The sequence below is a fragment of the Citrus clementina genome, unplaced genomic scaffold (assembly GCF_000493195.1).
Source record: "Citrus clementina cultivar Clemenules unplaced genomic scaffold, Citrus_clementina_v1.0 scaffold_3, whole genome shotgun sequence".
Taxonomy (NCBI): domain Eukaryota; kingdom Viridiplantae; phylum Streptophyta; class Magnoliopsida; order Sapindales; family Rutaceae; genus Citrus; species Citrus x clementina.
The window spans coordinates 7954206-8009215 of NW_006262339.1; the positions used below are offsets into that span (position 1 = coordinate 7954206).

General features: G+C 35.2%; 4 protein-coding genes and 2 pseudogenes across 8 annotated transcripts in view; 5 read left to right on the plus strand and 1 right to left on the minus strand.

Annotated features, from left to right (window-relative positions):
- LOC18049196 overlaps nt 1–1830 on the minus strand; it is a 10951-nt gene extending 9121 nt beyond the window's left edge. Inside the window, 1 exon segment of the mRNA XM_024189208.1 lies at nt 1518–1830. The gene's annotated coding sequence lies outside the window, so the exon portion shown is untranslated.
- A 3712-nt stretch (nt 1831–5542) lies between these two features.
- LOC18049197 (protein LEO1 homolog) lies at nt 5543–15324 on the plus strand. 2 transcript variants are annotated; one of them, XM_006440662.2, is made up of 12 exons: nt 5543–5850; nt 6260–6612; nt 7076–7214; nt 7320–7505; nt 8065–8241; nt 9174–9305; nt 12024–12203; nt 12287–12418; nt 12647–12751; nt 12840–13100; nt 13540–13705; nt 15004–15324. In XM_006440662.2, exons 1-11 carry the CDS (start codon nt 5731–5733, stop codon nt 13672–13674), a joined length of 1920 nt encoding a protein of 639 aa, XP_006440725.1. In that variant the 5' UTR covers nt 5543–5730; the 3' UTR covers nt 13675–13705; nt 15004–15324. The 2 variants fall into 2 exon arrangements, with proteins under 2 accessions (XP_006440725.1, XP_006440724.1); XM_006440661.2 differs by having other exon boundaries at nt 7079–7214.
- A 3546-nt stretch (nt 15325–18870) lies between these two features.
- LOC18049198 (anaphase-promoting complex subunit 10) lies at nt 18871–21394 on the plus strand. The gene is made up of 7 exons (XM_006440666.2): nt 18871–19031; nt 19141–19345; nt 19476–19536; nt 19671–19763; nt 19899–19969; nt 20681–20785; nt 20869–21394. Exons 2-7 carry the CDS (start codon nt 19167–19169, stop codon nt 20936–20938), a joined length of 579 nt encoding a protein of 192 aa, XP_006440729.1. The 5' UTR covers nt 18871–19031; nt 19141–19166; the 3' UTR covers nt 20939–21394.
- Nucleotides 21395–22144: 750 nt separating this feature from the next.
- On the plus strand, nt 22145–26907 carry LOC18050320 (chaperone protein ClpB1). Of its 4 annotated transcripts, XM_006440668.2 has the most exons (7): nt 22145–22346; nt 23059–24233; nt 24377–24558; nt 24660–25565; nt 25651–25848; nt 25935–26280; nt 26484–26907. In XM_006440668.2, the coding sequence occupies exons 2-6, from the start codon at nt 23084–23086 to the stop codon at nt 26232–26234; spliced, it is 2736 nt and encodes a 911-aa protein (XP_006440731.1). In that variant the 5' UTR covers nt 22145–22346; nt 23059–23083; the 3' UTR covers nt 26235–26280; nt 26484–26907. The 4 variants fall into 4 exon arrangements, with proteins under 4 accessions (XP_006440731.1, XP_006440730.1, XP_024045471.1 ...); XM_006440667.2 differs by lacking the exon at nt 26484–26907 and having other exon boundaries at nt 25935–26453; XM_024189703.1 differs by lacking the exon at nt 26484–26907 and having other exon boundaries at nt 22145–22342; nt 25935–26453.
- Nucleotides 26908–31661: 4754 nt separating this feature from the next.
- On the plus strand, nt 31662–35185 carry LOC18050322 (annotated as a pseudogene).
- A 5789-nt stretch (nt 35186–40974) lies between these two features.
- Nucleotides 40975–45357, plus strand: LOC112099545 (annotated as a pseudogene).
- The last annotated feature ends 9653 nt before the right edge of the window (nt 45358–55010 follow it).

The following is a 55010-nucleotide window of genomic DNA, read 5'->3' on the forward strand; positions in this document are numbered from 1 at the left end:
CTTTGAGGTCTCACGATCACATACTGGCTTGTTTTGGGTTGTCTAAGTTCAATTTTAGTTTCTGAGGCCACTTGGGACTAGAGAAGGTTTAGCTTAGCCAAACTTAACTTGCTCAAACAAATACTCTTTATCTTCTTTTGTCAAATTTCTTTACAACCAACTCCCTAACTGAAAAACATAACAAGAGGAATTCTACTGGTTTACAACAGAAAGTAAAGAGATTAAGGATCTAAAACACACAAAGACAAAGAATGTATCAGTGAAACACTACACAGCATCTTCTTCATAAAATATAGAATTTCACCAAATGACCTTTTGTGGTTGCTCAAGAATTGCAGGGACCACAGACTGCATAACTCCACAATATTTTCCCCGGTATAGAAACTCAAAATTATTCTTAACCAATCAAGGATGTAAATAACTATAAAATGACATCAATTGCCACATAAGTTCCAGATTTTCTTTGCCAAAGAACATAATTTTAGTCTCCCCCAAAATTAAAATGAATATAATGAAATGATAAAGGTAACTTAAACGTTTGTCTTTAACTGCTGGTCTTGAAATCAAAATCTGGTTTTTTGGTCTATCATCGAGTGAGACTAGTATATGGGATCCACTGGTTTGGTAGATATGGTTGTAACTGCAATCAATGCTTGTCAATTTCAAGCTTCAACTTCCTTTTTAAATGGCACTGTGGAAACTCAGTTTGATATCCAACACATGCTTGTGGAAATAATGCACGCATGCCCCCTCTATGAGCCAAGTACCAAATACTTAAATAAGTGTCTCTCATATGCAAGGTGAAATTAAGGGCAGCAGAGGCAACCGAGTCAAAAAAAGATGAAAATTCCCACCAATGCAACAACTTAAGTTCGAATTTTGAGTCATTAAGAAGGCACCATGATTAACATCAATTACTCATCAGACATAAATTCCGGTCGAACTGAAGATAATCACAATATTAGCAACAGACAAAAAAGTTGACATCAAACTTATGTCCTTTTTCTACGGAAGCATCAACTAGTAGAAATGAGACTATCTATTACACTCACATTAGAAACTAAGAGCAAAACAACAAATGCTCCCCTATCCAGGCATCTATCTCTCAATATCACACAAATCAAAACTTCTGAAAGCAGAAATGAAACAGAAATGAAAGCATTTGAGTAGATTGTCTTGAAATTGATGGAATTGATGGATATGTGCAGACAGAACAAAAATTCAAAAAATTTATTTTCTTCACTTTCCAACATTTTCTCAACAATTAAAAAAAGTCTAAGCTACTAAATTCTCTCAAAATATCGCATTAATAAACGAAAACAGAAAAGATCGCTCAAAAAGGAAAACACCACAAACTCCGCGGTTAGAAATAAACGACGGCATAAATCTCACACTCAATACAGAGAACAACACAATCTATCACTGCCCCTACCTAGATTCGGTCTCTATATGTAATTAATTCCTAGATAGAGAAAGTTAGGGTTTCTGGATAAAGAATTAGAAGCTGTGGCACTCACAGTGACGATGAGAGACCTCCGCTGAAGCTCGAAACCGATCCTCCCGAACTGTGAATCTGTCAAGTTTTAGGGTTTCAATTGAAGATAGAGATAAATTGGCTTTGCTTTAAGCTCAGGGAGAGAAAGAAAGCGAGAGACAGAGAGAGAGAGAGAGAGAGAGATAAAGTGATCGAAATAGTGCGAAATTTTCAACGAACAGAGGAGCAAAACTGAGGTTCGGATCCGGGGCTAAGGTTCGTGGATCGAAGCGGGAGATATGGATACGAAGCAAAGGAGGTATTTTCTTTCTGGGCGAGGGCGAAGGAAGTTTAGAGAAAGAGGGGAATTGGAAGAGTGGTTGAGAGTAGAGAGAATTAGGTGGTCCTACAGCTATAATTTGACACGTGTAAGTTAAATAGCGGGCACCCACAGTGCACATTCGATTTGCAGCGAACGAGCTTTTTATGATTTGATTGTGGCCGTTGATATGCATCCTGCACGTGATGTGTAGACGAATTTTCAAAATAAAACTTTAGTAATGAAATTTGAAAAGAGGGATCCGCTTGGAAACACGCTTGCTCAATTTGAAAACTAGAAACAAGAGAGGAGGGGGGGAAAAAAAAATTGTTGCAATGAAAAAACACTACCTCATTTATCATTTCTCTCGCGTTTATTTTATTTTGTTTATTTAAATTACGTTTAGCCGATTGCGGGTGTTTTTGTTTAGAAATTTATGTATGTGTCTTTCAGTTAAAGTATTCATAATAAATTATTGTAAAACACTTTTAAAAACTGATGTTTAACATTAGTGCTCTTAGTTAATAAGAACATAAAATATTTTGTTTTTCACATCAATAATTTCAATTATTTTTCTATTTCAAGAGTGTTGTTCTTTTGCAATTCATCTGAATATTAACAAGTTATTACGAGGGCATCTAAAATCACTATCACCGGTTGTCATATGTGTATATATAGGACCATACGTTCTTAAAATAACTTTATTCTTTTACTCTCATTTCTTTAAATTGAGTTACATAAATTTGAAGCTTTTAGATATCCACCAATACCCCATAGGTTGTATAAAAATAAATATAATACTTATTGTCCACTACTTTTTGTTTGTTTTCTTTTTATGTTTGTGTAATTGGCATTTGGATAATAACCAAGCACACAATAATATAAAAAGCTCATAAAAGTAGTAAAGAAAGAAGTACAATCGACAAACTAATTCCTTTAATACAATATTTACTTCCAAACCTTATTTTTAATTTTTTAAAACACTTCATAATCCATTCTATAAAAGGAATGTTTTTGCAAATGTAGTCGAAAAATTATAGATTATTTATTTATTTAGTTTTTCCTTTTTTTTTTCTTTTTTCTTTAAGTGAGAGTGCTTTTTTACTTATATTTTCACGAATTTTTAATTTTTAATTTTCTTTAGATTCTTCAAAACCAAAGGAAAAGCAATGACGATTCAATTGGAAGGATTTACTCAATCGTCAAATCACGCGGTGCTGTTTTGTAATATAGTGAAACTATTAGCACCCCTCAAATATCCTAATAAAACCCCACTTTCTCTACATTTACAATTTTTGACCTTAAATTTGTTTACACTCTCCAATACCATCATTTTTAATTCTCATTGTATTGTAAAAAGAACAGAAGACCTATTGTAGCTGCAATTTGTTCGTACGCCAAAACTACAAGAGATTTTCAATTATTAAAACTAACATCAAATGAGATATGAAAGAATATTTATTTAAATTTAAATGAGAAGTTAAAGTAAAATCAAAACAGTTAGAGAGAGAATATAGCAATGAAAGAGGGAGAGATCATTAACAAATTCCTTCCAAGAGTTGTTTAATTATTATTTCACGAAAAAAAATCTATGATCCCAATGCCATTGACTAGAAGATAGAAGAAGATTTTGCAGCTCTTATATTTGAGATAGATCTTTAATAAATCTTCTTAAGATGAACAAAACTATGAGTAATGATACAGCCACAAACTCTTGTACAAACTTATTTTGTACAAACTGATGTGGCATGATAAGATTGGTTGAATTAAATATCACTTGGCCCACATGATTTGTTTTTATTAATTTATATTTTCATTCAACCAATCTTATCATGCTACGTCAGTTTGTACAAAATAAGTTTGTACAAGAGTTTGTGGCTGTATTATTACTCCAAAACTATTATTAGTATGCTTTAAGAGGTTGAATGTGAACCTACTGTTATTTAATAATATCTTAATTTAAAAAGTGTTAGGGAGCTCATTTATAAGACGGAACACAAAAAATTAGATTAGTAGATAATTGTTTTGACTATTTTTGAAGATAGCATGTTGAAGAGATTTTTATTTTTTATTTTTCGTGGGTTAAAGGAGAAATTACTATGTAAGGGTTAAAATGGATGCCTTTAGAGAAGATATTACTTACTGGGCATTTTTGGTGGGTACACTTAGGAAGGGTGCCGGTGGCTCCACGCTCTGTCGTATGTGATATATGCAAGCGTCTAATAAATAGGCCAGTATAATTCCAAGCCTGTGGATTCTAGTCCGAATGGTTGATCGGGCTAGACCAAACCATGAAACATGCTAATTTATTGTATTTTCTTTCGCTTCATGATATTTACATTACATTTTATTAATTTATAATTTAAAATCTATCGTAACCTTCTAAATCAATTATTTGACGACATAGTTTGGATATTAGTCATATATTTATAGATTCAAGTCTATTTTCAATGTTTAAAAAGTTTAAATTAAAAAAAAAGTGTTCATAAAATTTTTTCAAATAATTGATTTTTTGAGATATTTGTGGATAGAATCTTAATTTATGGGGTATGTTCGATTAGAATTCAAATTGGCGAGTGTACAACAGTATTTTACATCAATATGGATGCAAATCTTAATTATGTGTACAAAATAAATAAAAGCACTAATTGTACTTTAAAATGGTCATTAAGCAGATAAGTGAATTATAGTATTGTCGATTTATAGAAGATTGTTAGTTTTTTCTATTATATATATATGTCCCTTTATTATTTTCATAATAGTTAATAACTCCCCTGACAGTATAATTTTATAATATTATACTTTTATTTGTTTTTAATTGAAGAATTAAAAATAAGAAATATATATTTTGGTGTGAATAAAAAATTAATAATAAGAATTTTTCTTGTATTTTTATTATTTTAAAACTCTTTTCTTTTGTTGAAATTGGTATTTTATATTTTCAAGATAAATTATCAATCAAATGACTCATTTACCCTATACTTATTTATTTTTTTCGTGCAATGAGAGAATTTTGAATATTATAAAAATAGTAGGGAGCAAGTAATATTTATAGATTGTTGAGGTGTGGAAAGTAACAATCTCCCTTAATTTTATTATCTGTGTAATATGATTTTAGCATGCTTTCTTCACTATTTATTGTATTAGTTAGTCGAACCCTAATCTGTTTCATTTCAAATATAAATATATATTTTTTTAAATACTACAATAAAATAGTTTTATCATATCATTATTGAACCAACACATCAATAGTGTTACATACTTATGGCTACAGTGCTCCAAGAGTTTTTTTTTTTTTTTTGCAAAGAAAGTACACCTTCCAGTTGATGTTTCACATTTATTCTCTTTAAAGTGCTCCATGAGTATATTATCAATTTATCGTACCCGCAATTTGGGATGATCACATAACATGATTTTGTTAACTTTCAGAACATTTGACGGTACTTAAACTGCTTTAGTGCTAAGGGATACTATCAATTTACTGGCGAGTTATTTTTTTTATATACTATATATTATAATAAGAACTCTATAATATTTTCATAGCCGGACGTAAATCGAGTTTTCTTATAATATGGGAGAAAAATTTATTGTACTCGTCGAAGTTAAATAAATCCCTGTGACTGGCGAATTATTTTCAAGCAAATGAAACTGACGTTAAAACAGGGACCCACCAATTGGCCACAAAGGCATAGTGGGACCCACTGCGACCCACCCGGTGCGGTATTACGTATGTCGACGTGTCAACAGATTCTTCTGCGGTTACGATAGCTGGGAGCCAGAGCAAGTTAATACATTATACGAGCGGCAATCAGCGAAGCCAGAGTCACACAGATCTGTGAAAATAATAGTACGAAGCAACACAAGCTTCTTCTTGTATTTGTACTATCCGTAATCAAATCACCGAGCGGGAAAGAGAGAGACACAGAGGGAGAGCGCGATGGGAGGAGAAGAGAAGAGGCACCAGATGATGCAGAACCTATTCGGAGATCAATCCGAAGAGGAAGAAGAAGAGATTGATTCCGAGCATGAGTCCAATCCTCAGCCCAATTACGCTTCTGTAAATTTCTCATTCCCTTTTTGCCCCTCGCTTGCTAGCTTTTAATTAAATCGATTATTATCAAAACGCATTTTTTTAGTTCAATTTGAGGCATTGCGGCTGTTTGGCTAACCAATCAAGCCCTAAAACCGGTGTTAATTCAATTTCAAGTTTCTAGGTACGTCACTATATGTTTTGTTTCGCACTCATGGGAACTAAATTGAGTAATGAAGATAGCTTCCACTTCTTCTGATTGACCGGAACGAGATATGCATGAATTTGTAAAATTGTCGGTAGCATCATATGTAGATAGGGTTCCATCTTCCATATACCTGCAGCTCAAATAATATCGCTAATGCTTATGAACTAAAATTCAAAATATACTTTGTTTGCTTGATTCCATAATGTTCTTTTATGGTTCTATGTTCAGGATGAAGCTGAGGGGGGGCTGGAGGCTGAGGTTGAAGTTGAGGGTGAGGGTGAAGGTGAAGTTGAGGGGCATGGAGAAGCAGAAGTGGAAAGTGAAGGTGAAATGCATGATGCAGAACCTGATCCTGGAGAGAGTGAGGGTGAAAGAGATCAGAGTTCTCAAGAGGTAGATGTTGTTGATCAAAGGGAAGAAAGTGAAGCTAAGTATACAGACAGTGATGAAAAAGAAGAATATGGTCAGCGAGTAGCAACAAGCAGGAGACGGGAAGTTATTGAAAGTGGATCAGAGAGGTCTGAGGAAAATCATTACCCAGACCATGAAGATGAGGAGGTTGATCAGGCTAGAAGTCCAAGGTAATATTCTCCTTTCTATATATTGACTCGCTTGTTCTGTGCGTGTCCTAGCATGCTGCACTTGTTTATCATTTAGAACGGATTATGTCTTTAAGTCATGTTGGCAATCATGATTGCATGCAATCCCACTTGGACTCACTGGCCAAGTTGCTCCAACATGTAAAGTGGAATTGCATATTGGTGGAACTAATTTGTTAGTTATTGTCCGCAGAATGATATTTGAAGAGTTTCTTGGTTTCCAATAGGGATGGGTCCTTTTTTCTGGTTGGATGTTGTTCCCCATGATAGGCTGACTATTTATGACTTCACTCATTGGCAATATATGATATCACTGAATAGAATCTATATTGCCCAGTACATTAAAACAAAGATCCCTATGTTTTATTTTAAAAGAAGCATTCTTTTAAGTGAAGTTGTGTACTATGATTGGCAATTACTATTGTGGAAAGTTGACCGTGTGTAGTAGGTCACCTGGAGGTGAGGAGAAGGATCAGACTCACATTTCACATTCAGCTGCTGAGATTCGTGATGTATTTGGTGACTCGGATGAAGAAGATGTTGGAGAATATGCTATTCGGAATGACATTGATCAAGATTCGAATGTGAGTCTTCATGTCTCAAAGCAATTTAAATTCTATTTTTATGTTTCCTGACATTGCTAGGAAATATGTATTCATGATTGCTGGTAAAATGTTTTCGTTTCATAGAGATCCCCTATGGAAGAGGAAGGAAGCTATGAGAAAAGTATAAGGCCAGAAGATATAGTGCCTGATGAGGATATGCAATATGAGTCAGAAGAGGAGCATGTTGAACCTAAACATAAAGAGAAGCCAGTTGGTCCCCCGTTAGAGCTAGAAATACCACTGCGCCCGCCGCCAGCTGATCCAACTAAGGTGTTTTATGTTACTTCTACACGCTGCTCTAATGATATCTGAAATAACTACTTCTCTTGTCTTATGAGATGTACAACTGGACAAACAGAACTTTTGTTTGTATTCCAGGTTATCAAATCATTACTATTTTTTAAAGTCATATCCCTCATTGTGTTGAAATTGATTTAAATGATATCGTTTCATGTATTACTATGAGATCAATTGCATGTCTTATTTTGATTACAATTCGGTAAGGCTAGGTTGCGCTTGCTGAAGTGAGCAAAGCAACTTTGGGTACCTGTTTTGAAAAACCTTGCCTCAGCTGAGCATCTGTTTATGCTAGGGGAATTATACTTTTGCGTGTGTTAATCTAAAACGATGTTTGTTTTGAAAGACTTTATCACGTCCATATGTATTCCAGCTTATTATCTTGAAATTTATCATTTTCATATGCATGCTAATTCGATGATTAGTGTATTCTTCTAGTGCCCTAAGACTCTGCGCTACTTCAGAAAGTAGATGAATTTCAATGTGTTTACCTCAGGGAGAATTGTAATGCATTACATATATTTTTTTGCAGATGAATATGATCAAAGTTTCTAATATAATGGGCATTGATCCGAAGCCATTTGATCCTAAGACATATGTGGAAGAGGACACCTTTGTGACAGATGAGTCTGGAGCCAAAAAACGTATACGCCTGGAAAACAATATAGTGCGCTGGAGGACTGTAAAAAATAAGGATGGCATGACATCAGTGAGTAGATTCCTTTCAGTTTACATGCTGGAGTGTTATCATACATGATTTCATATTTGCATGTGTATTTATTATCTTTAGATATAGATGAGGTACTTTTATGCGTGCATGTGTTTCCTACTTCCTCTTCATTTAATAGATCCCATATTTTGTAATTTTCATTTAACTTTTTGTTGTTGCAAATATAAAGCATGTTGAGCTGGTTGTGACATTGAAATTGATTACAGATGTACAGAAATAGATTTAACTTACAAAAGCATAAAAGGATTTCACAGCTTTTGCAGTTGCTGTCCTCATGCTCTACAATGGCACTTTTAAATTCTATGTGATAGTTTTATCGCAAAAAGGGGTGAAAAAAATTATGCAGTAGCAATGCAAAAGTAAGAAGTGACACAAGATCTTTTTTTTTTTTTCCAGATAGACTGGATCTGCTTGAGACTGGAACAGACTGGTAGATGATATTGATTGTATGTGTTTAATGTGATGATGTTTGTCAAGGAATTTTGATTTTATTTGAATTACAAAAGTTAAAAGATAGTTTGGAGCTATGCGTTAGATTTATTGTTACTTGCCAATTTCAATAAAATGACATACTTGTCAAAAAATTCCTTTTTTATTGAAAAGTGTTTTACTTTATCAGGTGATAAAAACTAATGGACCACCAATTGTTTATGTACATATCTAAGCACCAGGTTGGCAAACATTAATAATCCATACCTTAAAAACATTTTGTTTTTAAGGAGAACCTCCTAGTCAAAGGATAAAAAAGGAAGATAAATTATGCATTAGAAACTAGGCTTCATTTTTATTCCCTTCCCTCTGCACTTCTGTTTCAACTACTGCAGTCGCACAGGACAAAAATTTTTTGCTCTACCGTGTATCCGTTTTCTCTGACCATGTTGTGTTTCTAACACTTTCTTTTCAACATGTAGTATGAAAGCAATGCACGCTTTGTGAGATGGTCAGATGGCAGTTTACAGTTACAAATTGGGAATGAAGTTCTTGACATTACTGTACAAGATGCACAGCATGATCAAGCACACCTTTTCCTTAGACATGGAAAGGTATCTCCTTAAATCGCGAGTTGAGAATATAATATCTTCAATCTTTAAATCTATTTAGCTTGTCAAACCGCTAAGTAATGGAACCTTTTCAAACAGTCCGATTTGGGATGTGTATTTCAGAAGTTTTGATTGACTTAAGCATCATTTATTATTGATGAGATTTGTCTCCTTGATGTTGAATTTATTTATTTATTTATATTAATTTCTACAGACATTGAGTCATTAAAAGATAACAGAATATAATCTCTGTTTCTTTGTTGTATGCCTGTCTTGTAACCCACAGCGGTGTGAATTTTTTTTCGTATTTGTTAGTCCTTCCATCTAAGCGTGGTTTTCACTTTTAGGATACATGAAAGTAAGAATATCTTTATCATAAGTCCCACTTTTGATCTTGGTGCTTTGCATCGTGTATGTAAGTTTCAATTCTGAATTTTACGCCGGCTGCCATTTGATAAACAACATGTTCTCTTCTTCTGAGTGTATAAAAAAGAGTAAAATATAAAGAGCTGCATGTCAAAAGAGTTAAGTTTTATACATTTATCCCAGCTGTTGAAATGTCTGGACCATGGATCTCAGCCATTGGATGAGACCAGTGAATACGATTCACAGCTGAATTAAGGTTGAAAATTTTGATATTTGAAGTGAGAGGATTTTCAGGCAGTTTTGGATTTGGAGAAGCTGCCGACTGATTGTGTAATTAAAGCCCTTTAAAATTGCACATTCTGAACAGTCCTCATCTTTCTTCTTATATGTGTGTGTGTGTGTAATGCTTTGTACGTTCGATCTCCCACATGTTGAAATCTGTCTGGACAAAGGTCTTAGCTGTTGGATGAGATCAATGACTAAGATATACAGATGATTAAATATTGTAAATGGTGTTATTTAAAGAGGGAGAATTTCGGGCAGTTTTGAATTTAGAGAAGCTGGCTGACTGATTATGTAATTAATGCCCTTGAATGTCCATTCGGAACATTTCTCTTCTTTCTTCCTTATTTCGTCTCTTGCTTTCTTCATAACCATATTACTATCTCAAAAACTATGATGGTCGCATCTTTGTTCCTTTTTTTTTGTTGAAATTTCCTCACGTGAAGCTTTTCGTCATTGTTTTTTTAGAACGATCGACATTCATCAGGTTATTGCAACAGAGAGTTTGAATTAAGATTTATCTTGTTGTTTTTTTTCCCTTTTGTGATGTTTTGACCTTTTGAACTTTGATTTAGAAGAATCAGATTAATGTTCCCAGTTGTTGATTCCATTTTATTCCCTGTGAAAGTGAAATTCTAGTCACTGGTTTGGATGCAGAATATTATGCAATCTAAAAAACAACAACGGTCTCTTCCATCTTTTATTTTTCATCGAAATTTTTGTATGTGAAGCTTTTCTCCAATGTTTTCCTTAGAACAGTTGACATTCATTAAGTTACTGTAACAGACAGAGGTCGGTTAAGTATTATTTATTTATAATTTTTGTCATTTCTGAGAGGTTTCTACTGTTTGAACTTTGAATTAGAATTTCCAATTCTTGATTCCATTTTGTTCACCGTGAAAAAGAAATTCTTGTCACTATTTTAGGCAGAGTAATGATAGCATCCTTCTTTCATTTATTTTTGCTGAAATTTCCATATAATGATGTCTGATGTTTTTCTTAGAAAATAAAGATATGTCAAGTTTTTATTTTCTTGTCTTTTTTCCTTCCCCCTTTTCGTGATGTTTCAGCCTTTTGAACTTTGAAACAGAAGGAAGAATTGGAATATATTCCCCATTCTCGATTTCATTTAATTCAACCATGAATGCAAAATTCTTGTCACTGGTTTCAGTGGAGTAATATTCTGCATTTTGAAAACACAATTTTTGCATCCTTCTTCTATTTGTTTTTTTGTTGAAATTTCTGTATTTGAAGCTTTTCTCCACGGTTTTTCGTAGAACAATAATATTAATCTAGTTATTGCAACTTAAAGAGTTCACTATAAGTTTTTATTTTATTTTATTTTTGAGAGGTTTCTACGTTTGAACTTCAATTCATAAGAATTGGCATATGTTTTCATTTCTTGATTCTGTTTAATTCAACGTGAATGCAAAATTCTTGTCACTGGGTTGGACGGAGTAAACGAGATCTTAATGAGGGGGGAAGAAGGTTGGGGTCCCTAAAACACTTGAAACACTAATTAGAATATATTATTTTTATTAAATTGCAATTATTAATTAATGTCTTGTAGAGCATTTAATGCTTGTTGCGATGAAGTTTCCTAGTATATCTTACGCTAACAACATCAGATATGGTAACTCACCGGAACTCTTATTTCTTTAAATAACAAAATTTACAGTTTTATCAATTTTGTGAATCTCAGCCGTTGGTCTCATCTAACCGCTGAGACCAACGGTCTAGACATTTCTCAACATGTGGTTGACCGGATGTGACCCTTTAGTTATTGAATGCCCACAAACTTTTGATTTTGTCCTTATACATGTAACGCATCTAAATCTTTTGGTTTGGGTACTGTTTGCAGAACTCAATTTTTACATTCCGATCTTGGCCCTTATAGTTCTTGAATTTCATGTGAGATCTTCTTTATTAGTGCATTTTTACCTCATGCTTTCTTCCATTTTTTATTTTTAAGATGGAAGAATAGAAAACTGTGCAGCGCTTCACATATTCTTTATATTAGAGAGCTGGATTTGTGAAGATTTTTTCCCTGCATTCTTATATGTTGTATTGCAGGGAATCCTCCAATCACAAGGAAGAATTTTAAAGAAGATGAGGTTTATACCATCATCCTTGTCATCAAATTCACATAGGCTATTGACTGCTCTTGTTGACTCACGGCATAAGAAGGTTTATAAGGTTAAGAACTGCATTACTGACATTGATCCCGAGAGAGAAAAGGAGGAGAAAGAAAGGGTAATCAATTAATTTTCATTATGGTTGTTTGCATTGGTACTCATTCCATGAGAATCAAATTTTATTTTCCTAATTGTTTGTAGGCCGAAAGTCAAAATATTAGAGCTAATGTACTTCTGAACCGGAAGAGGGAAAAAATTAATCGAAAGTACACACAAACTGTAGAAAGGAGGCGCCAACTTTCAACTGGGTATTTGGAGGATGCCCTTGAAGAGGTTTGCACTTTATTTATGTTTCTATATACATGTAAATTTTTTTATATATTAAATTTATGCTTCTCCACACCATGCTACTAATCACTCTGTCATCTTTTCTGTTTACTAATACCTTCAGAAAAGTACGAAAACTGCTTTTGGACTTTTTTTTTTTTGGTTTTGGGGAGATTTATCATTCTATCTATTTACAACTGAATTAAATCTCTTGATTTGTTTGATATTGACCAGGATGATGAAACCGATTATCATGACTCTCGTCGTTCTCGCCGTCGCTTTGAGGAAGAACTGGAAGCAGAAGTTCGAGCAGAGAAACGTATTATTAATGCCAAGAAGGTATTACTGCTTGAACTCTGCAGAAAATTTCCATTTAATTTTCTCCGAAAAAAATCTTCTGCTGATTGCTTTTCGTTTGTGTTATCAGCCCCAGGGACACAGAGACATTCCTCGCAAGTCATCAACCTTACCTGCGGCTAAATCATCTAGGCGGCCAGTAGATTTCTCTGAAAGTGATAGAGAGGAGTCTGAGTATGAAACTGATGGTGAGGAAGATGAGAGGTCTCCCCTACGTAAGAGGGTTGAGGGGCCAGAACAGGATTATGAAGAAGAGGAAGAAGAGGAAGAAGAAGAGCAAGAAGAAGAGCCAGACATTAATAGAGCATCCGATGATGAGGAGGAGGCTGTGGTATGTCAATGTTTTAAATGTTTCGTATTTTGAGTTTTTCTATTGGATGCATATTTACCCTGGATAAATAGATATAAAAAATACACCTGGGACTGGGAGTTCACTTTTGCAATAATGGCATAGAAATTTTTTGTGACATCATGACATTGAAAGTTAAAATTGTGTCTAAACTGTAATGTCAACTGTTAGTTACTCATACATCCCTGAAAGAAAACTTTTAGCTAGTTATTTAGTCCTGTGATGCAGTGGGAGGTTGAATAATTGGCCTGCTAGAGTTTCTGGATGCATATCCTCCAAAATCTTGTGTATTACCTTGATATTGTTTTCTTCTTCTTGTTATTTTAATGTAGGGGAAACAAGTTAGCACTCCGTTATTATGTTAAAAATCGAGGTTTTCTTTTTCTAGTATAAGGATTTTTTTTCTTGGTTATATCTGCAGGAACCTAAGCAAAAGGCAAGGGACTCTGGAAGTAATCACAAGCGCAGGGGAATTGAGTCAGACGAGGATTCTCCTCCAAGGAAGATGCCAACACATCGTCGGATGGCTGTTGTTTATGATAGTGACGAGGAATAAGAACAAGAAGTTCTTTGATACAAGTTTTCATGTAAGTTAGAATCTCATGTGCTTGTTTGTAGTAAACTTCTGCTTCATTATTATTTGATTTGCTTATAACAGGACTGGGAAATTTTTGTATTTTTCATGAAAAATACACACTGCACCATCATTTTTTATTTTAATTAATCTGAGTATCAAATGTAGGTGTTCTTTTGAACTTAACATTATTATGTCTGTTAAACAACTGAATATAACTACTTGCCGCTCTGTTAATCCATGAAATTCATGAAACACTGTTGGTTAACCATATAGGTTTCTTATTCATTGTAGCCTTTCTACATCTTAGGATGCGAATCATTCTTAGGTGTCCTTCTCTCTTCACAGAGTTTGTCTTGAGTTGCTTCTGTTCCTTCTGGAATTCCACCCGATCTACCAATCATTCTTAGGTTTTAGCTCTGTTTATTGAGGTCTGTTTGAGAATGACTTGCCTTTTGCACGTTTTGTATTTGTTTAAATTCTGTAACCTTTTCTAAATTTCATGTCGGTTAGAGCAGGGTAATCATGCCTGTTCATATGTCATGAAAGCAAACCATAAGTTCTAAGTATTCTCCCATGTGCAGTCCCATTAAAATAATATATGCTTTGAAGGTTTAACATTTTGTTGAGAAACTATACCACTAGATAACTTTTTATCAGATATTCACTGGGTTATTTTGTGCTTCATTTTCTTTTGTTTCAGCTGCTACTTTTTCTTATCTTTGTATATTTTGTTGTATGTTGATAAGTCTTTAGGATGAATTGCTATATGGAATGTTATCTAGTTGAGAAAATATTGCTTGTTTATTGCGCATATTATTTTACCGAGAGGTTAAGCTGCTTTGTGGAGCTTGTATGGATCTCAAGTGTGGCTCCATTATTTTGTTTATTGCATCATTTTTTGGTGTGTAATATCTTCTATATATGAGAATGTCTTGGATGTTGCATGAAATCTAGGTCCATCGGTGACTTAAGAAGTTAAGATCATGGCTTAAAGCACATATTCAACTTTATGTATCAAATGCCTTTGGTATTTGATAATACCAACTTAAAAGACAAGCTGTGCATTGTTTACCTTTGTTGTAATTTGTATTGGTTTTTCTCAGATTAGTTGATTAATTCATTTACACTGTTAACTATTGGACAGTCGGTGTGGAAAAATAATTTAAATTTATACATGTCAAAGTTTTTATTTTATTATTGATTTGTTGTAATGTCAAATTGAATCCTGCATTTATTAGATTTGACAAATCACTTGCTTGAGAATTCTTGGCTAGTTCAGATTTAAGTTACTGAATTGCTATGTTTCAGCTGTGAGGAGTTGCCGAGACAACTTCATTGCATTTGGAGGAGGAAGAGAGAGGTGCTTCTCGTGGCAGTGTTACTGCAATTGAAACAAACTACAGCATAAGCTATTAGCGGCTTAAGTTTCTTCCGCAGCATTGGTTGTTCCGTTAGCAATTTGCATGTACAGAAACTAGATTTTATAGTTGGTCTTGTTAAGGATAAGATAGGGGAAGGAATAAGGAAGGAAATTGTTGGATTCTGAATTTTTTTTTTTTTTGGGTATTTTGAAGGTGCCATAAATTATATAGCTTTCCTAAATAGAATTTAAAATTAAATTGCATAAAATGCTGTTGGGTTTACATCTGAAAAATTGTGGAGAACTGTATAAGGCTTTTCCATTTCTCTCTAATTTTTTTTTTGTTCTTAGTCGTTTATGCACTGTGCTTAATTTCGAAAGTGCATAAGTCCAAGAATATTAAATTTTTTTAAGCCATTTGTTGTGGTGGAGCTGTTCAACCATAGAGTTTGGATGAAGATTATCATATCACAATAGTAAGTGTAGATTTAATATTTATCTCGATGGGAACTTAGTCAGATCTTTTTGTTTTCAAGTGTCATATGACGATCACTTAAAAATTAGAATTGGTACAAGTCTAATGAACTTAAGCTCAATTGTGGGGGCCAATAGGCATTAATATGTTAATTGATTTTAAGAGAATTGAGTGATTTTTTTTTTTTGGGAGAGTTAAGTGATTTGATTTGATTTGATTCATTGTATTACTTCTACAGCAATATCTCAAAATTTTAAGCTAAAATTTTCTAAACCTTTTGTGAAATTTAGTTTACCATATTGAAGTTAAATGATATTAAATAAATTTTCATTCTCAACTCAAGAGATTTCACGCCAAAAGAGAAAAAAAATTTATGTTGCGAAATTATTTGCCCAAACCATTTCCTCAACCATCCTAATTTTTTAGCTAAGCATACGACACGGATTCGATTGGATCAATCCGATACAGATTTAATTTTGTCTTGGATCAATAGGATAAAAATTTTGTAATCCGATTCAATTTATTCGGATTAAATCGGATTCGAATCAATCCGATCAAATTGCACTTGTAATTAAAAAGAATATATGAATTAAATATAAATAAGAAATAAAAATTATCAGACCTCCTAAATCCTTAATATCCTCAAATCAGAATAGAAAGGACGGAGATTGGAGAAGCAACTTGCAGCCGTATCACCCACGAACCCAGCCAATCTCTTTTGGGAAAAAGCCGGCTTGCTGTCCAGTCGGCGACGCCCCAGGTGCACGCCGACGACGTCCTAATCAACGGCCGCTGAGCTCGTGAGCCGCACGTTGCCACGCTACCAGCCGAAGCCGCATGCAAAAGTCTCATTCCCAGCCTCTGCATTTTATTTGTTTATTGCAAGGGTTTCCAATGGAGTCGGATCCAGCAAAGCTTGCGAGGCGTAGAGGTTATAAGCATAGATACTTTGACTTTGAAAAACTTGCAGGGTTTTGGGTGTTTTGAATTGCTTGGGAATCTGTTTTTGATTTTGCCGGCATGTCATGTGTTTAGAGAATGAAATAGAGTCATGAAGATAAATGTGTTTGCTCATACATTATTGTGCTCCCCTCTAGAGTAAAAGCGAGCAAATGGTTGAGCAGATCATCTCGACCAGGATGCTATTGGTCACATAGACCAGAATAATATGTGGTGACCTCGAGCACATCACCTCGACCAGGATGTTATTGGTCACCTCGACCAGGAAATTACCAGAAAGCACGATTCAGTCAAAATATTTTCTCCGAAATATTAGGGACCATATTCTTAGTGGGCTGAAAATTAATTGTTTTATTGAGAATCCTAGGGGAGAGGATAAAAAACGCTATAGTTTCCTATAAAAAGGGGAAAGGGGGATTTCTTCGGGCTCTCTCTCTCTCTCTCTAAGCAACTGAACCCATTGGACATTTTTCTCTCTCTACCACAGAAAAATTTCTCTTTCGCCTGTGATTTCTTTAAGATTGATTATTTTGAATTCTTTTCCTTTAAATTTACTTAAAAGCTTTTTGTTTAAGGCAATCATAATTAAGCCACATGAATTGTGGTATGGATTTTTCTAAATAAGACTCGAATCGCTGACTTGAGCGTCGGAGGGTTCTCGCCGGAAAAACTTCCGGCACCTCCTGACTGTTGGTTGTGTCCACAGGCTCACAGGTTATCTGCTCATGGATCGTCTGCTCATGGGTTATCTGCTCATGGATTGTCTACTCATGGGTTATCTGCTCATGGATCGTCTGCTCATGGGTTATCTGCTCATGGATCGTCTGCTCACTGGTTATCTGCTCATATGTTTGTCTGCTCATGGGTTATCTGCTCATGGATCGTCTGCTCATGGGTTATCTGCTCATGGATCGTCTGCTCACGGGTTATCTGCTCATATGTTTGTCTGCTCATGAGTTCTCTGCTTATGGATTGTCTGCTCATGGGTTGTCTGCTCACAGAACATCTGCTCATTGAAAATCTGCTCATGGTGCTAACTAATCATCAGCTTCACACCAAACAAATTTAATGATAATACAGGGATCTGAGATCTGACCAACTTATCCGGATTTCTCGGCATCAACATCATGCTTCTTGGTTTTTTGGTGATTGTAAAGTTAATTGATTGTTTGCATTAGCTTTCCTACTGTTTGGGAGGGATACTGTTTGGGACAAATGCGTCGAAGGGACCAGGAATGACGAGCAGATATCTGATGGCGGAGTTCTGCGAACCGGTGTGTTCCGTTAAAGCCTGGCGCGTGGAAGAACAGGAGCAGAAACATCCTGCTCGTCCACGATGTTGTCGTCCACGAGGCCAATTCCTATAAAAGGCATAAGGCCATTCCGGCTAGAGATCGAGAGGCGAGGAGACCCGGTCGACGGCAGTTGGCAAGACGTGCTCTCCAGCACGAGAATCTAGGCACAACAGCCACACTTTCCCCAGAACCGTGGCGTAACACGCAAGGTCTCACAGAGCCATGACAGCCACACTTTCCCCAGAACCGTGGCGTAACACGCAAGGTCTCACAGAGCCATGGCAGCCACGCTTTCCCCTGAACCGTGGCGTAACACGCTAGATCCCATGTTTTGCCCATAACGCAGCAGTTGGAGTCCCATACCGTCTCGAAAAGAGCGGAAGACTGAGATTCAGAGGAAGCCTATAAAAAGGTAGCCAACGAAGGTAAAAGGGTTGGCATTCTTGAGAAAAGGGGAGAAAACCACAAGAAACGCCATAAGACCTGTGGCAAGCTTTTCCCGAACCTTCATATCTGACTTGAGCGTCGGAGGGTTTGCGCCGGGAAAACAACCGGCGTACTCTGACTTATCTGTGTACGCAGGGACCTCTGGAGAAGAAGCCTGGCGAGGAGACCTCCTGGTCGTGACGAAGTTGATCGAGCAGAGATCCTGATCGTAGAACGAGGAGAACCGGAATCTCGCATCAACACCTACCTTTGGGATGCAGTTGTTACTGAAGATCTTAACAGAATAATTGATGTGAAAATGAACAGAATTTCTTTTTGTCTTTCTTTTTTCCATTTGCTGGCTTGCTCCATTTTCCTTTTTCATTTGTGGGATTTCGATTTCGTATTGCAACTTGAAATGATCTGGACTCATCTCCTTTATTCGAACACATCCGAATCTGATTTCAATCTAATATTACCGATCCGATCCGATCCGAATCGGAAGTAATCCGAACTAGTCATCCAATATTCGGATCGGATTTAAGTTCGGATTGCATTCGGATATTTTTATCAATCCGAATAATCCGAAATCAGGTCCGGATTAATTCGAATCCGATCCGCATGCCCACCCTAAATCCTATTAAGACGAGAAGTGTTGCATCAACAGGACTCGATTGCCGAAGCATGGTTTTGTCGTTTGTAAAATAACAAACGGAGACGCCCCCTTTAGATTCGAGGAAGTAGAATAGATCAACAACTACCCTTTCCCCAATAAATCCCAGCAAAATCGACATCAGTCCATCCAAAGCCATCGGAGCGGGTTAGCATTTGCGGTTGCATTTTCTGTTAGTTGAATTATTAGCTGGAAGACGAGACTCTTATTATGCATATCATTCGCTGAAACTTTGCTGCTTCTTCTGCATATGTAGAGTCAATTATTGTGTGGAATAAGCTAATGGCAACAGAGTCATCAGAATCAGAAGAAGAAGGGAAGATCACTGGAGGAAATCATCAATTATTAATTGATGACGATCTTAGAGAAATGGGAAAGAAAGCTGCTTGGAGTGTCAGCTCTTGCAAGCCTGGCAATGGCGTCTCTGCTCTTCGCGATGACAATCTCGATACTTATTGGCAGTTACTTTTATCTCTTTCTCTCTCCCTCTCTCTTTTCTGTGTTGTATAAAAATAAATAGCTATGATTTTATTTTCTTTTTCTGGGTTTTTATTTTTTAATGTGTATATTTTGTGGGTTTTACTGTTTTAGATCGGACGGTGCTCAGCCTCATTTGGTTAATATTCAGTTCCAGAAGAAAGTTAAGTTGCAAGTATGTTTTTGTTTTTTTTCCCCATGCATACAAACATACATATGCATATACATATATATATATATATATTACCTGTTGAGGTTTTTGTGGGATCATAATGAGTTATGGGAGCTTGTTTTGTTTTTGTTTTGAAGTTAGTTGTGCTTTATGTGGATTTTAAGCTTGATGAGAGCTATACACCTAGTAAAATCTCTGTTCGAGCAGGTGATGGTTTTCATAACTTGAAGGTAATTATTTCTTTAATCTTAGATGAGAACTTTCCTTCTACAATTAAAGAATTAAAATGTACATTTGTTCATCGTCAGCAATCTATGATATATATGATTGGTGGATTTAAGACTGCAAATTGAAACTTGTTTTAGGAGATAAAAACTGTGGAACTTGTCAAGCCAACTGGGTGGGTCTATATATCGTTATCTGGAAATGATCCTAGGTAAGTGCTAATGCATCACTTTCTTGTTCTGTTTATGCTGCTTTGTGACTAGTTCACTATTTATCTTGCTGTATATCTATTGTTGGGTCCTTTTTATCTTTTCCATTCTTAGATGGGTTGAAAATGTAATCATTTCAAACTGTAGTTTTAGTTAATATCATCTCCATTTGAACTGACGGTAGTTTTAGTTAATATCATTTCCGTTTGAACTGACGGCTAGTAATTCGTAGCTGAAGCCTTGGAAACCGAGGGATTTTTCCTACCTAATTAGATTAAATTTAGGATTCAAGTTTTGAAGTCCAGCTGCATTGACTCCTTTTTTAATTTTAAACCCCGGTAAGGAAATATGCGAATGCTTATATTTCATCAAACTTTAACAAGATCTAGCCTGTTGTCTATAGTCACAAATTAAAAATGGCATTAATGCTATGTGCCTGGAAGGTCTTAACTGCAACATGAGACAAAATTTGGAGCACAAAGATATGTAAAAGTGCTGTTGCTTTTTGTATTTTGACTGGAAGTCCTTTTCCTAAAAGTTTAAAGTGGTTACCATAATGCAGCTTGCCTTAATTCCAAAGAGCTGCAAATTGAAAATTGAGTAGCTTGGAATTGAACGATGAAGCAATTAGATTGCCTTATTTTCTTTGACTTTTATATGTTCCTTTGAGCAATGATCTTTTAAGCATTCAGTTCTGTTTCAACTAATGGCAGGGACACTTTTGTCAACACTTTTATGTTGCAAATTGTTGTGTTGTCAAACCATCTTAATGGGAGGGATACTCATGTGCGCCAGATCAAAATTTATGGACCTCGACCGTATGTGACCTTCCTTTCTTAAATTGGTTCCAAAATGAACAGTGCTCTTAACTTTTATTTGTTCTTGTAATGATTTGTTGCAGGAACCCCATTCCACATCAACAGTTTCAGTTTACATCAAGTGAGTTTATCACTTACTCTACTGTGAGGTGAGGTCAGAAATTTGCCGCATAGTGAAAGATCTTAATAGCCTCGTGGCATTTGCTGTGGGAAATAAAGCTTTGAAGCTCAAAAATATTCAGATAATATAAGATTTTTACCATGTTCTTCGAGGCATGTACTACTCTAGTGTTATGATGTTAATGATCTCATATGGAACTGGGTATCCCTTAGCCTTAGGAGGTTCCGTAGTTCACGAGCTACTGCTTATGGTCACATCCCTCAAGTGAAGTATGGTCACATCCCTCAAGTGAAGTCAATAACCGAGTTAGAAGAGAAAAAGAAACTGGAAGGAGAAGACGATGATGGAATGTGAATGCTGCCAGTTAATTTTAACGGGCTTCTTATGATGTTTCCTGGCATTGTTTGTTTTGATTGCAAAGCTTGTTTTTTCACATTTTTATTACTATTATTATTTTATTTTGTTTGAAAGAGAGTTACTGAGTAGTAGACAGACGAAGCTATTTTAAATTCAAATACGTAAAACGCTGCGTTTAGTATCTTTACGGAGTACGATGCAAAAGGTACATCATCACTGAAAGAAACAGAGGAGATAGAACACGTGCAATAGGTGCAGTCAGAAAGCGGGAAGCCTTGTTGTCGGTTAAAAGGTTACCTTGTCCGAATCAGTTAACTAGTAAATTACCAAACCGTACAAAGAAGCTTTCTGCATTAAATTTGTATTTCTAACTTTTAATTTAATGAAAAAAAGGTTTTAATTTAATTTAATGCTAAATTAACCCATTTTTCTCTCAATTTAATTGAGTGTAAATTAAAAAAAAAAAGAATTAACTTTGTGAGGATGGTTCTCGTTAATTTTTTGCGGCTATTTATTTGCGCTGAAATGTAGATCTTGTGAAATTATAAGATACTGATGAATGGAATTAACAGTTAATTAAAATTTCACAAAATACAAAATAAAATGTATTGATATTCTTGAAATGAGTATGAATAACTTTTAAATGCTGACCTTTTAACATATCAATTTTGTTTTCTTTGCTAAAAGCGGCAGAGATTGTTTTTGTTTTCTTTGACAATCATACCCCTCGATTCTAGAACTGGCATAGATAGTTTAAAAAGATTAAAAGCAAATAAACTAGGAAATTGATCACAATCTCTTCCATGGCGCGTGCGATAAACAAGTGAGTGAGTTCGAGTAGGTTCTAGCTACCAAAAATAGAATAAAATAAAATTAAAAAACCCTTGCCACGTTCTCTAGTAGTTTCTAGCAACAAAGTAAAATTCTTCCAGATGCCTCTATCGCCTTAACTTAAATAAACTCATTCCTCGTTTCTCATTCAGACGAAGAGAAACCAAACAAGCAGACGATCGAAGCATACACAAAAGCCTTAAGAAAAGAGCTATTCATTTCTTCAACCTCCCATCGAGGAAAGTTTCGTAAGTAAGACACGAACTCTCCTCTTTCTCATTTCCATTCTGTTTTTGCGCCGTAGCGTCAATGAGTGTCCATGTGTGCTGATAACTTTGCTCTTAATTTGCAAACTCGACGTATGTGTTTGAGCGTCCATGTGTGCTGATAACTTTGCTCTTAATTTGCAAACTCGACGTGAGTGTTTGAGCCTTTTGATTATGTCTTTGTTTTTTCTTTTTCTTTTTTTTTCTTATATATGGTTTCCGTCAGCCGTCGAATCCTTCTGTTGAAATGCTCTTCATTTCTTTTGTGCTTCTTCTGGAAAAGTCTCTGTTTGGTTGTGGAGGGGGAAAAAAAATGGCGAAAGAAACAGAACAGGAAATGTGTGGATGTTTATCTTATTTTTCGTTCTTTATAAAATGTCATTCCTCCCTTGTGCACTGCTTACCGGTACAATGTTTCTGGCGTGATCGAACCTTGTGCGCCATTTAAGTGTCAACTTCTATGGTTGCTTGCTCTTTTTTAGTTATTATCATTATTATTAAAGTTGAAAAGGCTGGTGGTTTAACTGCCCCTCTTTGTTTTGCCGTGCTTTGCCATTGTTTTTGTTCTGTAAATTACCCGTTGGTTGTCTGTCGGTTCTTGGATGAAATAAAAAATGCCGTTTCATTTTCAAGTATTAGTAGTACTCAGTTGGTGTGTATATCTCTGATCGAATTTATCTTTTCGGCTTTGACTTCAGGGATTGTATACGCTAAAGAGTACAGATGAATCCTGACAAATTCACCCACAAGACCAATGAGGCCATTGCCATGGCTCATGAACTGGCAACAAGCGCTGGTCATGCGCAATTCACTCCTCTGCATCTTGCAGTTGCGCTGCTATCTGACCCCAGTGGCATCTTTGCTCAGGCAATCAACAATGCTGGTGGCGAAAATGCTGCGCAGTCAGCAGAACGAGTGTTCAATCAAGCTATGAAGAAACTCCCATCTCAAACTCCAGCCCCCGATGAAATTCCAGCTAGTACCACACTCATCAAAGTAATTAGACGTGCCCAAGCCGCTCAAAAAGCGCATGGAGACACCCATTTAGCTGTTGACCAGTTAATTCTAGGACTTCTTGAGGATTCCCAGATTGGGGATTTGTTCAAGGAAGCTGGAGTTGCCGTAGCAAGAGTGAAATCCGAGGTGGAAAAGCTTCGTGGGAAGGAAGGGAGGAAGGTGGAGAGTGCTTCAGGGGATACTACTTTCCAAGCTCTCAAGACGTATGGGAGAGACCTTGTCGAACAGGCAGGAAAGCTTGATCCTGTCATTGGCCGAGATGAAGAAATTAGAAGGGTTGTTCGAATTCTGTCAAGGAGGACTAAAAACAATCCTGTTCTTATTGGAGAGCCAGGAGTTGGTAAAACCGCTGTGGTAGAAGGATTGGCTCAGAGAATTGTGCGAGGAGATGTGCCTAGCAACCTTGCTGATGTGAGGCTCATTGCTTTGGATATGGGTGCTCTGGTTGCAGGCGCCAAGTATAGGGGAGAGTTTGAAGAGAGGTTGAAGGCTGTTCTGAAAGAAGTAGAAGAAGCTGAGGGAAAAGTGATTTTGTTTATTGATGAGATTCACCTTGTCCTTGGAGCTGGTCGAACCGAGGGATCAATGGATGCTGCTAACCTCTTTAAGCCTATGCTTGCAAGAGGCCAGCTTAGATGTATTGGTGCTACCACGCTCGAGGAGTATAGAAAGTATGTGGAGAAAGACGCTGCATTTGAGAGAAGGTTCCAACAAGTATATGTGGCTGAACCTAGCGTTCCTGATACAGTTAGCATTCTTCGTGGATTGAAGGAGAAGTATGAGGGTCATCATGGTGTTCGGATTCAGGATCGTGCTCTTGTTGTTGCGGCACAACTATCAGCACGATATATAACAGGTATGCCAAATTCAGTTTTTTACGATTTTATCAAGAAGTAACAATCTTCTATTTATATTTGCTTAATTTTGTTTCGGTGTGCATAAGGAGGGGGGGGGGGGGGGGACGCTTGTACTAATGTTTTTTTATTTTCTTTTATCTAGGACGTCATCTCCCAGACAAGGCAATTGATTTGGTTGATGAAGCTTGCGCAAATGTGAGGGTGCAGCTTGATAGTCAGCCAGAGGAAATTGATAATCTAGAGAGGAAGAGAATGCAATTAGAGATTGAACTTCATGCGCTTGAAAAGGAAAAGGATAAGGCTAGTAAAGCACGACTTGTTGAGGTAGGTAGTAAGAGTGTGAAGAATGGTGTTTTGATAATTTGGTTGCTTCTAGTTATTTTCCGTTTGATTTAGTATCTAATTTTTCTTGATTGATGATTCAGGTTCGAAAGGAACTTGATGATTTGAGGGACAAACTTCAGCCTCTGATGATGAGGTACAAAAAAGAGAAGGAAAGGATTGATGAGATTCGACGGCTTAAGCAGAAGAGAGAAGAGCTCTTATTTGCCTTGCAAGAGGCTGAAAGAAGATATGATTTAGCAAGAGCAGCTGATTTAAGATACGGGGCAATTCAAGAAGTCGAAGCTGCGATAGGCCAACTTGAAGGAAACCAATCTGATGAGAACTTAATGCTCACGGAGACTGTTGGCCCAGACCAAATAGCAGAAGTTGTGAGCCGATGGACTGGTATCCCTGTCACTAGGCTCGGCCAGAATGAAAAAGAAAGATTAATTGGGCTGGCTGCAAGGTTGCATAACAGGGTGGTTGGACAAGATGAAGCAGTCAATGCTGTTGCAGAGTCTGTTCTTCGTTCAAGGGCTGGGTTGGGTAGGCCGCAGCAACCAACTGGCTCATTTCTTTTCTTGGGTCCTACTGGTGTTGGTAAGACAGAGCTTGCCAAGGCCCTCGCAGAGCAACTCTTTGATGACGAGAATCTTCTAGTGAGAATCGACATGTCTGAGTATATGGAGCAACATTCTGTATCACGGCTGATTGGTGCCCCACCAGGGTATGTTGGACATGAGGAAGGTGGACAACTTACTGAGGCTGTGAGGAGAAGGCCTTATAGTGTTGTGTTGTTTGATGAAGTGGAAAAAGCTCACATTTCTGTGTTTAATACTCTACTTCAAGTTTTGGATGATGGAAGATTAACTGATGGCCAAGGCCGTACAGTTGACTTTAGAAACACAGTTATTATCATGACCTCAAACCTTGGAGCAGAGCACCTCTTATCGGGAATGATGGGCAAGGTCACAATGCAAGTTGCACGTGATCAAGTCCTGCAAGAGGTAAGTTAAAATGCCCTACAATTATTGTGTTCCATATTGCTGTGGTTAATTGCTAAATGCTAAATTAAGCTATGTTACTAAACAGGTGAGGAAGCACTTTAGGCCAGAGCTGTTGAACCGTCTTGATGAGATTGTTGTGTTTGATCCTCTCTCACACGAACAACTAAGGAAGGTGGCAAGGCTGCAAATGAAGGATGTTGCAATTCGTCTTGCTGAGAGGGGTGTAGCATTGGCAGTAACTGATGCTGCGTTAGATATTGTATTAGCCGAGAGTTATGACCCGGTATGCATCATTACATTTTATTTTATTTTATCTTTGTCTATTTTTACACTTTATTTCTAGGGAAAACTAACTAGTACTTGTTTCAGATTTATGGTGCAAGGCCTATTCGGCGATGGCTGGAGAAAAAGGTAGTGACTGAGCTATCAAGAATGCTTGTTCGCGAAGAAATTGACGAGAACTCAACAGTGTACATAGACGCCAGTCCAAAGGGCGATAATTTGGTGTACCGGGTTCAGAAAAATGGAGGGTTTGTGGACGCAGCTACTGGGCGGAAATCTGATGTATTAATTCAAATCCCCAATGGCCCGCGGACTGATCCGTCGCAGGCTGTGAAGAAGATGAAGATTGAAGAAATTGTTGATGATGATGAGATGGTTGACGATTGAACTGACAATTCACAAGTGTTTGAAGAGTTTGTGTTGGAGTCTGAAGGTTTTATTTTGTAATTTGCTGAATTTTATTTTGTTTCCAACTGTGAAAATGTTAATAGGTGGAGGGTATCTTCTCTTGTTATGTTTGTAAAATGTGAAAACGTTAAGGGACCTTCCCTTTGTCTTGGATTTGTTTTTAATCGAAATAAATATCGTACATTTGAGTAGATATCATTAACTTAACCTTGCTCCTTTTTGTATTAGGCATGGTCGTGTGGAACGGTAGTGGGGTCATCAGAGTGAGGGAAGATTTACTAGAGAATGCTAATTGATATTGGGCTGATCTCTGGGAGATGGGCAAGAAAATTTTAAGTATTTATTGTGGGGTGGGTTGATTCTCTGGCCGTTGAATTTTGTATCTCCTATTTGAGTTATCAGATTTTTTTTAAACAAATTTATTTGTTAAGTTGGTGGTGTTCATGTGGATTTGAAGCCTTAGCCTGATGAATTCGCCTGGTACAATCTCAGTTCCGGCAGGTGATCGTTTCCAACAAGGGTAATTTCCTTAAATCTTAGATGAGCACTTTCGTTTAATACTAATAATTAGTTTGTCCATTATGAGCAATCTCTTATATGCTTGGTTGATTCAAGTCCGCACTTCAAATTGTTTTTGGAGGCAAAAACTGTGGAAGTTGTCAAGCTACCTGTGATTTTTTTTTTTGTCCTTTTTTATCATTATCTGGAAATGATGCCCAGGTAAGCGGTTAAGTGCATAATTTTCTTGCTCTGTTTATGTTTTTGCTTTTTGTGACTAGTTGGAAAGAATTTGTTATTTCTTGTATAATTGACTCTGCACAAATATTGGACACCTCTCTAATTGAGAGAGCCGTGAGGAGAGATTGTGGATTATACTTCAAGGGAGTATGAAGATTAATCTTATAGCTCTAACGTTTTTGTTATTCTGCACATCCTTCAATGAAATATAGTTAATTTTTTCTCCTTATTAGAAAGGGTGGGAAGTGGAATAATTTCAACCTTTAGCTTTTGTTGATAACTTCTCCATATTTGAACTGACGATACTACTGTGGAGCTGAGATTTGTAGGAAGTGTTCACTGTAATGCTTGTTGCCCTCATTCCGAAGAGTTGCCAAGTGAAAATTGACTAGCTTGGAACTGAGTCTTGAAATTCATAAGTTTCACTTTATTTCTATGATCTTCTGTGTATATATGTATATATATTTTTTGATCTTATAGGTTCGTTTGAGGAATGAGCTTTTAAGTTTTTTGAGCTCAAAACAATCAGATGTTTTGGGATTTATACGCCATGTTATAAAATTCTAGCATTAGCATGTTAACAATGAGTATCACTTGGAAGCCTGGGGATTCCATAATCAAGAGATGGTGAATGCTCATAGTCGCATTCCGAAGAGTCGGCTGAGTTACTTCCAAGTTCGAAGAAAAGAAGAAACTGAAAAAGGGAGAGGATGGCGCGGCCTCTCAAGTTTAACGGGCTTATTCTGATGTCTATCAGCATTGTCTGTGTTTGGGTTTGATTGTCTCGCATCAAGTCTCAAAATGGGTAGTCTTGATTTGATCTGCAGTCAAGATAACAAATAAATCGAGGCAAGATTTGACATTGAGGTTGATGATTAAATTAATGAACACACGGTGCATTGAACTCCAAAAGGACCGAGGAAGACCAGTTTCTACTTATTACAAATTCACTCGGGAGTGAACCGTTAAACAAGAACGCGCGGGAGGATCCACTCTCCTTACAAAAACAAACCGTCGCTTGGCCTTATTCTATTAATCATTTAGAGTATAATAGCTAGACCTAGTCAATAGAATAACTATAATTATTCAGTCAATTAAATTATAATTCAAAGATAATTTTAATTATTTAGTTTAAAGCCTAATTTTTCTCGTTCTATCTCAGAGTATCCATTAACTTGAAATTGATCTGCTTCTATTTTGATTTTTGATAACCGGGGCTGGCCTTTTTCCAATTGTTCAATGATCCCTCTATGTAGTTCTTCTGAATTTCGAATACTATTTAAAATTCTCAGATTGCGATTATCTAATAAATCACTTAATGAAAGTATATTATCTTTCCATTCATTTCAAAACTTCGATGATCCCTTCCCAAATCCCTGCCAAGAAAAAAAGTGCAGTACTAATCAACCCATGAGAAATTATTTGTAAAATGGCTCCAGTCTTTTCAATTGAAATTACAATTTATTTAATAACCTTCTTAGTCGATGAAATCATAGGGCTATATGCTTCATCAACCTATGAGAATTTGTTTGTAAAACGGCTCTGGTCGTTTCTTTGATGAATAAGTTTCAGTATGAGCAATAATATGGATTGGGAATCATTAAAACGGGGATTCCTTACTCAAAGGTGTTCATTTCTACATATATCGTGTAGATCATACGGTTTGTGATAAGAGAAAAAAATTTTGTCCATATTTATTAATGTAATTCCAATGTGTAGAAAATTCATGAGAGGATAGTTTTTCGGTTGCAAAAAGATAATTATTTTTTTCCGTCATTTCCAAAAAAGTTAAAGTAGATGCTTATTCATCTACCTTTCACGTCTCGTGAATAGTCGAGACATTAAGGAATATCTAGGAAGACATTTAGGGAATCGGTCTGATTCTATCTCTATTTGTTCCGCTTGAAGAAAAGAAGGATCCCAAAGAATCGGTCTTTCTTTTAGTTGTTCGATGCCACAGAAAGATATGTTTTTTGTGGAGACGTGTTTTTGGTAAACAGTCGCCCGGGCCTGGTCACTGTGACCCCTTTTGTGAGGAGGCACCCCTTCTCCTGAAGTTACGGGGCTATTTTGCCAAGTTCCTCAGAGAGCACCCAAATTTACATATAGTAAAGTCCACCTCTTGCCAAACAAACAAGCCATTTATGGATATTGTCGAGGGGTTCACGTAGATCCAGTGTAGTTCCTTTTTCACTCCACAAGGATCAAGATCAAATGAATATTCATTCTCTTTTTGTCGAACGAAGAGAGATTTCTAGCCTCTCGCTCTTAGTGAATAATGATCAAGCGGGACACAAATTTTTTAGTTTTGATTTTTCTTCATATACTAGGGGATTTCACTTGGAAAAGAAAATGTTCTATACTAATGGATTTAGGTATTCACTATACGTCTCCAAAATGTAAATAAAAAAACACAAAAATTCGTGGGAGGGGTCAAATTTATGGAACTAGAATGAAAAATAAACAATAAAATTATATTATTTAAAATTCTATTCTTAGATAGAGCGAAAAATTATATTATTATAAAAAAATAAGATTAAAAAATAATAATAATCGAAATTAGATAATTCGAATCTATTTAATAGATTTCTGATAAAAATAATATAATTATCTAATAAGTAATAGAAATATATATTATTAATAGAAAATTATCTTTATATTATAAATAAATAGTAATATCACTAAAATACCCCTAGAGGGGGATAGGGTTAGGCGAAAAGAAAAATGTTTTCCATGAGATGGGAAATGAAAACTATTAGCCCCACACGAAGTTTATGAATAAGTGATTGTCTGATAATAAATAAGGAATATCCGTCTTTCTACTAAATAATATGTATTGAATTTATAATTCATCAAATGCTTTTTATGAATGTCAACTAAGTATCGTAAGTAAATTGTTCCCGATTGTTCAATTATTTGACAACCAGAGTCATTCTTTGATAAATGATCACTATGAGTTAGACTCGATAGAATTTGATCAATCTTTTTTTTTTTTTTGTCTTTAAGGTTAAGGCAAAGAACTGAACCAAGAATTCTCTTTCTTTATCATCAATCGAATCATTGTTTGCGACCTAGGATTCTATTTTATCATCAATCCAATCACCGTACCCCTTTTTTCTTTTTCTTATCAGTGAATAAATCTCTTTACTTGTATGACTTAGATGTCTCGTATTTCTTGAAAAAGTGATTCGGTTGATGGGATTTGGTATGATACTTATGAGATCGATGATATCAACGGGATCCTCTGGATGGGTAGAAAAAGTAAGGTTAGTGCGGCTTTGAATGCTTTGCTTATGTACAAAATAAGAAATATTCTAATTGGATCATTGAATCGCTTTTCACTCGGTCATTGAATGATAAATTGCTAAAAGTGATGGAGATACGCGATTTAAATAAGAAAAAAGTCAATACTTAAAAAATTGTATCTAGACCTAGATGCTAAACATGAGTTAAGGAAGCGGAGAATATAGAATATAAAGGAAAAAAAAAAGAAAGAAAGGAAGGATAAATGAAGGGGAACAGGGGAATAGATTGATTTCTGGAAATTTTGTTTTATCAACAAAATTGTATCTTGTGTTGTCGCTTGTCCAAGTCCACATAGAAAACCTAAGACGTACTTCTTTTACCATTACCTATCAGCAAATTAGTCCACCAAATATGTTTTTTTTCCCCGAACAATGTTACCTGGAGAAAAAAAAAGGTCATAATCTTGATAAAACTCATAATAAAATTATTATTATTGTTACCTGGAGAATGAAGTAAAATTGTATATACAATGATGAAATATTCAATGTGTTTTTGTCAAAAGCACTTTGTTTTTCTCCTTTTAAATCTCGGAAAAGCAAACCTAAACCAAATAGAAAATCTTTTTATTGTACTGCTGCGCGTTCTCTAGTAGTTTTTATAGCAGCAAAAAAGTTCGAAATTCGAAATGAACAAAAAGACTCTCTCCGTCTCGCCCTCAACAAACAGAGCTCGAAGAAGACAAAAAAAAAAAGGTACAGAGTAGCAAAGAAATTAACACGACAAGAGTAATTCTGTTCTGTTAACTTCCCATTAAGAAATTTTCGTTAGTATGGTAATAAAAAATCTTCTTCCCTTCTCATGCTCTTTCACTTTATGTTGTTGCTTTGCATATGAATGAATGCGTGTCAACAAGCTACGAGTTTTTAAGTCTTTTGGTTATGTCTCTGTCTCTTCTGAGTCTTTTTGATTTCGGAAACTCTCTGTTTGGTTGTAAAATATTAAGACCGGGAAAAGAAGCAGTGTCGTAAAAGTTTGACTCCTGAATCTAATTTAAATTTTAAACTAATTTAAGTGTCAACTTGACATGGAACTTGCTTGCCTTTTTTTTTCCCGAAAAAAAGAAAAGTAAAAAATAGAATAGGTCGTTTGTTTAACGGTCACCCTTTCTTTTGCCATGCTCTATGTTTTTGTTCTATAGATCACTCATTGGTTGTCTGTTGATTTTCAAATAAAATTCAAAAATTTCTTTTGAGAGAGAGTTTTGTCTTTCCTGAGGTTTGTTTAATGAAGCTCTATGGTTATCTGTACGTAAACATACATTATTTGGATTCTGGTGCTGATGAGACCTTCTTTGAATGGCATTGGTTGCTGTGGATTTCTGTGATCTCGTAATAATGGAGCATCATAAATAGTTTAATTACGATGATATATGTTTTACGTTCTCCTTTGCTTATTTTAAGTATTTCTTTAGTCCATTGGGTGTGGGGACTTTTTCTTATTTATCTCGCCGGTGGCAAAAATGCTGCACAGTCTACAGTTGGGTTCAACCAAGCTATGAGCACCAATTCAGCTCTCAACCTTGTCCAACAAGCAGGGAAGCTCGATCTCGTCATTGGTCGAGATGAAGAGATTAGAAGGGTTGTTCATATCCTCTCGCGGAGGACTAAGAACATCCATGTTCTTACTGGAGAGCCAGGGGTTGGAAAGGCTGCTGTGGTAGAAGGATTGGCCCAGAGAATCGCGAGAGGACATGTGCCCAGTAACCTTGCTGGCGTGAGGCTCATTGCATTGGATCTGAGTAATCTGTTCGCGGTCTCCAACTTAAAGGCCGTTCTGAAAGAAGTGGAAGAAGCTAAAGGCAAAGTGATTGTTTGGGGGATATACTTCGACAAGACCAGTCATGCCCCGGACGATGAGCCAGTCTCCTTATAATGGAGCAGATGAGCAGATGTCTGGTAGCAGGTGTTCACGAACAAGAATATTTTGCTCGTTCACGAATGCACCCTTCACGATGAGCCAGCCTCCTTATAATGGAGCAGATGAGCAAATGTCTGGTAGCAGGTGTCCACAAACAGGAATATTCTGCTCGTTCACGAATGCACCCTCCACGGGACCACAGCAGGTGCCGGCCTCCTACTAGGAGCTTAAGACCATTCCTGCTAGAGGTTAAAGTGGGTAGACCCGGTCAATGGCGGTTGACAAGACGCGCACTCCTGCCCGAGAATCAAGGCACAAAGTCCACTCAGCCACAACTACGATAATGAAGCACCCACTTCCGAGAGTTGAGGGAGGTAATGGACGTGGATCGTAGGAAAGGCCGGATTCAAAGGAAGATTATAAAAAGGTAACCAATGAAGGTAAATGGGTTAGACTTTTTGAGATTGGAACTTCGGAAAAGAGCTTTCTATTGAGAGATCATAAAAAGTCATAATATTAGTGGCCGTGTTTCCTAGAAAGACAAAACCTACGTTTTTGACTTGAGAGTCGGAGAGTTTACACCGGAAAAACACCCAGCGTGCTCTGACCTATTATTGTGTACGCAGGAGTCTGCGGAGAGGAAGTCTTACGAGGAGAAATCCTGGTCGTGGATGAGTTAGTTGAGGAGAGATTCTGGTCGTGGACGAGAAGAAAACCAGAATCTCGCATCAACAGTGATTTTGTTTATTGACGAAATTCGCCTTATTCTTGGAGGTGGGACAAATATGGATGCTTCTAACCTCCTCAAGCCTATGCTTGCAAGAGGTCAATTCAGCTGCATCGGTGCTACCACTATTAAGGAGTATAGAAAAAATGTGAAGGAAGATGCCGCATTTGAGAGAGGGTTCCAACAAGTTTATGTGTCCGAGCCTAGCATTCCTGACACAATTAGCATCCTGCGGGGATTGAAAGAGAGGTACGAGGGCCACCATGGTGTTCAGATTCAGGATCGTGCTCTCGTTGTTGCTGCACAGTTATCAGCCCGATATATAACTGGTATGCCGGGTTCCTTTCAATACAATGTTATCAACTTTTTGTGCTATTTATATATCTATTTCTTCTATCTCAGTGGCTTGTGCTAACATCTACTTGATTTCATGTGTCCAGGGCGCTATCTTCCTGAAAAGGCAATTGACTTGGTAGATGAAGCCTGCGCGAATGTGAAGGTGCAGCTAAACAGTCGGCCTGAGGAAATTTATAATCTTGAAAGAGAGGATACAATTAGAAATTGAACTTCATGCGCTTGAGAAGGAGAATGATAAGGCTAGCGAAGCACGGATTGTTGAAGTAGGTAGTAAGAGTTTGAAGAACGATTAAATTGAACTTTACTCTGTCCATTATTAGCTGTATCTAACTTTGTAATTATTGTCTCAGGTGGGGAGAGAACTTGTGGAGTTGACGGACAAGCTTCAGCATCTAATGGCGAAGCATGAAAATGAAAAGAAAAGAATTAATAAAATTCGATCGCTTAAGCAGAAGAGAGAAAAGTTCTTATCTGAATTAAAAGAGGCCAGAAAAAGATGTGATTGGGTCAGAGCTACCGATTTGAGATGCGGGGCAATTAAAAAAGTGAAAGCTGACATAGCAAAACTTGAAGGAAACCAATCTGATAAAGACTTCATGCTAACAGAGACGGTTGGGCCAAACCAAATAGCAGAAGTTGTGAGCCGATGGACTGGCATTCCTGTTACAAGGCTTGGCCACGATGAAAAGGAGAGATTGATAGGGCTACCTGAGAAGCTGCGTAACAGAGTTGTTGGACAAGATGAAGCAATTAATGCTGTAGTGGCATCAGTTCTTAGGTCGAGGGTTGGGTTGGGTAGGCCACAACAACCAAATGGCTCGTTCCTTTTTTTGGGCCCTACTGGTGTTGGTAAGACTGAACTGGCCAAGGCTCTCGCTGAATAACTATTCGATGATGAAAATCTACTTGTGAGAATGGACATGTCCGAGTAAATGGAAAAGCACTCCGTAGCGAGATTAATTGGCGCTCCGCCTGGGTATGTTGGTTATGCTAACGGCGGACAACTCACTGAGGCTGTGAGGAGAAGACCTTACAGTGTCGTGTTGTTTGATGAAGTCGAGAAAGCTCACACTGATGTGTTTAATGCTCTGCTTCAAGTTTTGGATGATGGAAGATTGACCGACGGCCAAGGCCGCACCGTTGATTTTAAGAAACCAATTATTATCATGACTTCAAATCTTGGAGCCGAGCACCTTTTATCTGGACTGACAGGCAAGGTCACAATGCAAGTTGCACGTGATCGAGTAATGGAAGAGGTAAGTTGAATGGCCTTGTGTCAATGTGTTCTGCATAGTTACTTATTTTTTTTCTTTTAGATTTTACTTATTTAGACTAGTGCTAAATTGAACTATATTTCCAAACAGGTGAAGAAGCATTTTAGGCCAGAGCTGCTGAATCGTCTTGATGAGATTGTGGCCTTTGATCCTCTCTCACAGGACCAACTAAGGAAGGTGGCGAGGTTGCAAATGGACGGGGTTGCGGCCCGCCTTGTTGAGAAGGGTGTCAAATTGACTGGAACGGATGTTGCATTGGATATTGTATTGGCTAAGAGTAATGACCCAGTAAGCAGCATTACATTTTGCATTTTCGGTGTCTGTTTTCATACAACACAACAGTAACAAGAATCGTGTCTCCTCTTTTTCAGGTCTATGGTGCAAGGCCTATTAGGAGATGTCTGGAGAAGAACGTGGTGACCGAGCGATCAAGAATGCTTGTTCACCAAGAAATTGATGAGAACTCAACAGTGTGCATAGACGCCAGTCCAACGGATGACGATTTGGTGTACCGGGTGGAGAAGAATGAAGGGCACGGCAGTGCAGCCACGGGACAAGAATCTGATTTACTGATTCAAATCTCCAAAGGACCACGAGGTGATGCTACACGGGCTCTAAAGAAGATGAAGATTGAAGAAACTGTCGGTGCTGAAGTAATAGTTATTGACTAAATTGTTCACCTAACATTATCTGTTTTAAAATTGTTTGTGAGGACTGAGGAGAGCATTTGCTGTCCTTCTAAAAGTGTTTGAATAGGTGGTGAGGAAAGCATTTTTGTCCTGTGAAGTTGGCTTCATCTTTTAGAATTTTTGGTCAACTTCGTTGTATTTTTGAAGTGAACCTAATCCCTTTTTTGTTTTGCTGAAAGTTGTCTGTTACATTTTAAATTTAATAGGAGACTCGTAACTCTTCAGGAGGTGGCTGAGTTCCTTCATAATTAATGAATAAAATACCATTCTCCCAACTTTGTTTGTTCTCAGCAAACAAATATCGTCGTTTCAATATTGTGTTGATTTGCAACTTAATACTTGATTTAGAGAGAAGGGCAAGAAAGCAGCTGCTTGGAGTGATGGCTTCCACTTTCCACAAAATGTAATTTCGTTTAGTATTAACGAAATCAAAAGTATATTTGTTCAGTATTAGCAATCAATGAAATGTACTGTTGATTTAACTCTGCTCTTGAAAACCGTTTTAGGAGATAATTATTGTGTAACTTGTCATGCCAACTGCAAATGATCCTAGGTAATTAATTTTGTAATGCATTATTTTCTTGTTCTGTTTATGTTGTTGCTTAGATAATATTTTTTTCTGTGCAATGTGCTTTCTTGTATGATTGACTTTGTGCACAAATACTTGATACCTGGACGAATTGCAAAGCCTGCAGTTTTGGTGTTCTTTGCACCTTCCTCGTATGTTCCTTTGAGCAATGTAAATCAGATAATTTAAGATTTAGACAATTTCATCAAGCTCAAGGCATGTGACACTCTAGCATTATGATGTTAACGATCTCATCCCAAACTCAAGAGGCTATCCCTTTGCCTTTGGAGGCAGCATAATCTCGAGCTAGCTCTTACATGGCGGCACAGAGCTAGCTGCCTCTAAATTTAAGGGCTTCTTATTATGTTCCTCGGCATTGTTGGTTTTGACTTTTGATGGCAAAGCTTTGCCTTTTTTGGTAAATTCATTTAAGCCAGAAAGCTGTGTTTGGTATTGTTTTGGAAGCTCAGTAGAGTTAAAATGAATCTCCATAGATTAATATTCCACTAGTGGACAATCTCGGTTAACTTATGTTTTTTACTGGCTGGTGGCTTATGGTCAATGCGTATAAGTAAATTATGCAATTAATTTTCACCGTTTTCATTCGAAAAATGAGCTTCGGGACTTTAGCATACCTCCCAAAGAGTTTCACACTAATCCGATAGGTTGTCTTAATTTTTTGTGAGTTTTTTGAATTTCTTAAAAGTTGTTCCCAAGGCCAAAGGCCACAACCTATGATTTTGCGGGCAAAATCGTTTGAACAAAGAAAATATCTTTATAAGTAATAAATTTTACTAATTATCCATTTATTGATTTTCGTTGAATTACAATAATATTTTTGATCCTGAGTGCGTTAATTTTTTAAAGATTTATTATATTCATATTCCAATCCCCATATCTTTAAAAAAAAAAAAAGGAAAAAAACTCTCTCACACACACACACAAAATTAAAAACAAACACTCTAGTAGCTTACAGCAAAAGGACTCCCTCCCTTGCTCTCTTTATCATCCTCGAGTCAAAAAACATCAGCTAACACGAGCAATTTGCAGCATTTCTGTCAACTTCCCACTAAGAAAGTTTGGTGAATAAGGTAACTAATTTTTCTCTTGCTCTTTTGCTTTCTGTTGTTTGGATGTATTTGCATGATCATCAATGCCATTGTAGAAGTTATTTGTTTCTAAGTTTTTTTTTCTTTTTTTTTTGGTTATGTCTCCATTTCTAAGTCTTTATATGCATGCATGCAATTGAAGCAGTGATTTGTTTTTAAAGTCCTTATTTTTTTGGCGCCCGGCCGCCGGGGGGGGGAGGGGTGTGTGCTGGAGTTATGTCTCTATTTCTAAGTTTTCGTTTACCACGGGAAAAGTCCTCTGTTTGGTTGTAGAGAAAAAAGGCAAAAGAAACAGTGTCGGGAAAGTTTGAATCTTGACATTCGCTTAGTAATTTAAGAGAAAAAATAGTATTCATTCAATGAATTGCTTAAGGGTACATTATAACTGGTTTTAATTTACATGATATATGCTTCACAATCTCTTTTCTTGTTTAAGTGTTTGCATTATTCAATTGGGTATGGAGATTTTTCTAATTTATCTAAATCGCTTTGCTGCAGTTATTGTGTATACTCTAAAAAGTACATATGGATCATGAGAAATTTGTTGTGCGCGGAATGTAAAATCAAGCGCACCAAATAATTACAGAAAAATAAAGGACACAATTATTTAACGTGGTTCGGTAATTAAACCTACATTCATGGATGCAAGAAAGAATAATTATTTATTTAACAATTAATCGAGCACAAATATTTGAGTAACGAATCTCACTTCTCAAAAATCTAAATATACCCAGTATTTTCACACTCTGCAGGAAAGATAAATTTCTCAGGCACACTTCTGTCACTTCTCTCAAAAGTTTAGAAACTTATAAGCTTAACAAATTTTTGGGATGATTTCAATGAATGATCGCTCCTCTATTTATAGTTGAGCCTTGTCATTCATGCTTGCCATTTTTAAAGCAAAAGTCTTTAACTCCTTTCAAATTTCCAAGGGTCAGTACCAACTTGGCCAATTTTATTGTGCGCGGAATGCGGAATCAAGCACACTAAATAATTATAGAAAAATAAAGAACACAAGAATTACGTGATTCGGTAATTAAACCTACATTCATGGAGGCAACAAAGAATAATTGTTTATTTAACAATTAATAGAGTACAAATATTTGAGTAACGAATCTCACTTCCCAGAAACCCAAATATATCCAGTACTCTCACACTCTGCAGGAAAGATAAATTCCCCAGACAAACTTCTCTCACTTCTCTCAAAAGCTTAGAAACTTATAAGCTTAACAATTTTGGGATGAAATGGAATGAAGAAATGCTCTCTATTTATAGGCTTGAATCTAGTACTATTCCACCTAACACAAGTACTATTCCACCCAACCCATGCAAATATGTCAATGGTGTCCATTTGGTAAATTTGGCAAATTTGACAAATTTGCCAACTTTTCATTTTTTTCTTCAAATGTTTGGTAGCTCTTTGAAAAATTGTATGCTTTCTTGAATTTGCATGCCACGTGCATGATTTTTCAACAAAATTTTCAATACATTTTGCCCATTTGTCCAAGCTTGCATGCAGGCTTGGCAATTTAGCCCGACCCGATTTTTGGCCCGATTGACTTGACCCTAATGTTTAGGGCTTTGGCCCGAATTTTCAAGTTTAGGGTCGGGTTAGGGCCAAGATTTTAAGGTCCGAACAAATTTAGGGTTAGGGTAGGGCTTAATGCCGGCCCGACCCGACCCGACCCTGTTTAAAAAAAAAAAACTAACACAAGTTAACACACGCACACAACATCACACATTGTGTGTTTTTAATTTAATTGCATTGTATTTTTATTTGTATAAGACATGAGTTTTTTTTTTTTTATGTTGTGTTGTTGAATTGAATTGTGTATGACTAAAATGGTTGTGAAATTATATTGTGTGTTTTTAATTTAATTGCATTGTATTTTTATTTATATAAGACATGAGTTTTTTATTTTTTATGTTGGGTTCTTGAATTAAATTGTGTATGGGTAAAATAGTTGTGAAATTACATTGTGTGTTTTTAATTTTATTACATTGTGTGTTTTTCATGTTGAATTTTGGAATTGATTTGTGTGTGGGGTTGAAATAGTTGTGGAATTGGTTGAAATAGTTGTGGAAAGTGGATTAGATTATGTTTGAAATGGTTGAGTAATTGCCGAATTGGTTGAAATGGTGGTGGAAAATAAGAATTAAATTTTGGGGTTAATTATTTCGGTAGGGTCGGGTTGGGCCCGACCCGATGTTGGCCCGATTCGGGCCGGGCTCGGCCCGACCCTAACTAAATAGTGTTCGAGCTTTTTTAGGGTCGGGCTTTAAATTTTTTTTGATCGGGTCGGGTAGGGCTTGGCCAAGCCCGAGCCCGACCCGACATTTTGCCATCCTTACTTGCATGCTAGCTGTGGCAAGCTTACATGCCAATCACATGCTTGTTGAAAAGTTAGCTTTGGTTGCTGACTTTTCAACAATTGTGCTGACTTTTCAACAAAATTCACCCACAAGACTCGGAGAGAGTGTGTCTACAATCAAAATTTAAAAATTTGATTAGAAATGAGTTAAAATGGTTGAATTTGTTAGTATTTGAACACTTTTGGTCTTATAATCTGTGAAATTATTTTTTTTTTCGGAGGATAATTAAGGGCAATGGATTGTTTAGTTATTCTGCTACTTCGCAAATTTACAGATTGCTTATTGTGCATTAAAAAGGGATATTATTGACGTAGGCAGCAATTATATATTTATTTATTGGGCGTCTTACATGTCCGAGAATGATGGCATGGGAACACAATTTAATTTTCGCACTTGTAGTTTCAGAAATCAATTAACAAGTTAAACTTGATTAATATTACAATTTCACACCATAAGTAACCAATTATTGCATCAAAATTATCGATATAAAATGGCAGGATATTAATTTTATAAGTTATGAAATTGACTATTGAATAGTTAGAAACTTATTAGCTTAATAAATTTTTGGGATGATTTCAATGAACGATCGCTCCTCTATTTATAGTTGAGTCTTGCCATTCATGTTTGTCATTTTCAAAACAAAAATTTTGAGTTCCTTTCAAATTTCCAAGGGTCGGTACCAACTTTGGCCAATTTTTCAACACATTTTGCCCATTTGTCCAAGCTTGCATGCAAGTTGTGGCAAGCTTACATGCCAGCCACATGCTTGTTGAAAAGTTAGCTTTGGTTGCTGACTTTTCAACAATTGTGCCGACTTTTCAACAAAATTCACCCACAAGACTCGGAGAGAGTGTGTCTACAATCAAAATTTAAAAATTTGATTAGAAATGAGTTAAAATGGTTGAATTTGTTAGTATATGAACACTTTTGGTCTTATAATCTGTGAAATTATTTTTTTTTCGGAGGATAATTAAGGGCAATGGATTGTTTAGTTATTCTGCTACTTCGCAAATTTACAGATTGCTTATTGTGCATTAAAAAGGTATATTATTGACGTAGGCAGCAATTATATATTTATTTATTGGGCGTCCTACATGTCTGAGAATGATGGCATGGGAACACAATTTAATTTTCGCACTTGTAGTTTCAGAAATCAATTAACAAGTTAAACTTGATTAATATTATAATTTCACACCATAAGTAACCAATTATTGCATCAAAATTATCGATATAAAATGGCAGGATATTCATTTTATAAGTTATGAAATTGATTATTTAATAGTTAGAAACTTATAAGCTTAATAAATTTTTGGGATGATTTCAATGAACGATCACTCCTCTATTTATAGTTGAGTCTTGCCATTAATGTTTGTCATTTTCAAAACAAAAATCTTGAGCTCCTTTCAAATTTCCAAGGGTCGGTACCAACTTTGGCCAATTTTTTAACACATTTTGCCCATTTGTCCAAGCTTGCATGCTAGTTGTGGCAAGCTTACATGCCAGCTACGTGCTTGTTGAAAAGTTAGCTTTGGTTGCTGACTTTTCAACAATTGTGCCGACTTTTCAACAAAATTCACCCGCAAGACTCAGAGAGAGTGTGTCTACAATCAAAATTTAAAAAATTTGATTAGAAATGAGTTAAAATGGTTGAATTTGTTAGTATATGAACACTTTTGGTCTTATAATCTGTGAATTTTTTTTTCGGAGGATAATTGAGGGCAATGGATTGTTTAGTTATTCTGCTACTTCGCAAATTTACAGATTGCTTATTGTGCATTAAAAAGGTATATTATTGACGTAGGCAGCAATTATATATTTATTTATTGGGCGTCTTACATGTCCGAGAATGATGGCATGGGAACACAATTTAATTTTCGCACTTGTAGTTTCAGAAATCAATTAACAAGTTAAACTTGATTAATATTACAATTTCACACCATAAGTAACCAATTATTGCATCAAAATTATCGATATAAAATGGCAGGATATTAATTTTATAAGTTATGAAATTGACTATTGAATAGTTAGAAACTTATTAGCTTAATAAATTTTTGGGATGATTTCAATGAACGATCGCTCCTCTATTTATAGTTGAGTCTTACGATCGCTCCTCTATTTATAGTTGAGTCTTGCCATTCATGTTTGTCATTTTCAAAACAAAAATCTTGAGCCCCTTTCAAATTTCCAAGGGTCGGTAACAACTTTTGAAATATGAGTGTGCAACCCAAGAGGGGGGGTGAATTGGAATTTTAAAAATTATACTAACAAATCCACACAACAAGCAATCTAATGTCTTAATAAAAATTGAAAGCAATAAGTTCAATCAAAGCACAATAATTAAATAGCAAGGGAAGAGAAAGCAAACTCAAGGATTTTTACGTGGTTCGGCAATCCCCGCCTACGTCCATGCCTCCAAGCACACCGGGCTTGAGGATTTCACTATCCAAGCCTTTCCAAGGCTTCAAATGTTTACAATTGACTTCAAGGTGTCAATGAACCTTTACAACAAGAGATTATCTCTCCAATCTCTTCACTCCAAGTGTTTCTCACACTTGTACTCTCACAATTTGATGAGAAATGAAAATTACAACAAAAACTCTCTTTAAGAGTGGATTTACAAATGATAGCTCAATGAATATTTAATCTATGAAGATTTTCGAATTTGAAGCTCAATATAAGTTGTGTGCACTTGTTTATGCTTGCTTGAGTTACCAAAAATGAATTGGTTTTGAGTTTATATAGTTTGAACTCAAAAACTAGCCGTTATGCACATTTTTTGTCGTAACCGGCTTGCCGTTTAACCATATCCGGTAAGCCGCTTTCGTTCTGGTGCTTACTGCCCCGTATCCGGCTTGCCGTTTATCAGTATCCGGTAAGCCGCTTGCTATAGTAACTGCTACAGTAAAACATTTCCCGAAATTTATAATTTGACCCCAAAACTTTATAAAACTGTAGTATGGCCCAAAACGTTATGAAAATTTACAAATAAGTCCAATTTCAGAATTTCTAAATAATTCTTCGTTAACCCCAAACTTTCTGAAATTATGACTTTGCCCTAACTTTGTGAAATTATATAATGACCCCAAAACCATTTAAATAATTTCAAATAAGTCCAAATCCGAAACTTTAAAAACATTATCAAAGCTTTTAAAATACATGTGGTTTGTTATCATCAAAATCAATATTTATAGCCATATAGGCTAACAACTTTGGCCAATTTTTCAACATATTTTGCCCATTTATCCAAGCTTGCATGTAGCTGTGGCAAACTTACATGCCAGCTACATGCTTGTTGAAAAGTTAACTTTGGTTGCTGACTTTTCAACAATTGTGCCGACTTTTCAACAAAATTCACCCACAAGACTAATGGGGTTAATGCCGCAACTATAAACCTGGCAAAGACCGCTGGTCATGTGCAGTTCCCTCTTCTCCACCCTGCAGTTGCTCCATTATATGATCCCACTGTAATCTTTACATTGGCATTCAACAATGCTGGTGGCAAAACAGCCAACAGAACGAGTGTTCGATCAAGCTATAAAGAAACTCCCATCTCAAACTCCACCCCGTTGTTATATCCCAGCCAGTACTACACTTAATAGAAGTAATTAGATGTGCCCAAATCACACAAAAGGCAAATGGAGACACTTATTTGGCTGTTAATCAGTTAATTCTAGGACTCTTTGAGGATATCCAGAGTGCGGATTTGTTGAAGAAAGCTGGGGTTGTCGCAGCAAGAGTGAAATCCGAGGTGGAAAAATCTGGCGATACTACTTTTAAAGCTCTCGAGACTTATGGAAGAGATCGTGTTGAGCAAGCAGGAAAGCTTGATCCTGTCATTGGCTGCAATAAAGAGATTAGAAGGGCTGTTCATATTCTCTCTAGGAGGACTATAAACAACCTGTTCTTATTACAGAGCGGGGGGTTGGTAATGTTGGGGAAAAGTTAGGTTTTTAAATTTTATAAAACATTTTGAAGATTGCTCTCATATAATATATAAGAATTTTTATTCTAGAAATCGTACCTTGAAAATCCGAGTTGGCTTTTTCCGCTAAAGTGATTTAGGCTCCTAGATCACGATCCGCCACCACCACTCATGTTAGATCACGATCCGTCACCACCACGCTTGTTAGATCACGAATTGTCTCCAATGATCTTCCAGGTTATGACTCAGGTTCGATCTGCACTTGACGTGTGGGCGCCTTTATCACTACCAAAGCAACTAGCACGAGAAAATTTTTCTCTCAACAATAGAGAGAAAAATCTTTTTCTCTGATTTGTATAAAGTGGCTTCTCCCTTTTCTTTAGAGAAAATAAGCCTTTTATATCTCCCTTTAGTGAAAACCCTAGGCTCCAAATAATGCCCCAAAATAAAACTCACGTTACTTTTCATTTAATAGGGGACCCACTATGTAAAATAACATAAGGTTCCTTACACATAAGCTAATTAAATGGAGCCTCCCACTAAATGATATATTTAGGCTTTTGACCCAAATAACTAGTTATCTTGCTTATTAGTCCAGTAGTGGTGCAGTCAATTAAATGAGCTAACCCGGGGATCATTTGGGAACACACAATAGCTACAATAATTAGGCATGTAATTAAACTAGCCCAATTATTTAATTCCAAATCTACTCCACTAAAAGATTGAAACTGACTTCCATAATTGTATGCTCGAATAATAATTCGTCCCAAGCCACATTGATTTCTTTACTGCATAATCCTTTGTACCACATCGTTAATTAAATTGATATCTCAACTGTCAAATCAATTTAATAACATCTTATTCCTTGATCCTTACTGGTTTTCTCTAATGATCATTTTCAACATACTAAATATGTTGACACACTCTGGCCAGAGAATTCTATGATCAAGTGCCGAAAACCCATCAAGAGATGTGTTGTACAAATTCTATATTGTTAATCCATAACTCCAATACTCATAATTGCTCCCACTAAGATACCGGGTAATCTTGACCACAAGGATGTGTCGTCCCAATTAGTAACTCAAATGGAATAACAATTACAATCATGAAATCATAATTAACTCTAGATTAAGATTACAGTAAAATCAACGCCTATGAGATTTAATAAGTCTGACAATTATTACAAAGTTAATTGAATCTCATATGTGATCATGTTCAATGTAGTCGTAGTATATCAATAAATTCATACATGATTAAGACAAATCATTCAATGAATTTATTACAGTCTATACCTAAATAAAGTGCCCAACTTTATTTATCAACTGCGAATAAAATTTATTTAATCATAAGATAACTTGTATTTATGTCTTCTGTGAATCCACATGGTGATCACATAAATACATATAATATGATTAAATGAACTTTAATAAAAATATTAATGTAATTAAGATATTTGAATAAAATACCTCATTAATTTTATTAATCAGAAAAAATATTTATTACAATTAAATAAATACATATGCTTTTAAAGAGCATATTTTCCCAACAGGTAAGACTACTGTGGCTGAAGGATTGGCTAGAAAATTGTGAGAGGAGATGGGCCTAGCAATCCTACTGTGTGAGACTCTTTGCAGGCACCACATATAGGAGAGAGTTTGAGGAGAGGTTAAAGGTTATTTTGAAAGAAGTCAAAAGAAGCCAAGAGGAAAGTGATTTTGTTTATTGACGAAATTCACCTTGTTCTTGGAGCTGGTCTAGATGGCGGTCAAGTAGGAATGCTGCTAACCTCATGAAACCTGGGCTTGCAAGACGTCAGCTTAGGTGCATTGGTGCCATCCCACTGAGTATAAGAAGTATGTGGAGAAAGATGCTGCATTTGAGAGAAGGTTCCAACAGGTTTATGTGGCTGAGCCTAGTTCTGATATAATTAGCATCCTTTGAGGATTGAAGGAGCGGTATGAGAGCCACCATAGTATTTGGATTCAGGATCGTGCTCTTGTTGATGCTGCACATTTATCAGCCCACTATATAGCTGGTATGCCAAGTTAAATTTTCATACATATTTATCTATAAATAGTGATCTTTTTAATTTTCATTTACATATTCTTAGTGTGTGTTTGAACTGTTGTCTTGTGCAGCCAGGGACATACCCAAGATTTTGATCGAGCTGAGGCACATTTAAAATCAAACATGACTCGAAGGTGTGATTGTGCGTGTGGTAAGTTCTCATTCGAAAACTGAGTTGTGGGCCCCACAAACTCCAAATGGGAGCTTGCTACATGCACAATCATGCTCCTTATAGAATGCGTTTGCATGCATCTAATTGAAACCCTATTTGAAGTATAATACACTTCTAAAAATTTAGATAGCAATATATAACATTACAACTATAATATTCCTTGATAATAAATTTACTGATTACAATTGTTCTCGTTGAAAACTCCTCAATGAAATTTTATGAGTTGAAAATAATATATGATAGTTTCATTATCAATATAAGTAAAAATATATTTTTTAATATACAAGATTAGGTTATTACTTAATTTGCTCTTAAAATCTTTTAATAATAACAAAAATATTCATATATTGCAACACACAGAGCAAACATGAATGCATGATAAAATTATAGATTTTAAAACTAGACAAAAGATTAATCAAAAAAATAAAAATTAGAATTAGATAGACTTACAACTTATGGGTCAATGTTGAATGACCGAATAATTGATTTTGCTTGAATAGAAAACAAAAAGATTAAAGATTGGTCCATTAACCATTATACTAACATTTTGTTATGATTGTTTTTATTTTAATATTTGTTCTCGTGTCTTTAATCGAGTTTCATGAAATGCTAATAATTAATTAAATTATTTAGAATTAGACATTTAAACTAGGGACAATATGAAATATTTTAAAATTACTAGAGTCACTTTCAAATTTTGCAATTCAACTAGGACATTTTTCATAAATAACAAATAAAATACAATTTTTTAATATAACCATAAAAAAAATTAAACGCCAGCTGGGGCACAGGCCCCAGCTGGTCCCATGCTGGCTCCGTCCCTGCAGCCAGATGGTCAGCTCGAAGAAATTGATAACCTTGAGAGAAAGATAATGCAATTAGAATTTTAATTTCATGCGCTTGAAAAGTAAGAAAAATAAGGCTAGCATGCATAGCACGACTTGTTGAGGTAGGTATTATTAGAAGTCTTCAGAATGGTTAAATTGAAAATTATTTTGGTTCTATTTTTCTGTTGATAGTATCTAACTCTCTAATAAATGCTTCAGTTTCGGAAAGATCTTGACGATTTGAGGGTCAAACTTCAGCCCGACTTTGCAGGCACTAGTGTTTGTCGTCATCTGCAACTTAACCTAGTAAATTTAGGAGATGGCTAGAGAAGAAGGTGATGACGAAGCTATCAAGAATTGCTTGTTTGTGAAGAAATTGACGAAGGAAAATCTATTGTAGTATTGGTTCAAACCTCCAATGGGCCATGGAATGATGATGATGATGGTGATAATGATAATGCACGGCCTTTGAAAAGGATTAAGGACGTGGACGAGATATGAGGATTCTCTCATGATATGATCTTGTTCTGATTAAATTTTATTAATGTGATTAATGGTTAGTAAATTAAAAAGAAAAAAATGATTAAATCATATTCATACACTAACACTAAAAGATAAATAACACAAGATCTGTAAAAAATTAAGAGAGAATCTTAATCCATGGATGAGATATGATTGATCACTAAATTTTGACCACCAAGTTGAAGAGTTTTGTGAGGAACGCATTTCTTCTCCTCTAGGTCTGAGCTCTCAACTTTTAAATTTTTGTATTTGGTATTTGCTGAAGCGACCAAAACTAATTTTGATAACCAAAATTAGTTATTTATTTTACAGAAAAATAACTTAAAATAAAACTCTAGAAAAGTATAAATATAATAATTCTTTTTTTAATATATATAAAATTTCATATACTAATTATTAAATGCTTGCCTTGAATCTATTTTCTTTTTACCCTCACTTTTTAAAACATTTGCAAACGAAGTTGTAGTTCTATCTATATATATATATTGGATGTGGTTCAACTGCTAAATTGGATTATATTATTATCAAACTAATGAGGAAACACTTCAGCTCTCAGAGCTGCTGAATTGTCATGAAGAGATCGGTCATTGATGCTCTCTCAGATGATCAACAGCCAGAGGGGAAATCATCATTATTGTTTTCTTTTTTAGACTGGACTAAAATTATTTTTAATGAAGATACTAATTGCAAGATTTATTTTTATTAAAAAAAATTAAACATCCACTGTGCATTTATAAAAAAATCTTTACTAACAAAAAGATGCATGAAATATATTTTATTGAAGGTTTATCAAGGAGATCAGATTAAAAAAAAATAATAAAAGTTATTTTTAAATTTCAAGCAATATAAATAGAAATTAAGTGGGCTTGCAATTTGTCAAGCACTTGATTGATAGAATTATGAAAGGAAAGAATCACAAATTTTCTCATGTATCAAAATATTGAATTAAATAAAGAGTGAGAGAGGTGAAGATGAGAGAAAAAAAATTGAAGTTGAGATGAAATGAATTAAAAAGTATGAAGAAAAGTTAAAATTTTATTAAATTTAATGATATTATTATTATGATGATGATGATGATGATGATGATGATGATGATGATGATGATGAATTCTATTTAATTAGAAAGCTTATTTGAAATTTTATCAATATTTTAGGCATAGCCAACAAGTGGCTTCACCACTACCAAAAGAAAGGTGGCGAAGTTGCAATCAAAGCATATCGCAATAAAAAAATTTGGACGCCCTTAAAATATTGTTCTTTTTTTATTTATTTCTTGTTATGTGTATATTTTAACTAATTATAATAATATACATACATAGATGATAAATAATAAATGGATGACAAACGATATTTTAAGAACACTAAAGCCTTTTAATTCGGGTTGCTAATTAAGAAATCAAGCAGATAAAAATGGTTATTTTCATAAATAAATAAAAAAATTGAGCAGACAGAGATAAAGTTACTTCGCTTTCATTACTTTTTACGGTCAAGATCTTTTTTTCTAATTTAATTTTTTTAGTGAATATATTACATGATTAATAGTTAATGAATAAAAAATAATACATAAATAAAAATGTGCTAAATAAAAAATTATATATATATAGACACACACACATAATCCTTTTATAATAATGATATCTTCACTTTAGTAAAATATAAGAAACACGAATTTTAATATATTAGACTATCTATTTTTATTATTAAAATATTAAAATATATATTTTTATTTTAATAACGTAAAAATATCCTCACTAAATAATAGTTTTATCTACCTAGGGATGGTAAAATTTTCTACGGGTTTGGGGCCCCATGGAACCCCACCCTAAATGAAGAAATTTTTGAATAATTTTTGGAGAATGAGGGCAAAATAATTTCCAAATTCTTAATGCGGTGAGATTTGATTTTGTACTCCCCACCCACCCACGCCCCAATCCCCATTATATATAAATATTTTTTTTAATTCTTATTTAATAATTTTTATTTTATCAAATATATAATGTCAATTAATAAATTTTATTTTTATTTTTATGTAATATAAACAAGATATAACTAAAAAAAAACTCTACAATATATTTCTTTTTCGACTCTAAAACATTATTATGTTTTTTTTCTCTTTTATAGTGTTGCTCTCTTCAAATTTTTTTCAATTTTGATATCATTTTAAGATATTGTTTTAAACTTTTAGAGTTTTTTTAAAATAATTTAAATACTTTATAATATAGTGATAATTTTATTTAAAGTCTTTAATTTTTAATTTATTAAAATTATGTATCTATACCTACTATAAAATAAATAAATGTGGAATTCTCTATATGAGAATTCTGAAATCATTCTCTACATGAGAATTCTGAAATCATTCTCTACATGAGAATTCTGAAATCTTCTCTACATGAGAATTCTTCATCCCTACCCCACTAAATTTACCAAAAAATAAGGTAGGAAATAGAGTAATTTTTGTGGGGTGAAAAATAGGATAGGGCACCCCACCCCACCCAACCCTATTGCCAGTTGCCACCCCTAGGGATGGCAAAATACGGGTCTGGGTCTGGGTTTAGCCATTCTGGATCCGGACTCGGACGAATATTTTTTGTACCGGACCCGGAAATAAACCCGCATTTTTTTACTCCAGGTCCGATACAGGTTCAACCCGAAAAAATTCGGGTTCCCAGACTGCGGGTTTTCAACCCGGATTGATGAATCCAATTGAAAAAAAAAACCTAAATTCGACTAAAAAAATCAAATAGAAATGCATATCTAGGATTTCAGCAAATCAAAGAAAAATTATTTCATCTGGAAACTAATTAACAAAAACAACAATTTTGTTTGGCTGCCCAGAACTAGCAACCCAATGTGGCGACTCGTTCAATTAGTAAAGAGAGCTAAAGAACTAGCTTTTGTTGCGAACAGGAAGTCAAGAGTCAAGGAGCAACCAAAGCACAGTCAAGGAGCAACCAAAGCACTTTTAATGGTGATGGGAAAGCTGGAGGGGTAATGCAAATAAGTTTACATTGATTGGATATTCAGAATAAATAATACGCCATTAAAAGCAACAAGTTTTCCAAAAAGCCAACAAAGACAGACCCCGCACTGGATGAAAAAAGATGAAAGCATGATAATGTTAACATATATGTTTTCATAATGTTGATTTTGATGATAACAAACAAGATTAAGAATGATTAATCTTTTAAGCTCAAATTATTTTTTATATATTTCAAATAAATCATTATTTTCATATTATAAATGTTTTATATTTAATGAAAAAATGATTTTATGAAAAATGATTGTTTAAATACATGAAATGTTTGTCATCATCAAAAAGGGAGAGATTGTTAACATATATGTTTCCATAATATTGATTTTGATGATAACAAATAAGATTAAAAATGATTAATCTTTTAAGCTCAAACTATTTAATATTCTTTTTAAATAAATCATTAGTTTCACATTATAAATGTTTCATATTTAATGGAAAAATGATTTTATGAAATTAGTTGTTTTTCAAAGTTTATGGTTTAATTGAAAGAATTTTGAAAACTTTAAAATAAACAAGTAGTGCTTGAAATTTCGGATTTGGACCTATTTGAAACTATTTAAATGTTTTTGGGTTATTTTATAATTTCATAAAGTTTGGGCGAAGTCATAATTTCAGAAAGTTGTGGGATTGAGAAAGCATTATTTAAAATTCTGAAATTGGACCTATTTGCAAACTTTTATAACGTTTTGGGTGATACTATAGTTTTATAAAGTTTTGGGGTCAAACTATAAAATTTAGGAAATATTTTACTGTAGCAGTTACTGTAGCGGCTTACCGGATACTGATAAACGGCAGGCCGAATTCGGGGCAGTAAGCACCAGAACGAAAACGGCTTACCGGATTCCGAATCCGGCAAGCCGGTTAGGCAAAATTTTGAATTTTGCCTTAACGGTAACATAAATCCGGCTTACCGGATTCCATAAAATGGCAAACCGGATAGCCCAGAATGTGAGTAACGGCTAGTTTTCGAGCTCAAGCTATAAGAACTCAAATCCAACTCATTTTGAAGCTCTCCAACAATCTCCAACAAGCAAGAACAAGTGCACACAACATATATTGAGCTTCAACTTCATGAATCATCATTCATTAAATCATCTTTGTTCTTCAATTTGTATATCCACTCTTAAAGAGAGATTTATTGTTGTATTTATCATTTCTCATCAATTTGTGAGTGTACAAGTGTGGGAAACACTTGGGGTGAAGAGATTGGGGATATAATCTCTTGTTGTAAAGGTTCATTGACACCTTGGAATTCAATTGTAAACATTTGAAGCCTTGGGAGGCTTGGATAGTGAAATTCTCAAGCCGGGTGAGCTTGGAGGCGTGGACGTAGGCGGGGATAGCCGAACCATGTAAAAATCCTTGTGTTCGTTTTCTCTTCCCTTACTCTTTTAATATTGTGTTTCATTGAATTTATTGTTTTCGAATTGATTAAGGCATTAGATTGAATTGTTGTGTGGTTTGCTTAGAATAATTTTTAAAATTCCAATTCACCCCCCCTCTTGGGTTGCCTAGCTAGTATTTCAGATAAGTGGCATCGAGTAAGCCACGTTCTCTCTCTCTCTCTCTCTCTCTCTCTCTCACTCGCACTCACACTCGCACACACTCTTACTAAAATGACCAAAAACAAGATTCCCATCAAAATATTTTCAAGTATCGTTCTTGATTATGATGAACACAGCCGCAATTGCGATTGCGATTGGCGAAGGCGGGGTTCAACCCGTATGACAGCTGCTTACCGGTCGCGGCAGAAAAGGAAATGAAATGACGGCTTATGATGATGATGATGATGTTGAAGTTGAACAGCCGCGAAGATGGGCAAGTGATGCGACGATGATTTGATTGGATGAAGATGAGCTGAAGAGGATATAAGAGAGGAAATGTTTGTGCGGCTGGGAAAGTGTAATGAGCTGCTAGGGCACCATTTGGGTTTTTTTGCTTTTCTATTTATATTAAAAATAATTTTTAAAAATTAATATATATCCGGATCCGAGTTCCGGATGTACGGGTTTACTTAAACCCGGAATCGAACCCGGAGACATGCGAGTTTTTAAAATGACATCCGGATCCAGATTTTATTTAATCCGGTACGGGTTGAACCCGGACTAAAAAATCCGGGTTTCATCCGGGTCCGGGCCGGATGCGGATTGAATTGCCATCCCTAGCCACCCCTGTGTCTATACATATATCATAGAATGCTTTAAAATTTAGTTCTAATCACCAGGATTGTTATCCTATTTTAAAAGTACCGGAATGAAACACGTATCGCAGCCAGAGCCCGCAAAGTAACACCCGTAGTTCAAAAGCCGATAGCGATGCTGATAGTGATGGGGACGAGTTCCAACCGATTCCACGATACCTCTCCTTTGCGCGAGAAGTGACCGAGCGACAAACAAGATCCCCTCCATCGAGTTCCAACCGATTCTTCACTGTTTTTGTTTTGCTGTTACTTTCGTACGGGACATACCTCTAAATATTTTTGTTCCTGTTGTTCCATTTAAAAAATAATATTTGGCCCAAATATTTGTTCAAATTAAATTTATCGATTTTTTAAATCTCTCAATTGAGCCATATTCTTAAATTTTATTTATTTATTAATAAAAAATATTAATTTCAGTAATTTTAAGAAACCAAATTTCAGACTAAATATTTTTATTGGTTCTATTTTTATTATGTAGATCCAAATAAACTAACAAAGGGACTAATAAAATGAGAATGATTACAGTGGGTTGCAATTTAGACCACGTAACGATCGCAACTACCGCAACTCGCAACTCAAAATTATCATGCTCCCTTTGTTAATATGAAATTAATTAATTACTCATTTTTTTTATAAAAAAAAAAAAGCATTAATCAATAGTAATAGATTCCAACTATTTTTATGGCCTTTTCAGCAGTCTAGTGTTGAGGTGGATGCACTCAGCCTTGAGGTTAGTTTGAACCTTTATCGCGTGAGGTATTGTTTGATGCTCTCAATCTCGATGCTTATTTGAACATTTATCATGTGAGGTATTATTTCTTTTCACAAAAATATAGAATACAAATAAATTTTTGGAATAACCTTGTTAGATTTATGAGTCATGTACTTAAAGCCTTAATAAATTTCATATTCTAATAATATTGGTAGATTACAACTACAAAAGTAAAAAATTCCATTATTTGTCACCATACAAATAATATGACACGTAATACAAATGCATTAAATTCAAAGATTTCTCTGTAGCGGACTCGATAACTTTTTTATTCATAAAAAGCAGAAAGCTCGTATATATATAAGACGATAGCCCTAATATACTAGTGATTCAGTGAGATTAGTCATACAAAGTTACAAACTCTTTTTTTAAATAATTTTTTTAAACAAATCTAGAAGGATTTATGTGAGTTAGTTATCATTTTTTTAATATAAAATAGGTTTATATGCCAAAAAAAAAAGTACATGCTTATTTCTCAATATAAAAAGAGGATTGTACTGCTTAATGAGGGCGTCTTCGTTATTCTTTTTAAAATAAATATTAATAAAGGAGGGTTTCGTAATCATTTTCTGAATCTAAGGAAGTGTTTGGGTCACTTACTCTCTCTATTAGTCAATCCCTTCAACTGTCATTTATAAAAAAAAAACATAATAATAAATAAAAGATAAGATTGGCCACTTGAGCATCACAAATCCACAAGGGAGTTACGTGGGTTTACGAAGAAACAATTAAAAAAATTAGACTGTTTCAGACTTTAGTCGGCAATACACCACTGTCTTATGTAACACGGGATAAGATTATTTAAACACATCATACTATTCATTAAATTCATTCTTAAATTTTAAAAGTGTTCATTTTTATTCAACAAATCCACCTAAATATCTAATATACCCTTACGAAATTTAATTCATATAATAATAGTTTTTTTTTTTACATTCATTTATATACCCCTACGTCCTCTTAAATGTTGAATCATGCGATCAAACTGATAGGAGTGGTCTTGTAACGAGCCGTCAGAGTGTGAAAGGCTTATGAAAAGTGAAAACTGTTGCAAAGTCTATTTTGTTATTATTAGCTACGTGCTCATATCATCAATTGATTCAATTCATTGATCGTATGCTTGTATTAGCTTTAATTTTGAGAGGAAAGGTGGCATCATGGGACAAACATATTTCACCTAACATTTGATGAGATGACTATAACCCTTCATGATATGTCTAAGATTACAGAAATGCACAAAACTGGAGAATCTATGTCAGCTCAGAAATTAAGATATTTTGAGTTAGAAAAACTTGTAATAATTCCTTTAGGAGCTTCAAAGGTATAGGCATCTGAAGAATTAAGACTTGTAATCCCTATACACGTGTTTTAAGATTAATAAAAAAAATAAAGAATATCAATTTAGCATTTAATAAAATTTTAACATTTAATATAGAGACTGGTTTAGAGAGTAAAATTTCTTTTAGTGTCTATAATTGTAATTTGATTTAGGAATATTTTAATCATTAAAAATAATTTTAAAAAATAGATTTAGCAAGTAATCCCATGGGTTCAAATAACTGCACCCTTATTTTCTTAATTTAAAAAAAAAAAGAAAAATAATTCTGATTGGTCAGAGCTCAACTTATGTTAACATTTTTTTTTATTCTCGTAACTTAAAGTTTGTGATGATTGTAATCTATAACCATTTAAAAGAAATTTATACATTAAACATTAATTATCTTTCTAACCAATGCATATCCCTTTATCGTAGTATAATGTCAACTTTCACATTAGTTGTGATACAATTTGTATATAAAAAATTTATTAAAGTATAAAAAACAAATCGTTTTAAAGTAACTTTTTTATACAAACAAAGACTGTATTTAGATAAAGTACTTTTGACAGAAGTAAAATCCTTATAAAGGGGACATTCATACTTAATAAAATATATACGAACCTCCTAATATATTAAAGAAAAAAAATGAAATTAGATAAAAAATTTGTATGTCTTTGACTGTTTAGCTTAGTTTGGTTGGCTCAAAACTCAAAAGTATATTATCTCTTGTTTTATTAATGCAAAAACAATGTAACTAACTTAATTTTGGTCAACATGTACACTAGACTTTTGATAAATTAGTTTTTTAATACTTGAAAATTGTAGACTTTATCTAACGATACAACCTTAAATTTACACTTAATGAATTAGATTTTTAATTATACCTGAAAAAGTCTTTTATGCGTAATTAATTAATAGAATTT

Bases quoted from the DNA above. Each gene is read 5' to 3' on its own strand.
- LOC18049197 (XM_006440662.2), top strand. From the start codon at position 5,731: ATGGGAGGAGAAGAGAAGAGGCACCAGATGATGCAGAACCTATTCGGA. The intron at 8,242-9,173 runs GTGAGTAGATTC...TTCAACATGTAG, and splicing joins ATAAGGATGGCATGACATCA to TATGAAAGCAATGCACGCTT. The intron at 12,752-12,839 runs GTATTACTGCTT...TTGTGTTATCAG, and splicing joins GTATTATTAATGCCAAGAAG to CCCCAGGGACACAGAGACAT.
- LOC18049198 (XM_006440666.2), top strand. From the start codon at position 19,167: ATGGCAACAGAGTCATCAGAATCAGAAGAAGAAGGGAAGATCACTGGA. The intron at 19,764-19,898 runs GTAATTATTTCT...AACTTGTTTTAG, and splicing joins ATGGTTTTCATAACTTGAAG to GAGATAAAAACTGTGGAACT. The intron at 19,970-20,680 runs GTAAGTGCTAAT...AACTAATGGCAG, and splicing joins TTATCTGGAAATGATCCTAG to GGACACTTTTGTCAACACTT.
- LOC18050320 (XM_006440668.2), top strand. From the start codon at position 23,084: ATGAATCCTGACAAATTCACCCACAAGACCAATGAGGCCATTGCCATG. The intron at 24,234-24,376 runs GTATGCCAAATT...TCTTTTATCTAG, and splicing joins ATCAGCACGATATATAACAG to GACGTCATCTCCCAGACAAG. The intron at 25,566-25,650 runs GTAAGTTAAAAT...GTTACTAAACAG, and splicing joins GTGATCAAGTCCTGCAAGAG to GTGAGGAAGCACTTTAGGCC.